The sequence below is a fragment of the Condylura cristata genome, unplaced genomic scaffold, assembly GCF_000260355.1.
Source record: "Condylura cristata isolate star-nosed mole 26May11 unplaced genomic scaffold, ConCri1.0 scaffold00014, whole genome shotgun sequence".
NCBI classification, from domain to species: domain Eukaryota; kingdom Metazoa; phylum Chordata; class Mammalia; order Eulipotyphla; family Talpidae; genus Condylura; species Condylura cristata.
Genome location: NW_004567115.1, coordinates 17,641,553 through 17,713,641, shown reverse-complemented (window position 1 = coordinate 17,713,641; position 72,089 = coordinate 17,641,553).

The window sequence follows — 72,089 nt, the reverse complement described above, 5'->3', positions numbered from 1 at the left end:
CTGCAATCACAATTTGAGTGGCAAATCTAGAATCTATCAAATCAGAACTTGTATTTTAATCAGATCCAACAACTTCAAATGTCCACTAAGGTTTGAGCAACACTGCAGTACAGATGTCTCTTCTGAGTTGCAATCACAGTCTCAGTTGAGGCAAGTTAAAGAACAAAATGGTCCATGAAATTGCTTTGCTATTGATTGAAGTGAAATTAAATAGGCACATAAAGTCAATATCTTTCCAAGGTTGATCATGTGTCATAGATAAATTTGGGGTTAAGATTCAAAGATGTCATACCAGATTTGGACCTTTGCACATGCTCTCCTCTCTGCCTGAAATGATTTCCCCCTTTTCTTTTCCTTTATGACCACAAAATCTTGGTTTGTTTGTCACTTTCTCAGAAAAGTATTCACTTACTGCTGAATGGGCCAAGTTCCTTACTACCATGACTTGTAATACTACAGTGATTCACTCTACCTCTTCTCTAAGATAGATGGGGTCAGGCATCTTGTCTCATTTCACACACCTTTATGTATATATTTTTTAAAGATTTATTTATTTATGCATGCAGAACTGGAGTACAGGCCAGAGGTGCAGGGGCAGTGAGAGGATTCACCAGAGACAGAGTGGGGAGCAGAACAAGCTGACTGACAAGCTGACACTGCTGAGGGGAGCAGCGGGCGGGTCAGGAGAGGTCTGCCGCCCCATGTAGATCACCTCCAGGATGGGGATTGAACCTCATACTGAAGTGGCTTTTGCTTCTTAGTGCTGTGCTTTAACCCACTGCGCCACTAAGGAGGGCCCACACTTTTATATTTTTAATCACCTAGCCAAATGCCGGACCAAAAGTCTCTCAATAAATAGCTATTGAATGCAAGTGTGTAGGAGGAGCCTCTAGATAGCCCCTAATTGTTTCCTGCTGGTATTCCTGCTTGTCTGTAAATCCCTTCACACCCTTGAAGACCCACAAGGATAGGTGGGACATTGTGAGTCTCTCCAAATTAACAGAGTATGACAAAAGTTATGAGTTACCACTTTCAACACTAGGTCATAAAAAGATGGTGGCTTCATCTTCCCTTACTTTCTTGCTTGGCATTCCCAGGGAAGCCAGCTGCTATGTTGAGTCACCTCTAGAGATGTCTACAAGGCAAGGAACAGATGCCAATGAAGAACCAAGTCTGCCAATGACATGTGAACAAGCTTCAGCATTCAGAACTAACCACAGTTGAGCTTTTAGATGAATTGCAGTTTGACTGATGTCTTTCATATAGCCTAGGAGAGCCCCTCAGCCAGGTGTGCCCAGATTCCTGATCCATCGAAACTATGAGATAATAAACATTTGCTGTTTGAAGTCCTTGGGTTTGAATTAATTTGTTACCCAGAAATAGATGAAATAGATGAGAAATAGTAGCTTTAAGCCTTCACCTAAAGATAATATGTTACCCCTGCTTTACAGATGAGGATATGGATAATCAGAGAGTCTAAGTAACTTGCCCTGCTCACGACTAGTAAGTGATGCAGGCAAGATTTGAGCTCATATAAGTCTAACTTCAGAACTGAACTCTTTTCAACAACCATTCTGCCTCAAAATTTAAGATAGAGTTTTTATTTCCCATAGTATTTACCAAGGCAAGGAAGGAAAGAAAATTTCTCAGTGCTTCACATTCATACAGTATGAATCATACCCAACTTTGCTCAGTAGTTTTACTTCACTCTTTTAATGCATATTCTACAAAGATACTACAAATTGAATTTTGAGTTTTTCTTTACTCCCACCTCCAGCCTCTTAGGATCCATTCTCCTGATTTCTTCAGCCTCGTCTTGGGCTGGGCCACAATCGTTTCTCAGACCTCCCACCCATGACTCACAGCAGAGAATGCAGCCCTTTGGGGAACAGCATAAAGATTGGGAGAATGGAAGGAGATATGAGTCATGGACCACATCTGATTTCACTGCTTTGTTTGATTAACTTTCCTTGATGACTGGCAGAGTCACAGGCTTGGAGAATTGGCCAAAAGAGAGAAATTTGGGGGCAAAAAATAAGATTGTACCCAGGTAACAACCCCTTTGGGAATCCACGTAGAAATAACTCCAAAAGCTGAGGACTGCACAGTAGGTCTTCTGACCTTGTGTCAGTACATATGCACAGCTTCTTGTCAATCTCTTTTCCTAGAGGCCCAATAACTGAAGAGACCTCCAAGAGTGGGTGAAAAGGAAGTTTGCTGTGCAGGAAAAGCTGCCACAAGCATGCAAATTATTTGAAGTTTCATATTAAGCTTTAAAATTCATGCAGAAATGTCCATTATATTTCATGACAAATGCACATTTGTTCAATACAAAAAGATAATGTCTTCCCCAGATTTTCAAATACAATTTATGTTCAAAGGAATTTCCCATTTCCTGTGGCTTTACATCCCCCCACATGCCCTCTACACACCCACACTCTTTATACATATGAACAAAAGGAATTAATATTCATTCTCCATAGCTTGAGTTGCTTCAGAAAGAATAACTCCTAAAAAAAAAGTCAGGGACTCCCTAACAAAACTATAAGCAAAACCCACTAAGCTGTTTCTACCTGTTAAATTACTTAAAATAGAAAATCAGGTATCAAGCTTCTGACAAAATTCCAGATTTATGAAGTACAGGGATTGTCCTAGAAGAGTTTCTTTTTTCTCTCTCTAAGCTTCTTCTACTCTTGTAGATAGCTCTGCTATTTAATACCCTCGTGGCATTTGGTTTATTTTCCTCCCTTGATTGCCTCTGAATGTACTGTAATCCTCTTTTCTGGTAACTGTCCCTTTTACCACAGGAAAATCAACTGTATCCGGTCGTGGGACAGATGCCACATGGTCGAAGAAAGTCACGATTGCTTTATCTGAGGCTGCCACTCACCTCTGGGATGGAGAGGCAGACGTATAAGAGTATGAGGGCTCAGTCATGTCTAGGAAACAGATGGGGAACAAATGAAGCATTGAATGTTTGCAAATTCCAGTCCTTTGATTTTTGTCTGCTGGGGAGTGAGTGGAACAAAGAAACGGAGGGGAATAACAGGAATATGGGTGGAGAAAGGTTTGTAATTTTTCACATTCTCCTTTGGATATGGACTGAAGGAAGTGTGTGGAAAGGGGCTTTTCTCTTTTGATTTGTACACTGACCTTTCCCTGAGACACTGCATGCCTTGACATATAAAATTGTATTCAGTGTCCCCAATGGATAATTCTGTAATTAGCCATCAGTTCATTCAGCAAATATGCACAGACACCTACTACATTAGGCTTGAATGGAACTTCATCTCTTGATAACTAAAAATGAAATCCCACTAGAGAAATTCTCTGTTTTTTTTCCACAGATTTAAGTCGCCCAAAGTCAGCATGTCTGTTCGTTAAGCCAGCAGCAAATTAATACAGGCCCAGAGGATGAAATCAAAGGAGGAAGTAGGTAAGGATTTGCACAAATCACAGATAATCTGCCCATGCCCTGGGTGTACAGATACTTCGTCCTAAGGAATTAGAAAAACCCCAACCCGTTCATCTTTTAACTTTATTCACCAGGGGAGGAAGAGGCACTCAATACCTGGAGGTTGAATATCCAGCTTTCCACTCCCATCACTTGTCTCTTTTAAGTATAATGAAAATTGCAGGGAAGTCTCTGCAGTTACACATTTCTTTAAGAAGGATTCACGTGCTCTCAGACCATTACAACTTTCCTCTGAAGTAGGCTTTTCTTCCCCACAGAACGGTAAGTCAAGTCTATTTCTGAGGCAGTAAGTCCATGACCTGAATGAATCAGGTCGGGAAATTGACCCATTTCTTGCCTCTCAACCCTCAAGCCCAAGGCAGAGAAATCTGACACAGAGACTTTAAGGTAAACATTACCAGTCAGTTTTTCAACATTTATTTAACGATCTGGCTGTATCCACAACATGGTGTAATCCCAGCACTTGAAAACGTTCAGGTGAGGTGAAGACATGAATAAATGTATTGCAATAGCAGAAAAAATTTAACTGTACGCTTCACTTGCAGAAATGGATGTGAAACCGGGGCCCCAGGAAAGGTGGGCTATTGGATAATTTACCAGGGAAGCTTTCCTCGGAGGCACAGGCTTAGAACTGGATTTTAAAAGACCACTGTGTCTGTGGAGGGATCCCTGCACCAAACTGCCCTGAGATTCCATTTCCCCTTGAAATGCATGCAGTGCACGCAGGTTGGGGGAATTGTGGAAGGAAGAAAAGCAATAACGTTTCTCTACCTCCTGGCTCTGTGCCCAGGCACATAGGAGGTGTCAATGAATAGCAGACTCTGTTTTAATAGTTTATGGCTCTACAGTTACTATTATTTAATGATAGAAATGCTGATGAAATAAGAACGAGTACACCTCTCACTCACATGGCCTATATTGATCATGAATTACTTTTAACCAAAACCAAACAAGCAAACAAACAAACAAAAAAAAAACGTAAATTATTTACATAGTGTTTTACGTAGATAGTCCTGCCCTGAAAGAAGCAGAGGATTGTGGTTGTTCCAGCTCAGCAGACTATCAAATGAGGGGTTTCTGGTGACCCAGAAATGTTATTTTAGTCTAACATTAAGTGCCCACCAGTTAGTAGCTAGACCACCTTGGACTGAAGCAGAAGCTACCAATGCCAAGTGATGTCCCCAGTCACTTCACAGAGGTGTGGAAGCACTGAGGGCTGGGTCAGCACAGGAGCATTGCTGTCCTTTTTTTCCACACCTTTCAGCCCCAAAGTGGGGGCAGACCCTACCCCACTGGGGTTGTTTGCAGCAGCGACTGGAGACCTGGAATGGAGGCTGTGCTGCCTGAGGTGTTTCCAGTCCCAGTTACCTACACAACTCTAGGCTCCCTCCTTTTCTCAGACTCAGAGGAAAAAAAAAGAAAAACTCACCTGCTGTTCTAGAGTATGTGAGGAAAATATTGTTCAGACGTCGGGCTCTTTCTGCAGCCCACACTGGGCCTCCCTAGCTATAGCCAGCAAAGTGTTGGGCCAAGAAATTTATTTAGAGCAAAATCTACTGCTGTATACTCTTATCTTTGTGGGGAAAATCTGCTCCCTGCAAAACACCACTAACCCCAGAGCATTTCATTCCTCTGAGAAAACGAAGGTCTCAGAAAGCAGTTGGCAGCTCTGAAGAAATCCATCTCTGGGCAGGAATGTTGTTACAGGTTAAATTGTGAATACTCATCCTTCCTACCCAGTCCCCCCAAAAATGCCCACTGGTCAAAGAGCCTAAAGTCACAGGAAGCCACCAGTCAGCCTGGAGCAGACTTCCCATCATATTCGGAGGGAGCATAACCCTATGGACACCTTGATTTTGGACTTGATTTCGGCCTCCAGAACTGTGAGATAAGACATTTCTGTCGCTTTAAGCCACCCACTTTGTTACAGCTGTCTCGAGAGACAAATACATGTATAATCAGAGGTCTTCTTACTAAAAGACCCAGCTCAATGAGGACATCTAAGTTCACCAACACAAGTGAGAGGTTTCATGCTGGAAAATGAACTGGACACCAAAGAAACAGCTCTTGGCTCTTCACCTTGGCCGTGGCATCATTTCAGAGAAGTGGCTGCTTCTTCACCCTCACATCTATGATCATCCAGTTTTCCATCTTAACAAATAAAGCTCAATTGTGTCGGACATGGAGTTCCACAGTGTTTTCATTTTCACAACTCAGCTCCTTCTCACCTCCTCCAAGAGGCACACAAGCTGTTCCTGTGACCCTGGCACACTGTTGGGGTTTGAGGAGGCGGCCAGGCCTTGCCTTCCCTGGCTCCCAATGGAGGGGCGGTTGCTCACAGGCCCTGTTTAACTGAGCTGCAGGAAAGAGCACGGAGTGGTTTCCGAATCACCTTCCTGGAACTGGGAGGGGCACATAGAACAGGGAAAGTGAATTCCAGTGATGTTGCTGCATGTCGGGGGCTGCTTTGTGGTGAAATGACAAATTGTTATCTGGATGGGGTGGGATTATTCATGAATGTACCGTGAATCATCACAGGTAGGATAAGATGGCTGATGGTCCTTTCTGGAATTCCTACCACACCTTTGGGATGGAGTCTTGTGAAGTCAGAAGGTCTGGTGACAGTTTAGAAAAATCTGCTTGAAACGCTTCAGAAAATGTGATATCTTGATATATACAACCAATAGTCCTCTTATTTTTTTCAAAAGCACATCCTTTTCTTAAAATTATTTTTAGTAAGAATAACAGAATAATAGAGGAAACAGAAAGATAAAATGAAATAGAAAATAAAATGAAATCAAACAGAACCGACCATAATTCCATAATCTATTATAACTTCTTAAAATATCAAAAAACAAATGGAGTCATTAAATAAGATCCAGTATACCTCACACAGTTATTCATTTAAGTGGAAAATATAAGGAATTTTACATGAACATATAGTAAAAATGTTTATCTAAAAGAATCAGAACAATAAATCCTATAGTATGTATATTATGCTCTGGCTAAGTATGCTTAAAAGGAAATATAGCGTAATGTAATGAGTCGATGTTACTTTCTTCTGGGTAGTTTTCATATTTTATAAATATTTGACAGTGTTTTATATTTTATAAATGTTTGAGAGTGTTAAAGATTATCTTCAACCCAGAATTTAGTCGTTTCAGTTTTATTTTTTTCTCATTTTTCTACCATCTAATTATATAATTCTACTAAAAATGTTTTCAAGAATGAAAATTTTTCCAGAATGTCTGTCCCAAGGCTCCAGCCACAGCATTATGCTGTTCAACATGTTGAGAGAGCAGCAGACTCTGGCATTATAACCAAGTGAAGGTGAAGTGGAATGTCCTGCCTAGAAGTAAAAAACTGTTGGAAAAAAATACACACATGACATTAACAGCTATTTTGTGTACTCAGTGAAATATTCGTTTTATTTTCTTTTGTCTCATGTAAGTTCCCTGGGATCAACATTCAGATGCCAAGTTACTGCTTATTTGCTGATCAGTTACTGCCACAGATCTAGGTATCTTGACCAACGGATCTTTAGGGGTGACCCAGATACCTGGTGTGGTGGTGAGGGGTGGGGAAAAGAGGGCTTCAAACCCATTTAGATGATCCACAAGGTCAAAAGAGTGTTCATAATACTAATACATCGTTAGCCTTTGTCAAGATCCATCTCTCATTAATTTCCAGTGTTGTTTCTCAAAGCCTGCTGCATAATGTGGGCATTGAAACAGGCTGAATACAGGAGAAGAGATGAGAACCCAGCTGTCTTCTATTAAGCCATCCATAAAAGAGATTTGCAGAAAGTAGAACAATGCCACTTGCTCTCTATATACTCATATATCTATATATATTTTAGAAAATATAGTTATTTTATATTTAAATAAAACATATTACCTATGTTAACACAGAATGGGTTTGTTAGAGTTATTTTTGAGTAAATTACTATATGTCATTTTAAAATGTCAGCTTTTGTTTCTGTTAATGTCAATATCAAGAGATGTAACCCATATAAACAAGAGCTCTCTAGGGTCCTCAATCCTTTTGAGTTGCTTAGACATGGCCTGAAACCAAAATGCATGAGAACCACTTCTCGCCTACCACCACCCACGGGACTGGCATACCACACACCAGTGCCCACACCCACTGGCTGCTGCTGGACCAAGATTGGAGCAGGCAATCCTACAAAATGGGGAGCTTTCAGGAAAACTTCTGAATCCTAAAGTTGGAGTGCCCGTGGAAGATCCCACTAAGACATCCCTTTGGGTTATAGGGAGAATAGGTGTTAGGACCCTGACGGGGGAGCAGGGAAGAGCCGAGGGGCCAGAGTGGCTCTAGATCAGTTGCTCCTGGCAGAATAGCAGGGGGAAATTAAGAATTAAGAGAATAAAACTAGGAAGAGAGTTAGTTACTTTTATTCTGTTCCCTTTGGCTTCCTTTACCCAATTTTCAGAACTGAAACATCCCAAATCAACTATAAACTGTTTCTCTTCTGCAGTCAGATTGATATAATCTGACTTCAGAAGTAGGCTTCACCAGCCCATGAAAATTTCTCCCCAAAGCATAAAATCCTTTCATCTAGGGCAGAGCATGTCATTAGACTATTACAGATGAAAGACTAAAAAGTAGAACCTATGGCAAGTTTATGCATTGGATGAGGGACATGACCCCCATACTGGCTTGGACCTGAGTCACAAAAATCTCCATCCCTGTGCTTTGCTGGGGCCTGGGTCAGACCAGTCATCAGCAGCTGTATCTTGGCGATGAGTCCAGTGTCGCCAAGCCTGCGAACTACACACTGAGGGGGGATGCTATTGAGAACACACAAGTCACGCCTGGAAACGGGTGGGGCCAGAAGGAAAGAGGACCTTGAAGGGCACCGACAGAGCTCACACCTCAATTCCAGTGACAATTATCAGCTCCTCCCTGCTGTTCTGAGCACCCAGGGCTTCTTGGGGTTCTCTTTCCTCCAGCTGGCCCCTTGAAGTCACAACCCCGAGATAATCAACAGAGAGAACACACTTTCCTTCACAGCCTTCAAATCAACAATTTTGGTCACAGATTGAACTGCTAAATCTTTACACATCTGAAAGTTAGACTTTGACGTGCTTGTTTTTCTTCCCCTGTCTGACTCACTGAATGAGTCATCTCAAACCTTGTTAATCTCCACTGGACTGAGGGAAGCAAGGGCAGCGGGAGAGGGCTTCCTTTCCCGGCGAGGCTCAGATCAGAGCTGCCTTTTCAGCCTCAGCCCAGCACTGCTGCCCCCAGGACTTATTCTTGGAGCTCTGTTCTATAGAAATGGCAGTGGGGGAAGAATGAACCTACAGGACCAGGGATCTGAGCCTGGGCACCTGTAGTTGTCTCCCCATCTCTCAGTTCCCTGACGTACTGAGAAAACTAACACTGAAAACTCTTCACACTGAAGGGAGCTTCTGTGTGAAGAATATGGTTGGACAATTTCAGTGTCTTAGAGCACAGAGCTTAGGAGTAGGGAGTTCTCCCAAATAGAAATGTAGCCCCAAGAGCTCTTTTCTTAGCTAGGCAGCACCGCACATGTTTGGACTTATATTTCTTCCTGTTGCCTGGAGTCAAAATGTGGCCTTTCTGACTCTCCCTGCCTCTCTTCCTGACCAGGTTACTGGAGTTCTAGAGGCCCCAGCATGGAGAAATGGAGCCCAGAGAGGCAAGGTGACAGAGGTAAGGACTCCCGTGCCCCTACCTGTGAGGGGTGTACCCCATGCCTCATACTCAAATCTGACATGGGAAGAAGAATCCATACACTGTCTGCCCATTTTCATTAGCCATCTGCCCTGATTTGCATGTGTGACAGGTGTGCAGACTCAGGATGAGGGCCACTTCCCCCTGGAGAAGCACAGAACCTAGTGTGGAGCAAAACAGTCATGGGGCAGTGTTGGTTGGACACAGTTAGGGGTACCTTGGGTGCTGTGGACATGGAAGGAATGGGGCAAGCTCCTGGATGAGTGAGTTTGTAGGCAGGTGAGCCAAGTGAGAGGTGGAGGGGGAGACTTAATTACAGTTGTTAATATTGCACACCTTCTAGACCCAAGTGCTGGAGAGCAGGGCACAGTCTAAAGGCAGAACCTGCACTGTGTGATGGAAAGCTACAAGGTGAGGCCTCTGAATTGTTATGTTACACTCCAGAGCTTTCTCTTGCCCTAACCCCTGTGGGAAGACTCGGTTCAGGGTGGCTCACCAGGACGTCTCTTCTGAGTGGCAGCTGCTCCTTCCTGGTCACATGCTGCCCCTTGGACTAGTCAGGATCCCCTACCCTGCTGGCACTAGAGACTAGTTCCAGGATCACTTCGTCATCAGGAGACCATTCAGAAAGGATTTTGACACCTTTTCATTTCTTGTTCAAAGAAAGAGTTCCCTGCATATCCAATCATGTCTTAAGTGTAGCTCATAAGAATAGAGACAGGCACCTCTGTCTTCTGGGTCACAAAGCATTTCATCTTTCTTTTCAGAGCTCAGAAATCAGTGTTCCCATTTCATGGCATGAAGAATAGATGACTAGAGAATTATAACATTTTTCAGAATCTTCCAGAAGGAAAGAAAGTCCAGTCTCCTTCCTGGGATTGATCTTGGTCTTCCATATATGACATCTGTGATATCAGTTGATCCTGTCAGACAGCAAGTGCCATCCACCCATGCTCCACACTCAGAGGGCCATTCTCTATTGACCAGTTTTACTTTCACAATTTTCTTTTTTTAATGGAAATTTTGCTCTGAAATGAGAATTGTGTGGTTGTATTACTTTTATAGCCATGAATATTGAAAGCCTGCAACAAATTTTCCATGACTCCCACACACCAGCGCTTCAACTTCTAGACTGTGGCAACAGCAGCTCCCATACCTCAAAATGGAGCCCCCAGAGTCTGAGTTGAAGTTAGCTAAGAAACAATCCTCTTCCCTTTGTTTTTAGCTTCTGGTTTATAAACACATATCATACTTTTGGAGTTCTCTCTAGAATTCTTCTGAAGTTCAAGTTCACACCCAAGTTGGCTACTACCAAAGCTTCTCTGTGGTTAGACCCCAGCTTTGACAAAATAGAAAAGCTATTGAGGTTGGTTCTGCCTGTTTTGTCACATAATATAGAATGAAGCACAAGCTCCAATGACCTTAACATCTTTGTGTTGATAAGTCAGAGCCATTGTCTGGGGGGAAAGAAATGGCATGAAACTGGTAAGAGAAGACACTGGGAGGTTGGTGGTCACTGAAGGGGGAGAAGATGCTAGATACTGGAGAGGTGGCTGTTCCTACCCAGAACCTTGAGTGTGAAAACATTTAAGAAAAAGCTGCAGACCACAGGACCTGTGCTGTGTGCCCACCTGGTTGTATGTGTGTGTGCCTGCCCACATGTGTGTGTGCATGTGAGTGGCAAGGTAAGTGTGCCTTCATGTACCTTGGTTCTACTCAACATAACTGAGAGTCTATGTCAAAGCATCACTGTGCATGGTGATATCAAGTCCTGCCCCTGGTTCTCAGCATAGCAGAATAAAGGAAACCAATGGAGTAGCTCACATCAGGAGTAGCTGTTGTGATCCCACTATGGACTGCATGGCCAGCATTTTGAGGGGCACCAATGAAGAAAGGAGTTTGCTGCAAAGAGGTGTGACTTAGTGAAATATACACTTAAAACATGGGGGAAGTGGGTCTTTCTCCAGTTTAATCCCTGATCATTTTTACCCAACTGTTTGCTTGCCTCTTTCTTATCTTTCCCCATGATCAAGTACTGAAGGAAATCTTTTTCTTCAACCCAAGTTAGGTCAAGTCTCCCATTCTTTCCTCCCTGTCCTATTCCTCTGTAGCATTTAACGCAACTTTAATTAAATAAGCAATTACAAATAGTTTTTAGTTTTGTGTTCCTCTTCTTACTGCTTTGTGCCCCCTGCCTTCATATTATAAAATGATTTGTTAAATGAATGCACAGGACTTGTCAGGTCAATGTCTAAAAGTCTCTAGGAGGTGAATAGAAAAAAAAAATTAGAGAGACATAGAGAGTAAATTTCTCTTTTAATCTAAGGTCAGATTTCTTTCTTTGTACTTCTGTTTTCAAATTCAGAAACCCAAATGATGAGAGTGAACCAGAAGCTGTGCATTTAACAGGGTGCCAGGGACATTTCTGGAAACATAGGTGCACTTAATGTATGTGACGACATTTGGTGGCTGTGGTGACTAAGCTTTTCTGTTAGTGCTCATGAAGATAGTTATAGATTTCTATTTAGAGTAAATTTAGCCATAATGACAGCAGCAGTCATCACCATTATAGTGAACACAAAGAGGCAGATTTCATCCAGAGAGCCCTGAGCTCCCAGGGAGCCTATTATTCTTGACTTCCTTCATACTGCCAGGTAGATCCTAACATAACTTTGAGCACCTTCCTGTCCTGCCTTTTGCTGAAATCTTCCCTGTTCTCCATCCCACAATGACCCTAAAACTCCCATTTTTTATTTTTAAGATTTATTTATTTATTTTTGCCTAGAAGAATTGGGGTGCTGGCCAGAGGTGCGGGACATTGATGGGATTCATCAGAGACAGATGGAGAACAGAACAGGCAAGTGTACTGAAATGCACAGCTAAGAGGAACAGTGGGCAAGACAGGCGAGGTCTGCTGCGCCATGAGGGTCAGCTCCCTGGCCATAGCACTCAGACTGTTACAGTGGGCCTTTGAAGTAGTAGTGCTGAGACTTAACCTATAGGCCACTAGGGAGGCCCACAGTTCCCATTATCTGAATCCCCAGAACACCTACCTCCTCAGCAGAACAGCACAAGCAAGCACTTGTCCACCCGTTATATGTTGTACAACAGTTAAAATGTGCTAGGCACTCTGCTAATATTCACAAATATTCTGAAATTCACCATTCCCTATTATTTCACAGGAGCAAATCATTTGCTCTCCAGATTCATGGAGGTGGTAAGGGTAGAAGTCAGGGCTGTATCTGATGCAGTTTAACCCCTCGTGCACCCAGAACAATGTTCAATAATAGATGACTTTACCTTTATTTCATGACTAATCAATTTAGTATAGAGCAACTAGAACTGACTAGTCCAAACTTAAAGGGAACCAAATAAATTAGTTCGAATTAAATAAATCAATCGTGAGCATGGTGACAGCAGAACAACAGCAAACAGGAAGTCTTAGGAAGGACAAAAGTTAGGAAATACCAGCCTTAGGCTCAGTACATCTTTGTTCCCCAAACATTTCTCAGGAGGAAGTTCTGCCTGCTGCTTGATGAGGTGAGATGCAGGTGATATGTTCCAGAGATAGCACCAGGAGACCAGAAAACAAAAGAAGGAGGACAACTTCAAGGATCTTGTTAGCCGGCGGTGCCACTGCCTCCGTTGGCAGCAGAGACGTGCCACAGCAGTTGAGGCTGTACTGACCCAGGAACACTGATGAACAAATTCTGAGTGGTCACAGGAGCTCCAAGGTGCTCAAAGTGCCCTGAGTTTAGTACGTGTGCAGTTTCCCACGAGGCTTGCTGAAATAGCGCCCCCTCTCTCTTATTTCCCCATGTGAGCACATACCTGTCCTTTACTTCCCCAGCAAGCCCAGTTAAGACAGTGGTAAAACTGGGTTTGTCCTTCCTGAGTAGAGGAACCTGAGACTTATGCTCAGGTGACCAGCTCATTTTTTCCTACAAAGTGAGACCATGGTAACAGTGAAGAGTTTAATTCTCCCTACAGTTGAACACTTGAATATATTGCTGCTGTGCAAGAGAGAATAGAGCATTTGATGTTGACCTGCAGAAAATATCACTGAATCTATAAATTTTAGAGCCTTTTTTGGGTCCTATTCAACTTAAAATATGTTCTCTTTCACGAAATGAAATTCCTCCTAGAGCTGCAGGATAAGCCAGGTCCTGCAGAGCAGAGCACAGAGGATAAGAGGCCAAATATCATGATGTGGAAGGTGCTTGGATTCCCAAGATTGGAGGGGGGAGGTAACTAAAGTGGAGAGGGGGGAGGGGGTGGCATTTTTCTATGTCAGAGGTAGAAAAACCTCTTTAGGTTTCAAGCAATTGTCAATGTAAAATGTAGGTGTCTAGAGTGAAAGGAAGATAATTGATGACTCTTTTCTTAAAAGTTGAGAGCAAGAGCAGATGGGGAAACAGAATTCTCAGCAGTTGGTATGCTCCCGGCCCTTATGGAAGGAAGAGCCCATTCTAGCATAAAGAGACATGGGAAAAAGTACCAGGAGGCAAAGAGGGAGAGCCATGGCAAACCAGGCTAAATAGGACATGTACATTTCACCAGGGAGGTTTATTATAGCACTGTGTTGCAAAAATTTCAGCACTTTCTTAGGAAGAAGTAAATAGAATCCTGTAAGGATTATCTGTCATTTGTTACATAGAAATTATTTGTACCATAACTGTCTAATAAACTGTAAAGGAACACAATTCTCTTCTCTATTAACTTCCTTGTCATCATTAGGAAGGCCCAAGTAATCTTTTCTCCTCTCCACTAAAGTGACTTCAGTTTCAAATTCACCAAGTCTGCTGATGTAGAAGCAAGACCCCGACATTAAGGCCATAATCTCTTATTCTCTAATTTGATGTTTATCACTAAAGTGATCACATTCTGTGTGACATGACTCCATCGTGGAAAACTCTTCGTTGAGTATCATGCTTTGCCTTCTGCTTTCAAGCAGGAGGACAAGGTGTGCTGCAGCTGGAAAGATGTTGTCTAGAAAAGCACCTCAGTGACCTGTGTGTGGCCCAGCCCCTCTTCACCCAGAGCAGACACTGCTCATGCATTAGGCGCTTCTTTCCGGCAAGTCACTTACTCATGATCTATTCCAATTCATTTAAGAGGAAACCACTGTAAATTGATTGGTGTTGGCAGATGAGAGAACATCTATTTGCCAACCCAGTGTTATCTTTGCTTTATATTCACAAGCAGAAAAATCATGTCTAGAGAAAGGTGTCAGAATTTATTCTAAGTATATTCTTCAGAGTAAAGGTTCAGCATCTTAATGATATTCAGACATTCAGACATTCAGAATTGCACTGTTAGAATGGAAACAATGCTGAGAATAATAGTCATGTTTAACTTATGAAATATGTATGAAATGTGTACCTATAACTTGCATATATATTACTATATATATTAAAAGAAAAACCCAGAAGCCTGAGTTAAAAAGTGCTTCCAGTTATAATTAAATGCCCTCTAACCTGAAAATTCATTTCTTCTTTTTTTAAATCTGGGTTCTAGTACCCGGAAGGAGCGGACCCAAGAAGCAGCTCACCATGCATTTGAAGATTGATGACGTACTCTTGTCTAGGGTGCCACCCGTTACGCTGCAGTTGTGAGTCAGAAAGCTTAATGGATTGGCTGAGAGGAGCATGAGCTGGCAGCCACAGCAGAGGGGAGGCTGGAGTCTGTTTGGGGAGGTGTCCTGAAAGAAAGGCTAGCAAGCAGATCAAGAGATGAAGAAGCAACTGAGGTGACCCTTCCTTAGGCCTCGACCACTTCGGCAAACCAGAATGCAAATGTGCACATACACCTAGACTCCCACTGCTTTTGTCTAAGTCTCTCAGAAAACAAAGGCAGGAAGAGACTTAGAATACCAGTAATCACACCAAGTAGCATTACAGCATTTTCAAGCCAAAACTTGAATTTCTTTATCTAGGTTTCAGGTCTCTTCTCTTTGTACAGATGGGAGATTAAAGCTCAGAGATATCGAGAAGTTTAGCGAAGTTAGACAATGGAACTGGGATTAGAGACCTGACCTTTGATCCAGGAACTGTTCCTTTCTTTCTGCCTTTCCACAGACAATGGCCTTGAAAATCTAAAAGCAGGGACCTCCCAGCTCAAGAGACTCATGATTGAGTCCCTGGGTCTTTGAGTTGTCATGACGTTGAGGAATCATCCTTTGTGTGGAGTCGACTTGGAGATGTCCTTTGAGAGTCTCAGTGGACATCCATCATGAATGACTAATACGAGCCTGCAGGGTGTCAGATCCAGGCGAGTTTATGAAGAAACAAATGGGTCAATGCGGAGAAAACTAATAGCATGCTGACATGTCTGCTTCCTTGAATGAGGTATTAGGCCTGAATTATTATAGCAGGAAATGCTAAACTACTATGCAAAGAAAAGTGTGATTATTCATGCCAGTGTTAAAAATTGCCCTTTTTTTTCCACAAGGGGATTAATCACCAGCCATAAAAGAATTCTGCTTCTCTTAATATAAAGTACTTTCCTCTTCCTCATGATTTCCCCCCCTCAGTAGTAGACTCTTACTTGTAATCATGTGATCCCTTTTAGCTGTTACAAAAACATAAATTAAATAAACCCCACTCTAGTGAATGGTGTTCAGGAGCAGATGAAATGAGAAAGATGGCTACAGTACAAAACTTAAGGAGAAACTTCCACGAAGGGGCACACCAGTGTAAGGTCAGCATGCACTGAAAATGAGTGCATCCTTAAAATGTATGTCCCGTTAGCTCACATTCATTACTTCTACTGTTTGTTCTGTGTACTCTATTGTACCAAGGACACTAGGTAGCAAGGGTTGGGAGCAAGATGGGTCCAGGAAGACAGAACTGAGGGGGTAATCTCAGGCACAGAAGTGTGACTAGGGGCAATTTGGGGGGCTGTCAGGATCCTGTTGCTTTAGCAATCAACATAAGTGGTACAAGAACTTCTGTTTGTCTGCAACTGGGAGATCCGATCCAAAGGGAATAATCCATTCAGGCTATGAGTATCTTTCACTAATCTAAAGACTGAGATCTGGATAAGCAAAGATGAAACAAGAGAGAGAACAGGTCTGGGTGGGAAGAAAAACAGCTCTAGGAAGGGTGGTCCAGTAGAAGTAGCAAAATCTGAATTCCCAAGACAGTTTCACAGGTATGAGGACCTGCCTAGGAACAAAGTAATGACAATCAGAGAAAGAGCAGCTCCCAGACTGACTCCCTGTTGAGTCAGATGAGCTACAGACATAGGACTTCTGTCCTTGACTAGGCAGGATGAAGCTGGAGTGGCTGGGGGTGATGAGCTGGACAGACAATGAGTCTTCATATTTCTTCCCATTGTCCTGCTCCCCAGTTGATTCTCTTGCACTGTTTTGAATCAAAGCATCTGCCTCATTCAAAGCCTGAAATCTTTGTTTAAAGGGTCTCTGTTGGGGCATCTGTATTACAGAATCAAGAAGTGAATTTTGGATAGACAGACACTAGAGCAGTATCTTAGCTCAGTGGTTTTTTGCTCTGTATTCATAAAAGGGTTTCAGTCTGTTTATGAGTTTCCTGAACTCACTTAGAAAATTATGTAGGTTTGCTTATTGTTATGGAGTAGAAGCGGGCTCATGGAGAACTAGGATCCCCAAAATATCTAAGCTTCTCATTTATATATAAGAACTTGACACACAGAGATGGAAAGGGACTTTAGGTTCCTCATCAGCAAAACCTTTATCTTGCATTAGGGAATCTTAAACACATAATTGTCATTCAAGGAACATTTGTAGAAGGAATGGATGAATGAATGAATGAATTGATGAATAAATGAATAAAAACTCTGCTGCACTCATATAACTTCAGCTTATGTCTTTCATACTCCATTAATCTCTCCAGTTCCAGCTTCATGGGGGGTGTTGAATGCCAAGAAAGATGACCTCAGGAATGGGGAACATTTGCATTTAATAGTGGTACTGAGAGGTCCCAGGTCATTGAGAATATCCTAACACACACCCCCACCCTCTCAGCACACACATACTAGGAAAGCCCAATCTGGTACATTCTTCCCTTGGGGACAATCACCTGTGTTTGTCTGCTCACACTGCTGCCAGTGCCTTTTTTTTAAGGGAAGATGAGCTGGTGCCCCTGGCTAGTGAAACTTGCACTTAATTCTATTCTCCAAGCTCATGAGTCCTGCCTGTAGCTCTGAATATCCTCTGTCTTATTTATTTCCTGAGAGAATAAGTCAGAACAAAGAGTTTCAGATTAGAGGAGCACATCTATCTTCTGACACCTGAAAATGGCCATTCACTGTCAAGTCATGACAAGTATTTTGAATTTGGCATTTGCCCTTCATGCCTCCCAACCAGTTTCTCCCTGGTGTGTGCAGTGAGAGCCAGCAAGTCATCAACAAGTTCAATATTATTGCTGGCTAATTAACCAGGGATGTCTGCCTGGCTGCTGCCCACCCTTCTGCACTCCCTCCCTCCATTCTTTCTTCTCCTCTTCCCTTCCTCCTTCCCCTTTTTCATTCTTTCCTTACTATGGTCACTGACAGGTGCTGAAGACAAACTTGAATTAACACAGTCCCTGAATCTACAAAACTACAGTATGGTCATAGAAAAGTCACAGAGGTGCCCACAGGATGGCATTGTCTTCTTCACTACTCAGAAGGTCAGAGAAGGCCAAAAAGAATTAATGACTGAGATGAAACTTAAGAGATAGGAAAACACTTAAAAAAAAAATCACAACGTAGACAAAGAAGAGAACTATGTGCTATAAGCATGAAACGTTGGGGTGTTCTTTGGGACCCATTAGTAACTTTAGCCTAGTGTATGCCTCTTGTAAAGAAAATGGGTCAATAAAGTATAGTAAGCAATAATGCTAGAGCATAATTGACCAATTGATGTTACTGTAAAATTACCCATAGCACCAATCATTATGACAAGAATAGCAACCATTATCTAGGTATCTAGGAAGCTCCCAGGTTCCTTCTTGAAAGTGAGTAGTTGATTTTTAGCCAATATACGCTATTCCTATTTCCAAAGACCTGATAAAGCCCATTGCTGGGTGGCCACTCCCACTGTCAGCATGTTCTCCCTCATCAGGAAGAGAGAGGGAATGATTTATAGATGGTTAAGCTCTTAAAACACTGCCTATTACATAGTAAGTGCTGTCCAAGTGTTTATTAAAAAAGAAAGGATTTACTGTGCTCCATGTGTTATGTAGCATCCTAGGTTCTTATTTAATTGCCTCACAATGACCTTGAGAGTTAGGTCCAAAGTTTTATTTTATAATTAAAGGATCTGAGCTTCTCTGAGATGAAGTATTTTCCCAAGGCTAAAAGACTATCAAGTGGCAGAGCTGGAATTCAAGCCTGGATCTACCCAAGGCCAAGCTGTTGCCATCTGGATGCCCATGTCACCCACGGCTGACAAAAATCTTATTTTCTCCTGCCCCACATCTGGGCATGTCAGTGAAAACAGCTAGTCTCCAGCCTTAAAAGTAAGATCCCCACTTTGGACTTGGGTTGAAGAGCTCTCAAAGGAATTAGCACAGTGGCCCACTGTGGTGCGAACTGTTGTGTGGGGGTTCAGAAGTCAGGATCCTTAGGCCTGCTAATTAGCCCCAAGGCCTCTCAACATCTGTACAGTTACTTGCAGAACTCGATGAGAATGTGACTCTAAAATAACCCAGGTGGGGATAACCAAGTGGGGAGCACGTCAAGGGAATGGGGGGGTTGGTGAAGAAGGAGTTTATTGACATTTAAGTAAAATTAGCAGGATACACATAGATCTAGGTTTTATGCCTTTTTACCTCAAAATTTCAAGAAGGTATCTTTACTAGTGATAGAAGTATACCAATATAACTTTCTAATATTAGTTAGAAAATCTTGGGTGTTCTGATAGACCAAAGAAGAAATAGTATTTCAAAGCCTATTCTTTTAATAAGTAACTATACACCCAAAGCTACTTACTTCTCCAAGTCTCAGTTTACTCATCTTTAAGAGATTTGAGCTAGATGATTTTTGATAAATGGCCCAATTTAAAATGTTATGAGTCAGTGATGAAATGAAAACATCAAATTTCTTCTGGTATGTGTGTTTGCTTCTCTTGGTTCCTCTCTTATTCCTTGACTCCATAACTCATCAGGTAAGAATAGTTCCCTTGCTACAAACCCCCTTTCTTCTCTATAAGCCTACATAGTTGTTCCTGTACTATCTTCCCAAGCACTCAAGACACAATTCCGTATTTTCAGAGCACCTATGACAGCTTGCCATTATATATGCATGGTCTGTTTGTTTTATACAAACCATCTCCCACCAGGTCACAGTTCCATGAGAACAGCTATTATGCTTGCTTTGTTTACCAGTGTCCTAACACTGGATAAGGCCATAAGGTTTTTGGTTAGTGAGTGTTGAATAAATGAATCTGCCATTTTCCCCCTATTTTGGCCATTATAGTAGTAGTAGTAGTAACAGTGATCGTTGTTTAAGGACTTTGGAGGGGCCAAGATTTGTGCTTTGTGTGCATTATCTTGTGGACTTGTCACATCTGCCCCAAGTGATTAGAGCTATTTATTTTGTAGGTAGGACAGTGAAGTTTCAAAGAAATTGAACCTAAACTACCTCCTACTCCTCTGGAACTTGAGTCCTGCAATATACAACCTTTGGATGCTCAGTGGCTTGGATCAGACACAGAGTATGTCCCTGAGTGTTTGCTGACTTGAGTCCTTGAATGAAGGATCTCACCAAAGCTAACCAGAGGTCAATGATTAGGACCTGTGAGCCCAGAGTGGACTCTGAAATCTGGAGCTAGGATCACTAGACTCGAAAATTTCTTTCTAAAAATGAAATTCAGTCTCATGTCTCTGGAGAATTTAACAGAGATCCTTTCTCTCACTGTATGAGAATGTGACTTTGAATTTTTCTCAAAATGCACAATTTTAATTAGAGCACTTTATGTGGGTTTCCAAGCTTCTGAGAATTAAAAGAACACTTGTGCCTAGGGGGAGGGGGCAATTGCAGAGACTGATCCCTGGGTAAGTATATAATAAAAAATACACAGAGAGCTACTGAAATTAAACCCATGGGAAACCTTTGCACTCAGTGTTAAATACCTAGGAAATGACTTGGCAACTACAGTATAAAGAGAAAGTGCTGAAATGAAACCCAGTGCCAATTTGCTTAATTTTGAATTCATTATTTTCTGAGGGATTCCTTCTGAGAATCTAGAATTGGCAAACGTTTTTGAGGTTGTCATTTCTGCCGATGGGAAAGGGACACCCAGAGTAGTTATATCAAGGTCAAAGAAAGGTAAAAACAAGCGAGCCATGAGGAAGAAGAAAAGAAGAGCAGGTATAATTGTCATACAGCATCCAATCTCACGGGTCCTTAAGCTACGCTAGGAATTTCCAGATGGCAAAGTAATGGTGGTGAGGTGGGAGGGCAGTTCTCTGACAACAGGGCTGCTGCTTTGTTCAAAGGAATATTAACATGCCAAGAGAAGATCAGATATTGAGGAAATAGAGTCATTTATTGTTGTCTTCCTCCAAGGCTTTATCTGGTCCACTGAGGACCACTTCTATTTTTCTTGGGTCCTCTAGTTCTCAGAAAAAATTGGACATTGCTGTCACTTATTGGCTCCTTTAAATTGGGAATACCAGTAAGATCACCAAATATCCTGGACTGAATAAGAATCAGAATAATGTTAATGCATTTAAAGAAAGAATGGGCTATTGACTGGAGTGTGGGGGTAGTGTGGTCAGCATTAACATGTCTTTCAAAGGGCAGAATTGTCCAATACATCCAGCACTGTTAAGGGGAGAGCCATATAGTATCTGAGGAACATTCATAGATCTGTTCACAAAAATGGGAATGTAGATATATTTCATAACATTTTCCATGAAATATTTCTCTAAAATCCATCAGATTATCTAGTAACGAAACAACCCTCTTAGAAATACTTCAATAGCCAAAAACTTTGATTCTAGGAATAAAATATAAGCATGCACATAGGACCGATAAAAACTGGTTCTGAAGTCCAGTGCAGAAGAAAGACTGAGGCCCCCAACAAGGGTAGAAAGCTAAAAACCTGCACAGGAGTGCTATACTAATGTACAACATAGTCAGGCCAAGGTCACTCCCCAACCAGGTGGCTCCAGTAATTCATCCCAGCTACCCCCCCAAACCCTTCTAATCTCTCACAATCATCAGTCCTATATGGACATGAGCACTCCACTCACAGGGGCAAGGGATCACACCTTCTATAAATAAGGAAATTGCGGGCATGTTTTTTGTCCACTTCTCGGCAGTATGTGAGAGAGAGGGAGACTTTGAATCTGCGGCTCTGACATGTGAGGGTTGGGTCCCTACATCTGTTCATTCTTTGAGGTCATTTCTACCATCTTTAAGGCATCCCAGCAGTCATTCTTCATCAGATGATGGCCTCCAGCCCTCCAGTGCCTTTTCCAAATCCAACATTCCCCACAAGCGAACCTCGACTAGGTGGTGTCTCTCAGTTCTGGTGCCTGGAGTCAAAAAGATGACCAGGTTGATGTTTTCACTCTCTTCTCTATGGTGATAGCTAAAGCTCTTCACCTCTTCTTGGCCCCAAATTTCAGTTCTTTCACCTGCACAATGGAAATGCTTCCTCTGATACTTTCCAGCACCCCAATTGAAATCATGTCTAGAAAAGGGGTTTCTTTAATGAAAATGTTATTTATGCCTTTCTTGAAATTAATTTTTATACATTTAGTTAGTATTTCTTTATTTAATCAAGTTTATATAATTGCTAGATAGGTGCTTTATATTTCATTATATATAGTGTTATTTCAACATGCTTTTATAACAGGTTCTTAGTAAAATGACACACACACACACTCACATGAATTTCACATTTGTTTACAAAGAAACTGAAACTGAGTTCCAAAATGTTGACTTACAGCATATGAAGAAAATGATTTTTTAAAACATCAAAAACTTTATAGATGTGAGAAATACACAGATAATAATAATAGGTCTACCAGCTGACATTTCTATGTATGCCATATACAGTTATAAAGATCATAAAAATCTTCATCTCCATCCATTTGTCTTAATTTTAAAAAATATTTACATATTTATGCATACAGAACTGGGGTGCAGGCCAGAGGTGCAGGGGTGGCCATTGGATTCACCAGAGACAGAGTGGGGAGCAGAACAGGCAGATGGACAAAGTACATTGCTGAGGGGAGCAGTGGGTGAGACAGGAGAGGCCTGCTGTTCCATGTGGGTCACCTCCAGGCCGGGGATCAAACTCTGCAGTGGCTAGCTTCATCGTGCTGTACTTCAACCTGTGATGCCACCAGGGAAGGCCCCCATTTGTCTTTAAATGGGCTAATGTATAAGACAGATGGCCAGATGGTTAGACATCTGAGGATAACCTTATTTTGGTCACCCTAGTGTTTTACTCCAAAAAACAAAAAAACTCAATTCACTTCTGCTTACAAATCAAGGTCTTTTCTCTGAAATATAAGTTCATTTCCTGCTTGTTCTTTCGGGGATATAGGAAATGACAAGGAAGTATTTAACTCATAAAATTTTATACACTTGAAAAATGTCCTAATGGCCTCATCCAGTTTGTTCTTCTATAAACACACACACACACAAATCCAGTTGTCCTGACTCCATACCTCATCTCCTAAATATTGTTTTGTGTGCCATGTATCATTATTTTTATTGTATTATCTAAATATCTGAGCATCCGAAGTCATTTTTTTCTTAGAATTAAACAACATAACTTAAGAAGCTGTTTCCTTATGACTCTTTTATTAATCGACCATTTAATAACTGCGCTGGACTAAAAGTGGGTATATTTAGTCTTAGATGTTACTTGTTTAAATGTTACTTGTAGTGTAATCATCTTTGTTGTCATAGAAATAGGATATTTATAACATGTCTAAACAAATTCCTAATATGGCTAGGATTCTACAGGAGGAAACAAGGAATACGGAACTCTTATGTCACTGACTAACTGTTTAGAGTCCTGACAATCTCCATGCTGGACTTGATGTGCTTCCAGCCTATAGGAATCTTCTGGGTTATGTCCTCAAGGCAGACAGACATGCAGTGAAATAGTGTTCACACTGGAGCTGGTGCTGCTGAGGACAAAACATGCTTATATAATAAATCTTGGCAGGAAAGCAAGATAATTCCCTGCTCTCAAAACATTTTTCTTCGTCCACTCTCTGTGTGCTATTTTGAAAAAAATCCGGAAATCAAACCAGCATTCTTTATTTTTAGTCCATCCAAAATTTTACTTACTTGAGGCATGTGGGCATGAAGCTATCTTTAGGACCATGAACTGAATGCTTGGAATCACAGATTATTAGAGTTTGGGCATTGCTCTAGATGATTTCTTTTAACCTAAGAAGCCTAATACATAAGCCTGAGGTAGAAGAGGGGACTGAAATCTTGCTCGTTTTGTCTTCTCCTACTCTGGACCTTGGACACTACCATGTAATCTTAAGGTTCCAAGGCCCCAGTAGATCTCAGCCAAACCTATCATTTGCAGAGAAAGCAACAGAGGCCGGCAGGGGTGATGTGACTCCCTCAAAATCCTCCTGTAGCCAGGGGCAAAGCCAGGAGAAGAATTCTGGATTCTCAACTTCCAGTTACATGCCCTTTCCACCACACAGCACACAGGATAGTTTTATAACAGAGGTGACTTTTTTCCCTTGTTCCATTAGGCAAAACAGTTCAGCTGAGAAACAGATGACCGGTTGGGAGAGTTTGCCTACCAGAGGCACAAGGAAATCAAATGACTTCATTGAAAATAGACAGTGGCTCTTTTCTTTAAGCACAGAGTGAAAAGTACAGGGGAAACCAGCAGAGGAACTGTTTTCTGCTCCATTGTAGCTGGCCATGGAGTGTTGTCCCAGGGTGCTTGCCCTGCCACTCACAACCTGTGTGACCTACAGCAGGTCACTGAACTTCTGTGGACCTTTTTTTCTAATAAGCATGCACATTACTCTGAATATTTTGTCCCTGAGAACACAGAGACGCAGAGACGCTATGCAGAGACGCTATGCAGACACTCAGATCTCATGATAGCCTGTTGTCTTTCCCAAACCAGCACACTCTTCCTTCCCTCCCCCCTCTCTCCCTCCCTCCCTCCCTGCCTGCCTCAGTATCTCTCTTTTTTTTTAAATATTTATTTATTTTTGCATACAGAACTGGAGTACAGGCCAGCGGTGCAGTGGCAGTGAGAGACAGAGTGGGGAGCAGAACAGGCTGACTGATGAAGTCCGCCACATCATGCGGTCACCTCCGGGTGGGGATTGATCTTATGCTGAAGTGGCTTTAGCTTCTCAGTGCTGTGCTTTAACCCACTGCACCACCAGGGAGGGCCTTGCCTCAGTACCTCTTGCAGAGCGAGGCACCTGTAATCTGACAGAGCCATACTTCATTTTTTGTTCTTCAATTTATTGTGCTGTGCAGATGTTGCAAACCACAGACCAAGCCCAGAGTTAAGGGACAGAGAAATAGTCTCTTGATGGGAGAAGTTGTAAGTCAATTCCAAAAGGTATGGCAATGTGAAGAATGTGTGACTATTGGAGTCTACCATGGGGCAGCATCAAATCAGGAAACCAAAACTTTCCCACCATTCCCAGTAGACTTCTAATTACTTCTCGCTGATCAAAACTAGGATATGTCATATGATAGTCCCTAACATCAAGAGAGGTTGTATATTTAGTTTATCTGGTATGAACCTTCTCCTGGAACAAAACTGTAATTCTCTGCTTAATAAAGGGTGAGGAAATTGGAATTAGATTGGTATAAAATAATAAGAAGGGGAAAATAAACATATATCCTTATATATAAAATATATTATACTGATATTACCAAATATTAGTAACAATAGGAGCATATTTATTACACATGAAATAATGAGCAAAATATATATGCTCATATGTTATATATGCTCATATGTTATATATAATAGTTCACTTATATACTTTGTTGTCTTATATGTAACGTATAATATATGGACATATTTCCCCCTTATTATTTCATATATAATATGCTCCTAGATGTTACTAATATTTGGCATTTTATCCCAAAGTGGAAAACCCACATCATCTGGACATAGAAGTGTTCTGTGTAAAGGAATATAGTGCCTTTTTTCTAGATAGTTGGAAATTAGCAGTGTTTGTAACACATAATATGAGGGGCTATACTAGAGACATTGCCATTGAACTTCACTCCCCTGCTGTGGGAGACCGGGTGCTGGACATCCACTATGATCTCCTCCTACCACCCAGTGGCAAAGGGTCTGAGGCTGAATGGAATCTTCTTGGGGCTTATGGTTTCTGGTTCACCAGACTCAGGCAGCACCTTGACACAGCTTGGTTGGTGCCCCCAAACACATGCAACCCAGATCTCACTTGTGCTTCTGTCTGTCCCAGCCGGTACCTACCAAGCACATGACCGGCATTAGACCTTGACAGAGGAGGAAGGCAACACTGTGGGGCATCCCATTTGGGCGCAGAACCTGAAGTGATACAGTGAGACCAGCGTGTTATTGTTAATCTTGCTGTTTCATCATCGTGAGATACAAAACACAGACAACCAGCAGCACAGTCTCATCCAGCTCTTATGAGCTGGAGAATCTGTGTTCTTTTGTACAAGAATCCAGCCTCTTTCGTGTGCTCTTTTGAAAAATGGAAATGTTCTCCAAGTCTGGAGACAAACATCCGAATGAACTGCGTCTGAACTTTTTAAAGTCTTTTTCCCCCCTTTGGTTAAATCTCAGTGGAGCCAGAGATGATCATAATTTTCATGAACACAAACTAAAGATATTGTAGCCTGTTGAGCAAAGTAGCTTCTTCCTATTGCAAAAGAACTATTCCTATTCTCATTGCGTTGGCGTTTTCATTAAAATTTCCATTATCCTCTTCCTTCCTATGCAGTTATAGATGAAATCCTCCTGACCACGTTTCTCAGGCAAAATCATTCTTGACTCAAAATATGTGAATGGGATAGAGGAGGAAAAGTAGTACATTTCCCCAAATAGAGATCATCTTGGTTAAGGAAAAAAACAGATTTTTTTGTCCCTGCCATTATAATAATTTTGGATCAGCCTTATCAGCCTCAGCAAAACGAATCTAGATTCAGATAAGTCATGGTGGCAGAGGCAGAAATGGTGGTTCCTGAAGATGCTCTGATAACAAAGGCCACCTATGTGTTGAGGGCTGACTCTGGGTCTGAACCTGGTTCCAGAGCACCATCTTACTTGTGCTCTGGTCTCTTCACACTCTGGCTAGCCTCGAACAGGGAGCTGGACGGACAGCCAGGTCACAGACCAGTGTCCAGTTATGACTCTGCCTTGTGCTAGTGACCGTAGCCAAGTGCAGCATGCTCTCTGTGACTCAGTTTTATTACTGAAAACTAGTGCCCTTTCAGTGCTGATGAGCCCTTCCCTACCCACGCACTTTATGGGGTCTCCGTCAAGCTGAATGATGGAAAGTGCTGTGTCTGCTGAAAAACATTTTCCCAAATAAGAAAGATGAGTTGACGCAGGTCATAGGGGTGAACCAGCCACCCCCAGCACCAGCAAAGAAGCATATTCATCTCTCTTTATTTTGTTTGGCAAATGTAGTGGTCATGAGCTTCTATACCTTTACTGGGGAAATCAGAAAAAAAGAAGCATTAAGTCTTTTGCTTTATGTTGCACAAGCCATCTCTATTGAGTGCTTCTGCTGATCCAGGGAAAATCATTCCCATTCACTATCTCATGATTTTGGAGACAAACCTATTGTTTCTGTGATATAAGCAAAGACACCGAGGCAATGTGTCTTTGTCGTAACACTAGTAAGTAGAGGGACTAATTTTTCCATTTTTGCCTGTCTTACCTCATAGACTATGTTCTTATACCATGAGGATTTTTTTTTTTAACTATAATTACTTGGGAAGAATAAGAACCTGTCATTCCAAGAAAATAACTCAGAACTGAAAGTCCAACTCTTTGGAAATAAACTCCAAAAGAATTTTTTTCTTTCAAAATTACTGTCCATCAAATTCCATTTTCCCAGGAATTCACTGAATGTTTGTTAAGTATCTGGCATAAACTCGGTGTGTATAAATTCACTTGCTCTTCAGGACAATCTATAGGAGGGATACCATATTACAGCCCTCACAGTTTGAAGAGATACAACCCTGAGGCTTATAAAAGCCAAAGGACTTGTCTAAGGAATCATGGCTACCACTAAGTGACAGAGACAGAATCAAAGCCAGGCAGTCTGATTGCAGAGCCCGTGAAACTATAGTCTAAGCAGTAAAACAGCTTGAAAGAATACATGTCAAATTACTACTAGAACCTCCAGAAAATTGGATGTGAATAGGAAGTAGAGAGGGAAAGATTTTCACTTTGTCTACACTTAAACACTCTTCAAAATTTTACAATGCATATTTATATGTAATTTTTATAATAGAAATCGTTTTATAGAATTAAATACCTGTGCCCTTAATATAGTTTGAGCACTGTGTGCAAATTAATTACTTTGAATGAAAGGGCTGACATTTTCCAGAGAATTCCAGAAATCTAGAAAAGAAGCCGAGCGTAGCCAGCTTATTATGAAGATAAAGTTTGCATTTGCCAGGCATGTCTAGGCGCTCAGTGTCCTGTGTCCTCCACCCCCAACCCTTATCCCAGTGCACAGCCAACAAAAAACAGAGCGGGAACTCTGAGGCTGCATTATGTGGATTTATATCCACTCTGGACCAGAGGGCAAATGGAAAAATGTAAATTTTGGCAGCTGCTTTTGTGGGCACTGACCTCAGGGGACTCATTCAGTTCCAGATCTCACCCTGGGAGTGATTTCCCCACATCCGCTATAATTTATTGACAAGCGTTGTTTCTCTTCCTGAGGCTGAAGGAATTACCCGGCACAGTTTTAAACAAAGCCCCGCACGGGTCAAAGCGATGAACTGACTCATCATTTCCTTACACCACCAGCCCTGCCCAGGGTAATAGTTTCCCCTCCATCCTCTACCAGTTTTGAAGACTCTGGTAGCACAAATGTCTCCAGACATTTCCCATTGTCTCTCTGTCAGTGTGAAACAGAGGCAAGTCACCATCTCGGCAACCTTGACCCAGTTGAGATCCGCAGCACTGTCGCACAGTGCACTTAGCAATTGTTTCAAGATAAGCACTTCCAATATGACATGATGTTAACTTAGAAATGCATAGGCTTCAACTTTCCCTGCTGTCCCAAATGTTGTTAAATTTAACAGAATGCATCTTTCTTCCTTTTTGGACAGGCTACAAAATCACAGGCATTATCATCGTTATTTCCAGGGAACTTCAAGATATGACTTATGTACGGGCTATCTGTCCAGGTTAGGATTATAAATTCTTTTGTTCTAAGAGAGACAAATGTTACCATCTGAATGTTTTTCTGAAGGTCACTAGATGTTCTGCAAATGATCAAGTCATTGATAAATCAAAAGCCACTGCGACTCACAGGGCCCTTTGGGAAACGATGTTCACCATTTGATTAATTTTATGGTCTTACCATTCATGAGGGACCTTCAAGGAGACAGGCAGAGGGCTAAGCACTTCTAGCAATGAACTCCTATTTTCCCAAAAATTACTCTTGGGTTTAAGGTTATCCACTCTCATTGATGCCAGGAAGAAGAGGTTGTGAGAAGTAAGTTATGACCACATGGGAATTTATCTCCATACTATGAAGAGTTTGGGATTCAGCATTTAAATGGCAGACTATTCTCACATTCCCTTGGAATTCAAGGTACCTCACGATCTGGCCTCCTCCTTGTGCTGCCCTTCTTAACAGGACACCCTTCAACATGTCCTCAGGTCTCCTTGGCTGGGCTCACCAACTCCTTCTGCCTGGAATGCTGTCCTCTCCCCTCCCGCCTGAGAAACAGATTCATCTCAAGATTCAGTTCTGACAGCACATCCTCTAAAAAGCCTTGTCTCTTGACCTCTCCCACCCACACATCCCCGAAGTCAGGACCATTTGTTCTTTTCTCTCACTGATCTCTAGACAAAAGTTTATCACAAAACCTGTGATACTTCATTGTCAATATTCATTTTTGTCTCTCCTCAGTACTAAAATGTCAACACTTTCAGGCCAGACTGAATCGTCTTCATCTCAGATTCCTACAAAGAAGCTGGTGCCTGGCAATTAACAGGCACTCACCAAATAGTTGTTGCCTCAGTGGGTAGAAGAAGGGATAGATAGATAAATGCTTTCTAGAACCTAGATACATCAACATATGGGAATCAACACTTAAAGGAATGGGCACATTGATGTGTATTTGTTGTACTTGCTGAGAATATTCAATTCTGTTATAGAAGCCAAGAAAAATAAGTAAATTGGATAACAAAAGTTATATGGGGTATAGATAATGAATAGCAAATACCTCCTGAGACATTTAGACATAATTCCTAAATTTTGTTAGGTAGAGATAAGTTAGTACCCTATGAGACAGGTGAGCCATGGATACAGTTAGTAAAGTTTATATTGCTGAACATAGATAGGAAATAACCAAGAAACAACGAATACTCATGAAACTCTCAATATACATGAAAAGTAGGAGATACTCAGTGTAGATATGGCCTCAAGTGGATTACCAATTAGTAAAAAAACTGTCAGGTATCACATGTAGAAATGTAGATAAAATCTACATTTTATCTGTTTATCAGGTTAATCGACAAACTATAGCTATTGATTTATGTTTTCAGGATAGGACAAACTTGTGCTGTTTCTGGCACCTTCTGCTTGCTGAATTTTCCTACATCAGTCTCCTCTCTCATCTGCATAATTCATAATCTTTGGGGTAGGTTGTGAGACAGAGAGATACTGCTCGTAAGAACATCATGTAACTAAGGATTAGGTAGTGGGAATCCCACATTATCCCTACCTCATCTGCCTTCCCCTGACTTCTCACTGTGCATTCAAATGAATTCAGCAAACTATGTTTTCCTGTCTGAGTCCCTCTGTTCTAAGATGTGTGGGATAGTTTGCTTGGCAAGCTACCATTGCAGCAAGGTACCATTGCAGCAAGGAAATTCCCCAGTGACAAATACATTTCCTATAAATGCCATTTTCATTCACTAGAGCATCCCTCCTTAAGAAGTCAAATATGTTACTCCCTGACAGCTCCACCAACCATTTCTCCAATTTTTATAAGGAAAGAGAAAATGAAACATATTAGTGATCTATCTATCTGGTTTTAGATAGACATCTAAAACCTTACTTTAGAGCTCATGCAGGAATTCTGGCTTTTTTTTTTTTTTAATGCAAAGTCTTCATGACAAATATTAAAGGAAAATTGCCTGGCTAAGATGCTTTATGATTAATATGGATGCAAAATGGGAGACTGTCTTTTCTCTAAGAAATAAGTGAAACTTTTATTTTCTCAATGTCAAGGCTGCACAAGCCCACACAAATATGACCTTGCAGAATCCTACAATTGCACCCTCTATGACCAGTTTGAAATTCTGTGTATATTGAGCAATAGAGTTATTATCTTATTGAGTAGGATATTGGCTATTTGCATGCTATTATTTCACACTTCATTCTTGTTTATTGGCCTGTGATAGTATTATAAGTCCTGTTTATTGCTGAGGGTTTTACATAGCTCAAATTCATGTATTAAAAAATGCTTTCTCTCCTGAGTCATATTTAAATTTGTACAAACTGAGTTCTAAGACTTTTCCTCTCTATGGAGATCTATGCTAAGTGAATCTTTGGAACCACTGATTCTTTCCCCCTAATCCTACCAAATGGTCATTTTAGAATGGATTTGTTGAATATCACATTATAATTGTGCTAGTGAAAGTTTAAAAGCTTCTCATAGCACAGACCTGTTAATTCAATAACTGTTGGAGAAAGAAAGGAAGAAAGAAGGAAAGGAAAGAGAGAGGGGAAATTTAAAAAAAAAAAAAAAGGCAAAGCAAAGGATGGTATCTGTTTGATGTTGTTTATTAAATTTGGTTTCCATCATCTAATAATAGAATTCACTATCTCAGGGATGTTCAATCTCCACTAGAACAACACTGTGACGTCTATGACTTGGAGAAGGTAAATGCTAGGAAAATAGCCTTATGGGGCCTCTGGGACCACTGACTTATCTGTGATCCTGTAGAGCTGCTTATTGGCAATGCTTATCAGAGGCAGGCCTCAGCTTTACATGTATTGATGAAAATAAATAGCACTTGGCGGTACTTGGGACTTTCCATCCTCAGATCTTCACGGGTCTAGAATATGAAGAGCATGCAGTTTCTTTTTAGGTTTCTCCTCTGGTTTCATGTTTGTCTATTTACAACCCAGTCAAAATTCTTGCAGCTGGAAAGGCCTGTACACTTAGCTCCCTGTGGCCTGTGCGTTTGTGATGCAGATTCCCAGGGAGCCAGGCTTTCTATAGACCACAGGAGGAAAGGCTGGGGCAGAGGAGTGTGTGAGACCAGAGCGTGAGCCCCTACATACTAGGTGCCATCCAGGGTGCAGCTTCCAAACCAGAGCCCCAACCCCTGGCCTCTCATGACTGAGCCAGTGTAGGACCCCAAAGCGCCCCCCTATTTCCCAGAAATGAAAGTGGTAGCTGCCTGCTCTACAAGCTATGGCCACCTGCCCATCCCAGTTCTGCCCAAGGGCACCTCCCAAGCTGGCATCCTCTCCAAGGACAATCGCTCACTCTGCCCTTAAAATTCAGCCTTAAAACTGAAAAGTGCTGAGGGAGGCAGCCCACTGTCTTTACATCACATTAAGATGCAAATGATGAACATCAAAGGCGTTCCTGACAGCTGGTTTTGCTGGGGCGCACTCAGGCTTTGTGAGCGAAGGAAAAGGCAGCAGTGGAACATCTAACTTCACCCGCTTTGTGCAGAAATTCTTAGGGATGAGTGGGTGGTACAGCATGAGGGAAGTGTAGGAGTCAGTGTTTCTTCTTCTCTGTAGTTAGGGTTGCTTTTGTCACATTACAGCCTCCCTTAGAATCTCAGCTATCTGTGGCCCTTCTAAAGAGGTCATTTTTTAAATGACCCAATCAAAGGCGAACAACCTGAAGCCTTTTCCCCCTTGGCTGTCTGCCGCTGGCACCATTTCTGCCTTCCCCTTTCTGGCTTCTCCTGCATTGGACATTTATAATTGGTTTTTTTGTTTGTTTTTTTTTTTAACTTTGTTTAAACAGAGGCTGACACAACTTCTCAGAAAATGGACCAGGTCTCAGACCATCACTGCTGTACAGAGTGTGGGGACAGGAACAGATGAGGAGGGTCAGCCCCCTCCACTGCTCCAAGCAGGAAGCGGGGGTTTGCGGTCTCTTAGCTGAGCACATTGTTACATTTCTCAAGTGCAGAAAAGGCAGTGAACAGGACACCCACTTTTCTGCTGGTTTCCTCAGGAAACTGGTTTCTTATCTGCTTAAAGTAACGAAATCAGCCCTCCATGGGGGTGACCTGCCCAGCACACACCCCCCCTTCAGTTTTCCCAGATGTTTTTCTTCCCAATTCCTGCATCATCCTTTCTCTCCATTAAGATCTTTCCTGCATCTTTTTGGAAACTCATTGCCCTGTCTCTATGTTAAATTATGCTCACAGACTAAGACTTGAAATATGTCCCCGTTAAATTGTAAGTTACGGAAAAGGGTATCAGCTCTCACTTCTCCTAGGATACTACATTTTAATAAGCATCAAAGACTGAAATTAAAAAGAATTCTTCTCTCATTGGGGATTTAAAGCCACTGATAAAAGAGGAGCATTAAAGGGAGGTACCATCTGGCCTTCCCAATATCCCTGAAATCATGGACTTAAAAGGTGACTCGAACAAAGACAATTGAAGCCTTGTATTCATAATTCATTATTCCCATGTCTGTGGTAAGGATTCTGACATGTGGTTCCTTATATCCCTTGCTTTTCTAAAGAAGTCATAGCATCCAGCCTCCCAGACAATGCCTGAAGCTCTCCAAGAACATACCTGACTTGGGTTTAATCAATAGCTAAAAATCACATAATTCATTCTTACTTGTCAGCTCAGCTATTGACAGATATCTTTCCCCATTAGTAAGTTGTGCTCTGACATTGCTCATTGGTCTTCAGTGCTGTCCTTTAGGCTGTGGCTGTCATCTCTTGCATAACTGTCCTCTTTTAAGCAGCCTTTCAAAGAGCTGGATTCACTAGTCATATCCTCCTTCCACATTTTCCTCTACAAATTGGAAGTTTCTCCAGTAGTAAGAATTAAGTTAGAAACCAAGAGAGAGGGACAGGCCCTTTGGGGATGTGATGGTTTTAAATATGGTCACAAATGCATTGACCTGTATCATCAGTTCATAAGTTGAGGTTTATGCTTCCTCTCTTTGAATTGGAGGAGCTGTGACTGCTTTGACCAGATTCTGGGGAAGCGACACCAAGCCTTTCACCTTGCTTGGTTAGAACACATGCTCTTGGAGCTTCAGGCTGCCCCCTAAGAAATGCTGCTACCCTGAGGGGCCATTCTGTGATCAGACATCCCCTGCTGAGGCCAGTCTCCTAGTCATCTCCACTTGAAGGCTAGAAAACGTGACCGAAGAAACCTCCATTTTATTGGACATCTGAGTCATCTCCAACCATTCCAGTTCTACTAGATAAACTGTGGAATAGAGACAAATTATCCCTGACATGCCTAGTCCAAATTCTCGACTCATAAAATCTGTGAGTATAATAAAATGATTGTAACTTTACACTATTGGGTTTGGGTTAGTTTATTACACAGGAAGAGAGAACTGGAACAGAGCTCAACCCCTAAATCACCTTGGCCATAGCTGTTTCTGCCCAAGAGTAACTTTCATATGAAATCCTTTTACTCCTTAGACTTGCCTATTAAATTTATTAATCTTGCATTTAAAGACAACTTCCTCCAGAGTACCAGGGAAGAGCAGAAATCTCATAAACGGCAGGAAGTAATCACAGAAATAGAAAATGCATCAAAAATAGTGCCAGGAGAATTCAAGTCTCTAAATATTGTGCATTAGACCTTACTGCTTTATTAACCCCACCAAACTGTTAGTTTAAACTCATTTATGCAGATGAGAAAGACTTTAGGGAGACTCATTCCCTCACCTAATATTAATTATACCATCTTCAGCCTTGTATTTTCAGAGGGAGGGAAGACAAGTTGGATGTGAAATCCAGTAAATCTTACATGCAAGCTAGTGGTGAGGATGAGAAATCAAGTAAAGAAATGGCTTACCACCCGCCAGGTGCCCCCTTTAGCTGCCTGCAGAACCAGTCACATGTAGCTTATGTCTTCATCCATGTTGTTGAAAATACTCTGCAGGACAGGGCAGTCCGCTTACTGCTCATATCCTAGGAACCACCTGAGCCAGTTCCAAACTCTTTGGATCCCATAACTGAACCAGCTTCACACACAGGCTCCATCCCCCAAGGCAGGGATCTGAATCTGTTTTGTTCACCAAAATCCCACATGATTACAATGTTCAGCACATAGTTGTTATTCAGTAAGGGCTTGTAAGTAAATGGTAATAGTGCTGTGAGTAGCTCTCTTCTTTAGCCTTTCACAGCCTGGACGTCTGCACCATGCAGTCTTTTAGTCAAGGCAAGTCTTACCTCCCTTGGCCAAGAATCTCTGTAACTTGCACAAAGGTCATACATAAAGTTCAAGAAACTGACAGCTCCCTCCGCTATACTTATTTTCCACTTCCTAATTACCAAGATGTTGAAACTATAACATGAATAGCCACATTAAAGCCATTTGTTATATGTAAAGCAGGGTCATAACACATCGATAATTAAGGCCTCCCTCTGTGCCAACCTACACGCTAGAGGTATAATTAAGTGTAAGTACCTCCTAGTTTGCTAGCCATTATTACTGGGCTTAAACATACATTCAGCCACTTATTAGTGAAATTCTATAGTGTCCTGAGGAACTATTGTTTTAATAAGTGGCACAGGAGTTTTCCAGCCAGTTCCATGCTTGTACAGCTGAACTTGAGCAGTGAACTGGTGGTATAATCTTCTGGTGTCTGTATATCTCCATTTTCAGTATGGAAAACTTAGATCTTAGACACTATGTAAGAACAGACTCCTGGTACTCTTTTATGGTTCGTACTGACCATAAAAGAAATCGTTTCTTCTTCTTTTAATATTCGTTGCTCAGGACCTCTCTTTTCTGTTTTATATACACACACACACACATATACATATATATGTATACAACACATATATATGTATATATCTATATGAACACACACACATGTAGAAACATATATATAGGAATATATATATATATATATATATATGTGTGTGTGTGTGTGTGTGTGTGTGTGTGTGTGTGAATATATATAAAGGTTCCTAGTTCTCGTTACATTTGGTTCCAGAGATTAAGGACTCAAAAACAAGCGAACAATAAATATTTATTAAGGGCTTGCTATCTCCATAGCCCTGAGCTAGGACTGTGTTTAAAAAGTATGTTTCCACTTGAACTAAAAAATAGCCGCATTTAAGTATTTAGTTCTCCATGTTAAAAAGAGGCAAGAAAGCCAAGATGTGGAGAGGTGGGTACCTAGTCCCTTCAAACCTTATTCTGGCCTCCATTAGCCCATGGGAAGAGCAAGCAGTTGAGGAAACCCCCAGAAAGGAGACCACGTCCACCCCCTCCTGAAACTACTCAATAGATTAGCTTTTATTTTCCAGAGACTCGAGTTACAGTTCCAGACTTGCCCTGTAGGAGGTGCTATACATTGGTTACCAGGAATGTATTTGGAAAGCCACAGTTGCAAAGAGTATACAACAATGTATGTTAAATTATTTGTTTGGGTGACATTAACAAATAATTGGAGGAGAAGCAACAGAATATAAAAGCATTAAAAGGACTGCATCCACCTCTTGGAGCACCAGAGCTGGGGAAAATGTTAGAGGAACCCCAGGGAGTGCCCACTGCCTTTGTACCCCATCTTTACAGCAGTTGTAAAAGCTGCCTCATGAAAATCATAGTTTCCTAGGAAAGTATGGAAGGGGATTGTTTACTGGATTTTCCCCTCTGTCCCACCGACCCCCATCCCACCATTCACTACTTTTCTCCAATGCTGGCTCTTGACTGAAGTATTCATGCTTTTAAATGTTTCACAAAGCTCCATTTCTACAAGAAACCATTCCTAATCATTTTCTCTATATTTATATCTTATCCTTTCAGAGACAATTGTGTACTGTTCCCCAAAAGGATTTGGTTTATGTTTAATTATGTGCTAAGAAATTAATCACTTCCAGGAAATGAGGCAGAAGGTGAGAGGACACCTTATATTTGGCAGGCTCTGTACTAGAAATTCTACATGATTCATTCTCCTGAATCCTCACAACAATCTTGGTGACTAGTGTGCTTTTAAAAACAGATAAAAACTGAGCATCAGCAAAAGAACCCCTCTCACTCATATAACAAATAATATAATGTGTAACAAATAATCTGTTGCATGTTTAAAATGCAGTGACAAAATAATCTGTTGCATGTTTAAATGCAGTGACTGGGTCCTGCAAAGGCAACTCAGAAGAAGACAGATACAGACATGTTGGCCCAGGGTGTATTTTTCTGGCAGGGAAACAGTTAAGAAAACAGTACATGCCATGAAGAAAGAGTGAGGGGGAAAAGGGGAGGGCTGCAGGCACAGGGGGTATGTGGAAGAGCCTCTAACCTATAGAGGAAACGATATTGAGGTAGAAGTAAAAGAGGGCAGAGGTCCAGGAATGTCAAGGGGGACAGGTGGGAAATGCAGAGACGGAAGGAAGAGGACAGGAAAGCAAGGATTTTCCAAGCAAAGGAAGCCTCATCTGCAAAGACCTGTAGGCTGAAAAGAGAGGAAAGGGCAGGGAGGCTCAACAATATCTTCTTCCAGGAAAAGCTGAAAGTAGCTCTTAAGGGCATAAAAGCCGGACAAGAGGCAGCCATGAAAAAGAAGGATTTAAGAAGAAATTTGAAATGGAGTCAAGAACGAACTAGTAACACATATGCTTGTAATAGCTGAGCCAATCATCTAATTCAAACGTTTATGGACCTGAAAGGAAACCTGGCTGCCTCGCCAGCCAAGTCTTTCAGGGAAGGTGTGGCCACTGAGGCCAGAGTGGAGTGCAGGCCCTTCCTGAGCAGGGGAGGTACTCGGCGCTGACCAGCAGCCTTGTGCTGGCCCCTGTCACAGGATGTCCTGTCACCTGAAGGTGTTTTTCATGAAAACAGTTCATCTGAAGGCCCCGCAACTTCTTCCAGGAACCCCACTCTTGGTCATGTGACTCAATCCCAGGCAATGTCTTCAACCAGGAAAAGAATTTAAGAATTGCCTCTCCTCCAACAATTGTGCCTAGGGTAGTGTCTTTCTGCCAAGGTTTTGGAGTGTATTTGTTAGTCACAAGGTACAAAGTACACTTCCTTACAGGGAATTGGAAGTCAGCTTATCTATGCTGTCAACTAAAGATGGCCCCATGCCTTCCCGTGCAGCCAAGTATGTGCCAGGGGATTCTGTTAAGGAAACTGTCGGTTCCCGGGAGCCTGAGGTGCGGAGGGGCAGAGCTGCCGCTCATGGTGGGCCTGAAAGTAGAGAGCATGCCTGGTTAAGAGAGCCATCTCGGCACATGGGTGACTCGGTGATGGGAAACCCACGGGAATTGCAATTGAGATGGAAAAAAAAATGTACAAGATAATGTAAAAATAACTATTATATTTAAAGAAAAATAAAAATAAATAAAGTAGATGTTAAGTTATGGAAAAAAAAAAAAAAGAGCGAGCCATCTCTTCCCGGTCCTCCCCTCTGCGGAAGACTTGTGTGTACCCCAACCAACAACGGCTTTCTTCACGTCTTAGCTGCCCCGTGTGTTTTCTCTTTCAGTTGGTCACGGTGTCTCTTCAGAGTTAACCTTCCCTAAAACAACCTGCCCGTGCGGTCCTCATAGTCTTGCTTAATACAATCTGCTGGGATGAAAGCAACAACCCGCAATCACGGCTTTGAAAGTAACCTGCTCTTCACACTCCTCCCCTGGTACTGCTCATTGGACTTGGTCGCTAATTTAGAAGATATACATGGTGGCCTTTAGTTTCTTTGTGCGATGCTTTGTGTTAAATTTTGAGCTTCTTCAGTCTGCGTGAGACCTTTTGTGACCTCCCCATACAATGTAAGGTCATGAGTAAAGGTCATATCCTTTGAGGAAATGTAAGAGCAGATGGGACAAGGAACTGGAAAAAATGTAATGCAGGAAACAGCCTTGACCTCTGGCCCTGACACACAGATTGACTGGATTAGAGATGCTTGTAAGGAACGGAGCCTGGTGTCTTAAAATGCCAACTTAATCATTCACTGCGTCCCTGATATGTAATAGGAATTGTGCTGGACGTCTGAAAACATTTTGGTAAGTTTTTGCTATATCATATGAAAATAACCTGTGCTTTATCATGACCAGCTTTTAGACATAGACAGTAAGACCCAGAGTAGTTAAGCAAACTACTGGGCTTAGCAAAATTCAGAACAAGAGTTTGACATCAGATCAATCTGACTTCAAAACCCAGGTCATTTCCAGCTGAGAGGGGTCAAATCCCAATTCTGCCAGATGGGAAACTCAAGACCAGTCACATAAACCCTTTGTCTTTTAACCATCAGGCTCCTCATCTAAAAGGATGGGCAGGGGCTTCTCAGGTGGTGCAGGGGTTAAACCTCAGGACTATCAAGCTATCACCAGCCACTGTGCCTGAGGTCAATCCCGGGACAGGAGGGTGACTCTCATGGCCCTGCAAACCTCTCTAGTCTCACCTGCTGCAGTGTATTTCAGTCCATCTGCCTGTTCTGCTCCCCACTCTGCCTCTGCTGAATCCTCTTATCCCCTGCTCCTCTGGCTTACACCCCAGTTCTTGTATGTATAAATAAATTAATTAATTAAAGAATGGGCATTTGAAAATGTTGTTGTAAACCCCAGTGTTACCTCAATAAAAAGAAATACAAAGATAAATAAGAGAATGTCATAACATAAGACTTAATCTATTGCATTGCTTTGAGAGAAAAAATGAGAAGGTGTATATGAAGCTGTTAGCACCACACTTGGCAAGTCGTAAGTACTCAATAAAATTTCGTCATTCAAAGATCGGTGAACTCTTCTATCTAATTCAATAAGGAAATTTGCGCAAACAAGGAAGAGGTTCCTGTTCCCAGTCCAGTTGTACCTCTTCCCTAAATACATTTGGTTGAACTAATAAAGCCCTTGCTTCCTGCTGCATAGGCCCATGGCTCCATTACTCCTGTTCCCCTCTTCAGTACTCAGCCCTGGCTTCCTGAGCAACAGCCGCGTCTATGCAAAGCCTTGGGCTGCGGCCTGCAAACCACACCTCTCTCTTCCTCTCTCCCTTCCTACCTTTGCCTCTATCACTTTATTCAACACTGCTCCCACACCCATCTCCCTTTCTTGTCTCCCTTCCCACCACAGACTCCCACTCAGATTTTAGATGAGAGTCAGTGTTCACCCCGGCTCCTTCCTCTGTTCTGTATCACCTCTGTTCGAATAAGTCAAGATAAGTGTCTTTGCTTTACATCCCTTTCTCTCTTTACCCTCAAACTAGCAACAACACAAAAACAAAAGCAGGACAAAGACTGTTTGCTTTTTTTTTTTTTTTTTGGCCCCGAGAGCCCAGCAGTGTCTATGGTTGCGAAGGAGCTTATCCCAGTTCACAAACAACTAAAACTGTCCAGTTCAGGATTTTTCGTGAAGCGTGAACTGTGCTGATCTCATCCATCCATGCTGGCTCTCAGCACTAATGGTCTGTTGAATGGCAATAGTACATGGTTTTCTGAAAAGGAATTGTCCTGTTAAACAGGAAGAAAGATTTGTACAGCTTTCTTCATTGGCACCCATTGCCACTGTGTCGCAGGGAGACTTGCAGGTGGTAAAGAGGAAGGTGAACATTCGTTTAGTACATTTTAAAACCTGGCTGCAAAGTGAAAACATCCCCATGCAACTGCCTCATAGCAAACCCCACACGGCGCCCTGCATCTACCAACCATATGGCATGTTGTGTGTTTAAACCTAAGCTCTCCTCACCTCACGAGAAAGCTAATAAAAGCAGAATCTAAAGCCAAATGGGTTCTAAAGTCAAGCACTGAAGGAACTCTTGACCGAGAGGTGTGGCTGGCATTACAGAGTCTGAGTATTTGGAAAACTAGGTGCCAAAATTCATGGCTGGCCACATTTCAAACCAGTTTGAGGATATGAGTTCCTGCTTTCCCTGCTCCCAAGCCCTTGAGGGGCGTTTTCTTGGTGCAATAAATGCTATGGTATGAGTCCTTAAGGGAGCTTTTGGCAAAGGCTACCTGACCCAGGCTTAGAGGATCAAAGAGGTCAGGGCAGCTGAGATCCAAGAGTCTAGCTCAGTTAACCCAGGAGTGTGTGTGTGTGTGTGTGTGTGTGTGCAGGAAATAAGAATGGGCCAGATCTGGAGGGGTCTTGGACACAATATTCACTCATTCCTTCAACAATACTTACTATGCCACCAAACTATGTTATAATGGGTCTTCATTCTGGGAGCACTTAATAGCCAGAATTCCAAAATGGGCCCCACAACTTTTATCCCCTGCTATCTTCAGTATAAGCAGAAACTACAGATATGAGGGGATAGATTGCATTCTGAGTGACAGATATTATTATGTAGAGAGATTTTGTGTATAACTGTGTGCATAAACCAACACACATATAAAGAATTTTGCAGATGGAGTTAAAGCTACTAAGTCATTGGTTTTGAGCTCAGCAAAAATGGAAATTATTAAATGCCTGACCTAGCATATTAGCCCAATAAACCTGGTCTAGAGGCCAGTGAGATTTCACACATGAGAATGATTCAATGCAAGGGATTCATTATTGGCTTAGAAGTTGAAGGGGACCTATGGAGCTGGAGTGGACCCTTGCCGAAAGCCCACAAGGAAACAGGGACCTCACTCCTGTCACTGCAAGGAATTCTCTACACAATTTACAGGCTTTGTATTAGTGCAGCCTGGCTGGCACCTTGATTTTAGTCTTGTGAGACCCTGAGCAGAGAACCCAGTTACAATAAGCCAAGACTTCTAACCTGTAGAACTGTGAGCTAATAATGAAGTATTGTTTAAGCTACTAAATTTGTAATAAGTTGTTATACAGCAGTAAAAAACTAATAGAAGACATTTCATCACAAATTCAGATTTGAGGAATGTTAGGGTCTCTCCTACATTCATATATACTTAATTATTAAATTCTCCCTTTAAGCTTTCATGGATCTGCTACTTTTAGTTGACATCACCAGTAAACACTAGTATATGTCAGTATACAACCCCAGTCAGGGTTGTCTAGATGGCATTTTCACACACACACACACATACACACACCAGTCTCAACCAAACAATTCTATCCATCTTGCTACTTGGAATAAAGAAAAACAAGTTAACTCAGACCTAAGAAAATGAGAGCTCAGTATTCGTTCGACCAGTTCATTAGTTGAAGAGTGAGCTTGCGATGTTTTTTCCTGACAGAGTAAGTTACACCAGTTTCCTTCACGGGGTTGGGGAGGAGAAGCTCTCTACAGCCGGGATTCCAGAACTGCTGCTGCCATTTTTCTCCCAAGGGGAAAGTGAATGAAAAGGGGCAGAAATAAGAGACTCCAGGAGAAACACATTTCAATCCCTGACCAAACTATGGCTGAAACTTTGCCACTCATGGATGTTTTAGTAGTCATAAACCAGATCTTTTCCCCTGCTATTTAAGCCTGTTTGGATTGGTTTTCAGTTATTTGCAAGTAAAACTACCTCTGTAGATTACTGTTTCTATTGGGTAATGAGAAACTGAAACTCAAGGAAGTTATTTCCGAGAGGTCACAAAGCTAGTAAGTAGCAGGGCTGAGATTTCAAATCCAGTCCTTTAACTCCAAGTTCAGTGTTTGTTCTAGTTACACAAACTGACACCCTATTTGTCCTTGTTGGTAGAATATCCTTTCCTTCCCTAGGGAAAACAAAAATCATTTTCATCCTGGGAGTCCCTGCTTCTCCTCATTGCTAGAAAGGGACCCCCAACTTCACAATTTAGATTATTTCCACATCTCAGTTTCTACCATCCTGTGTCCCTGTCTTCCCAACCACAATTCAAATCCAGTAAGGCCAGCATGTACCTGAAAGAATTATCTTCTTCATGCACTGCTTTTTTTTTTCTTCAAAGGATCATAACAGCAAGCTGAATGGGAAGTAAAAATAACATAGACCTTTCTAGAAAAGTGGACAATGGGGATTTAGAACAGCACAGAAAGTGAGAAAAGTCTCCTCATTCCATTTGTCCTTAAACCCCCAAGATGCTGAAGAATGTCCCAGGAGATGGGTGGGAATAAACAAAAGAGAAAGCCCAGAGATAAATGAGAAGGAGACCCACTCTTTTGCAAGAAATTATCCCATTAATCACAGTCAAGTCACCCCCATCTCCCACGGGACTGGCATGTGAAACAGAATCAAGTAACCAAATACAATTTCCTTCCTGTCAGTTGAAGGCAATATTATTAGCAAATTAGCGAACATATCCATCAGTGGTAAGAGAAAAATCAATGGGTTCCACGATTTTACAAAAACAGGAAAGAGGATGGAAATAACAGCAGAGAGGCGACACATTCCTTACAAGGCCCCATGTTCCTACCACAAAGAATGTGGCACTGCTAGTTTTACACCCCCTTGCCCCCCTACTTCCTCAGCCTAGGAGGGCACCCGGTCCTCTTTCCAGTCACTGCATGACTTCCTGCTACTCTGCTCTCTGGAGCTGGGCTGAGTTTTTCCACTGACTGGGTAATGGCTGACGGAGCACTGAAGCCCTGAGCCCTGGGGGAAGCATGTCTGTTGGGCCCTCCATTTGAAGTCCTTCTGGGATCCATGAGCTGTAAAGGAAGGAAAGTGAGATCTGCCCGGCCTAGTGATTTCTTCTCCCAGCATTCCTGTTGCCCTGCCTGGCAGTGCATGTACCTACACCCAAGAAAGAGTCTTCAAGTGACTGAGGGGGCAGGAGGGAGTGGTCCAGTTTCCTGCTTTTTGGAAAAGTAGGTGGGGCATTTGGGTCATACAGATAGCAGGGACAGAACAGTTGCGCCCAACCCCTGAATCAGCTGGGACATGAGAGTCCCCTGCCATCCCCCCTATATTTCCCCTCCCTGATGCTCCCCTCCCACCACACAGCCTTCTCAGAGCAGTGCAGGCAAAGGCAGAGCCTGGCACTTAGCATCAGGCAGCTGAGATCTTCTAAACTAACAAAAAGGGTTTAAAAAATGGGTTGAGCATGACTTCCTTTGACATCTGAAATTTAATGAGATCGCATGGGCAAGGAGAAGTTGCAAGTGTATTTTGAGGCTTATAGAAAAAATTTTTTGAAACAGGCATTTCAGTCCATTTTACAAACATACAGCAGCCTGCCAATAAAGGATTTTGAGAATTAATTCATTTTTATTGATGCCACAGATCTTTAGTAAAAAAGGTTGGTAAAATGCCTCTGTTTCTGGGGGTTTGGGAAGTACACTAGGAATTCCTCCTCATTTGGTTTAATCTTCAAAGGGTTCTTTTGCTTCTTTTAAAGACTGGCTTAAATTGCAGGTATAATGTGACTCCCTGAGGCTGCCTGTCTGCCCCATTCTCACCCTGTCCCCCTGGCTCTCAGAGAGGATCAGCAAAGGGAGAGGATAAAGCACAGTGTAGAAGTAATAGCTTCCCATAGACCTCGGAGCCACCTGCCTTTCTGGAAACTCCTTCCATCTCTAGGCCATTCAGGAACAGGCTACTTGTCCTGCTGCAGCCAGATCTATGTAAAGAAAAAAGGAGAGGAGAATGACTCATAAAACCCATCCTTCCTTTTTTCGTTTTAAGCGCTTACTGATAAATGTCCCCACCCCACCAAAGTCAGCCCTCTCTGCCATTTCTTTGTCCATGATCCAGATGCTGAGTGTCCCTTCCCTCAGAGTCCATGAACTACATCTGTGAGAGAGTAACTAGAGGGGGCTCTGCTTGGTTTCCCTGTATCAAACCTCCTCCCTGCTCAGAACAGACTCTTTTCAACTCTTACAATTCCCTGCTCCAGGACTTTCCATCCTAAGGGAAAGGGGAGTGGGTGAAAGGAGCTAAAAGGGCATGGGGAGCTCACACTCTATTTGTGGACCCCCAGGTATCCAGCATAGTGAAGAAGTTCTGAGGGGCAAGTGCTAGAATTACTGGTGCAACGTCTCCACTTGCATCCCAGTGAGCACCCATGTCTGGTCAACACTGCGCAGTCACCTGACCTCTCTCGGGGTGCATGGCCCCTGTCTTGGGTCTGATTTAGGAAAACTCATCTCCTTGCATCCTGGTCAGGTTGGATGCATTCCAACCATGGTTGTACAGAGCTTGGATAGATTCAAGACTCTAAGAGCCTGAGGGTAACTCTGAAAATTGCTTCTTTCAAGGTTGTCATTTGCTAGATGAGAAAACAGAGGTCCAGAGATCCACAGCAGTTAGGAAAGAAAGTGTATTTGCAACATCTGACATAACCATGCACAAGACATTCCCTAATTTTGGGCTCAGTTGCTGCTTCTTGATTTTTCCATTTAAACGATGTTTATAATGAACAGCTTTTCTGAGGTGATTGAGTAGCTAGTTGGAGCTGTGTAAAAAATTACTTAGCTATCTACTACACAAAAGACACAGAAACACTGATTCAAAAAGACACATGCACCCCCATTTTCATTACTGCTTTATTTACAATAGGAAAGACATGGAATCAACCCAAATATCCAATAGTAAATGACTGGATTAAAAAGATGTGATACATATACACAATGGAATATTACTCAGCGATCAAAAAAGACAAACTCATGCCGTTTGCAGCAAAATGGATGGAGCTAGAAGGGATCATGCTTAGTGAAATAAGCCAGAAAGAAAAAGAAAAATACCAGATGGTTTCTCTCATAGTAGGAACATAAAGGACCCAGAAGGGGGGGGGCGGGGCAGGAAACAGTAATAAGGTACAACAATATACCAGAGACATTTTGCAGTGGTGGAGTGGAGAATGGGATAAAAAATGGGGTGGGGAGAAAAGTGCTCTGGACTATGGTGATGGCACATGGTGATGGGAAGCCCACTGGGATTACAACTGAGGTGGAAAAAAGCACAAAATTATATAAAAATAAACTATTATATTAAAATCAATAAAATAAAAATAAAAACAAAGAAAATAATAATTTGCCTATCAGAGAGCAGAGACTGGTGCATAAGGAAGGGCTTTCTGTCTCTCCATCAAATAAAATATAGTGGAAAAAATTACAATTGTGAGCATGTCAACAAGGACAGATGATTGAGCTAATTTTTTTAAAGATTTATTTTATTTATGAATACAGAACTGGGGTACAGGCCAGAGGTACAGGGACAGTGAGAGGATTCACCAAAGACAGAGTAGGGAGCAGAACAGGCAGATCTAGTGAAGTACACTGCTGAGTGGAGCAGTGAGAGGGTCAGAAGTCTGCTGCACCATGTGGGTCACCTCTCTGGTCAACTGGGGATTGAACTTGTACTGAAGGGAAGGGTTGCCTCTAGCTTTGCAGTGCTGCGCTTTAACCCACTGTGCCCAGTTGAGCTAATTTTTGTTTCTGACACCTTCAGTTTGTCAGTGGTGTTTGTCATATTTTTGTATGATTAAACCAAAACCAAATGTCCTGGGCAATCACTGTGAAGATAGATCTTTCTCAAATGCAAACATTTTATATGTTGTTTACATGCAGATAAGAAATGAATGATCAGGGAAGCTGGTCTATTCCAACAAGAATAATACATAAAACTATGATATTTGGGGAGTAAAAAATCTTTAAATGAGTGAAACTATATGCAATGTACCAGTTAAATGTTTAAAACAAGCTTTTAAAAAATTCTTGTGATTTAGCTAATCAAGATCCTGAAAGTTTCCAGGCAGAAGTCCTTATTCTAAAGATGGCTGCCCCCAGTCACTGACAGCAATGTCCATTCTCTTTGTTCTCACACAGATGGTTCTGCTTTTTCTCCTTAATTTCTCCACAAATGTTTATATGACCAAAGACTTACCAAATGATTTCTCATTTTGGTCTGCAGCTTTCTTTAGCCAAAGATAAATCACCAGAAGTGCAAGGGAAGTTGGTTCTCACTGACCATTTCCTCAGGACACAGATTGGGAGGACAGAGCTTCTCCACAGCAGACCTGGGATATTGGGACATCCTGAAGGAAGCCACTAGCTTGGGAGTGAAGAAAGCACAGCCCTGAGCTTCTGCCTGACAGTCACATGCCCCTACTGATATGACTATCTAGCCTCTTGATGAGTTTTGTGTTTTCATTCTCTTGAAAGGCAACCCACAGTTTTCATTAATACTGACTTGGACAATACACTTGAGGAGAGGCTCAAATGTAATTTGAAAAGAAAAAGTGGCTTGGATGTTTTTGAGGCAGCATGAGGAGCACTTTTAGCAATTAGGCCAGTCACTTAATCAAGTATTAACATTTATTTAACACCTGCCCTGTATCAAGTACTATGTATATGAGTATATGAGTATGACAAAGTCCCTGCTATCTGGGAGTTTATAATCTAGTAGGGAAGACATATAGATAAGCATGCATTTGTAGCAGATGATAACTACTATAATAAAGGATAAACAAAACATTATAGGAACACAGAACAAAGAACTTTTGCCTGTTCTGGATGAAAGAAAGCTCTGAAAGGGGCAACACTTTCCCCCAAAATGGAGGAGTGACTAAGCATTCAATAGACAGAGGGGATGAGGGTGTGGGTAGAGTAGGGTATGGAGAGCGTTCCAACTCAACACAGCATGCGCTAACGCAAGAAGCATGATGTGGCATGAATGCAAGAGCCTCCATCCATAGTCTACCCTTTCCCATCTGCCTCCTTCCTGCTCATCTTCAAGTTTTGGTTTAGACAACAGTTCCTCCATGGTCTTCTCTAACCAACCCTACCCCCACCTCTTAGAACACCTTTCCTCATCACAGCCCTTATCCTGAAACCCTGCCTGTGAGCTGATCTGTGTTCTCCACTGTTGTAATCCCATGAAAACAAATCAGGTTGAGTTGTTCACAGTTTGAGTCCTGGTGCTGACTCACTTTTATGTGGAACATGTCATGAAGTAATCTCCAAGAAATATCTTTTGTTTGACTAAACCAAAATTTCTATAAAAATTGCACCATATACATCTTTCAATAGAAGCAGAAAAAAAAACCTACAGTGTGCTCAGGAAGTAAGACACTAAATGTAAGCTATAGTATCAAGCATCCACAATTTCCCATGTGGGGTCTACTGAAAAAAGAAAAGAAAAAGAAAAAACCCAAAGGGGTCTCAAGACTACTCAAGTTCTAGGAGCAAGGAATTCTCAACCTTGGGAAGGGCACCTTCCTAAAGGACTCATTTTCTTCCTCTGAAAAATAAAAGGATTTCAAAATTATATTTAATATTCATTCCCATCCTCACCATTATCTCTTCATTTGTTTGCCAAAAACCAAGGCAAAGCCAACAACCAGAATTTTTAATGAAACTGAAATCATGTTCAACTATTAATACTTCTGGAATCTTCTCTTTTGAAACCTATCCCAGAAGCCTAAGCATTTTTATTTATTTATTTGTTTATTTATTTATTTTTTGCCTTTAAGTCAAAAGTTTCATAGTAAGCCCAGTTATCTAAGAGAACAATGAACTCTCAGGTAAAGCCACGGCCTATACATGGAGATACAGACCTGGTAGAATGATCTGATTGGTTGAGAGTGCGGGACATGGTGGTGGTGCTAGGGGTCACAGTGTGGCCAGGAGAGCCTTTCAGCAAATTCTGAACCATATCCCATTTCCACCATCATCCAAGGAGCTTGGGTATATTTGAACTAAAACAGATAAATGAAAATAAGTACTATCATATATCTGCACAATGTAGCCAAATTATTGGAGAATTTGCAATTGTATGAATTATAGAAATGACTTCTTTATCTATAGATCCTACACTTTGAACGCCAGATTCAATAGATGAAAACTGCCAGTTGAAAGGGAAGAATTTACCTACCAGTGATATTAAGTTTCTAGTTATGAATTCAAACAGGTTGCATCCAAAATATGGGATAAACATTAGACATTTTCATCATTAAGATTAGAGACCAGTGCAAATCCATACAAAACAGGATGATGGCACTTGCCATCTTCCCTCCAAAAACATATGTGGTAAAGAATAAGTATATGTTAGTAATAAAGCTAGAGAATTTAAAAAAAAAAAAAAAGCCCCCTAAAGAAGGCCTTAATTTAGAATGAAAATGAAAGAAAAGTTGTAATCTTAAAAATACCCATTGAAAAGCAAAGATGATAGCAGAGGCCTCCCTGAATCTATTATGAAGCTGTCTGCAGCCACTGCAGCATGAGTTTGATCCCTGGCCAGGGAGTTCGATCCCATGGCACAGCAGACCTCTCTGCTGCTCCCCTCAGCAGTCTGTTTCAGTAGATCTCTCTGTTCTGTTTCCCACTCTGTCTCTGGTGAATCCTCTCACCCCCACACCTTTGGCTTGCATCCCAGCTTTTGTATGCATAAATAAGTAAATCATTTTTTTTTAATGGCATAACGAAGTTTGAAACATGAGTCAGGGATACAGGAATTGTTGGTGCACCAGTGCTGTTGAGCACAGAACAGCGACCCATTCTGGTTGCATCCCTTGTAACGAAATGGGTGTATCTATCGAGTAACCACAACTTGAGCATCTAATTTTTTAGTATGTTCTATACTCCATGGGCAACATTATAAGACTGATTTGACTTCTCAAATTATTTTCCATATTGGAAGGAGAATGTGCTAACCTGCTAACAACGGTTTCTTGGAGATCTTTCTCAATGAAAATAGATGACTTGCCATTTTGGTCTGTTAAGCAATATGCTGGAAATTGGACAGGACTGAGCCAGGCCCCCAGGAACAGATAAATTATCCCCGAGCAAGAAATAGCTCTGGCAAAAGTTTCTGAATCTTCTGGTGGAGCCACCAGGAAGCAGCCACTCTGGAAAGGCCATAACACACCTCTAGAGGCCATGGGAAGTGTGGACTGTTGGCAAGATCTACATCTCGATGTGCTGTTTTGGAGAGGAAGTATATTTTCTAGAACATTATCTGAGAAGATGATGAAGGCAGAACCAATTTCTTGGTGGACAGCACAGCCAATACATAGGATGCTCTTTGAGAATTATAGGCTTAGTCATTTGCATGAGAAAATCAAGCCACAACAGTTATATGAATTCATTCTTATAGGTAGCATCTACAGCACCTAAGGTAGTTTGAGGGATATAGAGTGAAAACAAACCCAGGTTTCCTTCCAGCAACTTGCAGTCTAGGAAAGGAGTGAAGATAATGATATAATAGGAAATAAAAGTTATAATTAAAATGCTATTAGTACTTCAGAGGAAGACAGTATTTTATTTAAGAAACACTTATATAATACTATGTGCCAGGTACTGTTTGAAGTACTTAATCTGTATTAACTCTTTTAATGTTCCTAATAGCTAATGAGCTAATCACAATTATTCCCACTTTATAGATAGAAAGACTAAGGCACAGACATGCTAAGAAACTTTGCCATAGTTCTGTGACAAGGAAATAGTACAACTGGGTGGGACAGGGATTATTCTGATCTTGTTCAGGAATCCTTATTATCTGACACCTCTCTGCTGTCTTACAACTAGCAGCTGGAGTGGCCCGTGGAAACTTTCATGAAGGCAAAGATATTTACACAGAGCCTTGAAGAGGTGGGGTTCATATATGCAGATGTGGAAGGAAGCACAGGCCAGGCAAAGTAAACAGTGTCAGAGAAATTAGGGAGTCTAGCATGACTTAACTATTGTTCCTGGTCAGCCAACAATAGTCGTAGATCCTTAGTCCAAGTTTAGACTCAGAAAGAACTACTTATCAGCAGGAGCCCAAATAAAGGGTCAACTCTGAGGGAGAAACAATGGTTGTGAATTTAGCCTTTGAAATTCAGTTTCCATTAATTCTCTCTATCCTAATCTTTACTTGAGTCATTGACTGGAGAAGGCTTGGGTTTGAGAGGCACAAATCATACCCTGATGAGGCATGGACCCCAAGGCAGGGTAAACCACTGCCCCAGAACTTAACATTTGATATTCCCTGATTTATGGGGAGAGGCAAAATAGAACATGTTTATTTTTATATATCCTAGAGCAGAGAAGACAGTAATGCTAAGAGATCAAATGTAGTGCCCCTTTCGTAAGAAAAAATACAGCACAATTTTTTAAAGATATTTCTATTGCTATAAGGACATCTCATGATGCTTTAAAAAGCAACCAAATCACAATGGCAGTATTCATCATGAGCAAAGAGATTATTCACTGAGTATTGGCACTGAGTTCTGAGCTTGAAGAAAATGGATAAAAGCATGAGATTTCCTTTAACAAATTCTTGGTTTGCTTCATCTCTATATTCTGAACTGAGACCATCATTAAAAACCAGGAAGACTCAAGAACAGGTACACGGTCTCCCCAAAGCTGAGTCAGGATGGTGACTAAGTATGCCAGGATTCTGGATCCCTCCCTTCCAGGGTGAAGTGAGCAAAAGTTGTACGGCAGCCTCTGACTCATGGCCACAGCCTCCGGTGGAAGGCAGGGAAGGTGGTGTGATGGTGTAATTTGCATTTGAATAAAACACAACCCAAGTGTCCAAATCTCACGTTTTCCATTTCCAAGGGCCTATCTGGTGAAGAAGAGGTGATTTTGAGTTTTGGTGCAAATCTTTCTTACTTATCATAACCTAACTATGCAACTCTGAAGGTGTCACCTAACTTTAGTGGCTCTTAGTTTGCTCATATGGAAAATGGACATAATGTTTTCCTTAAGAGGGTATTGGAAGATCACATGCAGATGTAAAGCCCTTAACACAATGTCTGATGCATGATGGATGGTCAGAAAGACTTTTCTTCTTCTATTCCCGGACACACCCATCCACACCCTTGTCATGCCACAAGTTCTAGTGTATCCATTACAGCCACTCCTCATATAGTTCAACGAGAATATAGCTCTGAAAATTGGTGGCTGAGCCCTTGTAAAGAAGAGAGGGACTGTAACTCAATGCTAAAAGTAGACTTGAAACTGGAGCTCATTGGAGGCTGTGACAGGAAACACTGGCGAGAGAAAGGCATGAAGTTTGAATGACATCTGAAGCCAAAAGAGATAAGTATCAGACTTCCTGAAGTCAGATTTCCAGCTTTGCCAGTCCACTGAAGTAGCCTTTCAGGCCTCTGGCCAGCAGTGTCTCTAACAGGATCTTTCCCAATGGATGCTGAACCGTCACCAAACAGCTGCCAAGGAGAACAGGTTGTTGATTCAACAAGAGAAGGACTGGCTATTGACAACCTTCTCCTAAACAAATATAAGAGGTGGTGAAAAATGGGGAAAAGGCTGTCCCTGGCAAGCACCTCACAGCCATTTCTCGAAGGATCTGCTTGCACCATACAAGCAGGATTGCTGCAGCTTCGCCCTAGGTCTCCGACACACCCTCTGAGAGTGGAGCATGAGTGTGGAGGCTGGTATGTGGCGGAACCTCCCTAACGATCACCCCCACCTCCTTCCCTCCTCCAATCACAGAGCCCTCCCCACCGTGAGAAAGTTGTGAAGTGGTGAAACAATGCAAGCTTACCAGGCCTATAACCTGCACTCCCATTTCAACACCGGCTGAAACTCACGTCCAGCCTCTGCCTTTGCAGTGTTAAACTATCATAAAATCATATCACCTCACTTATAACTTAGGACCTACAGGTGCAACTAATTTAGGTAATAATCTGATGGTCAGCAAAATAAAAAAAAAATGTATTACAAGGTGATTTCTGCTTGGATGACCTAAGGATTTCAAGGAGAATTTTCATATGCACCATGACTGCTGTTAGCAAATACTAGCAAATACTCACTTTAATGTAGGTTCAATATATATCATTTAGCATTTTTTTAAAGATTTATTTATTTATTTATTTATTTATGCTACAGAACTGGGGTATAGGCCAGAGGTGCAGGGGTGGTGAAAGGATTCACCAGAGACAGAGTGGGGAGCAGAACAGGCAGATAGAGAAAGTGCACTGCTGAGGGGAGCAGCGGGCGGGTCAGGAGAGGTCTCCCGCACCATGTGGGTCACCTCTGGGGCCAGGGATGGAACTCACACTGAAGTGGCTGTGGCCAGTTTGCAGTGCTGTGCTTTAACCCACTGTGCCGCCAGGGAGGGCCTCATTTAGCATTTTAATGCTTTATAGACATGAAATCTCCATGATAACTCAGAGCAGTAGGTATTTAATATCCTCATTTGACAGACAGTAACAGTAAATCAGACAGATGATATAAATTGCTCAGAATCACCCAGCAGAGCCAGGGTTAGAACATACACAGATTCATGAGGCTTCACCACCATTCTGTGCAGCCTTTCAGCACATTGGGTCAAAGGGAAATATGTAGGATTTTAAATTTGCATTTGTTTTGCCAACTGGCTCTTTAGAAAGATTTTATCAGTTTAAAAACCCATAAAAGTTACTCGAGAGAATCTGTTTTCTTAATTCCTCTTCAACACTGAAAATTGAGTTGTTTTAAACTTTGCTAACCTGGCAAGTTAAGAAAAGTATTATCTCCCTTTTTACTAGGCTCTATATGATAAAAATAAACATGTTTTCAAAGGTTTATTTGCTTTCTTTTTATTTTTAGGTTTGCTTTTCATAGATTCTGTCTGTCTTTTATTTCAATTTTTATCTTTTTCTTACTGATATCTTAGAATTCATTATTATGGAAACAAAAGTTTTGTTTAGCATCTCAAGTAACAAAATTTGTCAAAGATTATTTTTGAATCTCCCTTATGGTCTTTTGTTTTGCTATTTGTTGTATAGAAGTTTAAACCCCAGTCTGGTGAAATTTTTCAGTATTATGATGATTTCTAAATTGTATATCATGCTTGTAAACATCTTTACCAACCAGAGTTTTAAAATATTTATTCATGTTTCTTTCTAGTATTATTATAATTTCATCTTCTTTCCTCATTTCTTTGATCCATTCTGTTTATTTTGATGGAAAGGGTAAATCAAAGATTCACTTTTATTTTACTATAAAACTGCAAATTTATTTTACCATAAAATTGTAAGTTGATCCAGTATCAACTTGTATTTTTAAAAATAAAATTATGGTGATATGAAAGGGAAAAGACACATTGTATATTCATTGTAAGTATTCCCTAATGACATTTGGGTTAATGACCCCACATACAAAGGTGGTATGTGGTTAATGGATCCCACATACAATGGTGGCCCCAAAAGGCATACCACCTAAGTGTGTAGTAGCTTAGATCATGTAGGTCTGTGTAGTTATTTACACAATGACAAAATCCCCAGAAGATGAATTTCTTGTCACGTATATGTCTTTTAGTGACACATGATTGTTTGAAAGCATAAGTCGATTGAAAGTAAAAGAATGAAAAATATACACATGCCTTCACTAATCAAAAGAAATTTGAAATAGCTGAAGTAGACTGAAGAATAGTGTTAATAAAGAAAAACACAGATCTAAACAGAGATAAGATCCAGCCACCTATGGAGTGAAAGTTGTCTCAGGAAAGACAAAGAAAGAAAAGACTGAAACAAAGAAAAACTTACTTCTGAAATAAAAAAGAGAACACAGAATTAGCTAACACACGTGCGCACACACACACACACACACACGTTTCTATGTTTTGGCCCAAAAGTGTGTCTGTACTTGTTTAGGTTGCAGGACAGGCTCAGTGAAAGGTCCCTGAGAACACTTCAGAAAAGTCAGAGACAATCCAATCATAGTGAGTGTGGGGACCACCCCCTGCTGTCCCCCAGCCAAATCCAGGTCCATCAGATTTCTTCCACTGGGAAAGTTGAATTGTAAATAGATGTTAGCCTTGGTCTCTGCTTGTGACCAGACTGTGGCGAAGCAGACAAGGCAGGGCACCAGCAGGCAGGCAAGGAGGCGAACCAGTTCACAAAGCCAGAGGAGGAGGCGCACCCATGCAGAAGACCATGCTGTTAGGACAGCAGCGAGGATGTTCCAGTCCATGGACCCTGATCCTACCTTGACCTCGATTGACCTAGATCCTGGGAGAAGTCCCTGTAATAAATAACCCTGTTGAGTATTGAAGGGAATCTGGAGTGGGCTCTGTTATTTCCTAGCAGTAGGCCTTAACTGAGACAGCAGTGCACGGCCTTTTTCATTTGAGCAGCTTGTCCTTGAGTGTTTGACTTTGTTTCTCTTGTTTGTGGCCCTGGCCACTTCCACCTTTTGATGATGGGGTTTCCTCACATCCGAGTCACCTCGGATCCTGTGTTGCCTGGCCACCTGGCTTCTCTGCATCTACCACTTGTCTCTAAGATTGTGAGTGGTTCATTTGCCACCTGGGGGCGATGGGAATATTTGGGAAGATCGCAGGATCGTTAAAATGCACATTGCATGGACAGGGTAGCTGTATGAACGAACTCAGTACCACTTAGCGAGTTAACCATAAATTCTGTTTCTTTACCACCAATGTTTGGGATGCTCTGTAATCCTGTTTTTGCCTCACACTGATCCAACTCAACAAAAGCCTCCTTGTAGGAGCAAAATCTCATGACCCGCGAAGTAGGTGAAGGGTCCTGGCCCCCTGGCCTCCTGTGCAAAGGGGCCCATTTACAGGAGTGACAGATCTGAAAGTGAAGGGGATTGGGAGCCAGGCAGCCTGGGCTGCTGAGTTGGTTTCAGCATTGCTAGAAATATGACTTTGGGTGAGCCATGAGACTCCTTGAGCTTCAGTCTCTAGTCTGTAAAGTAAGAGTAGACAAGCTCGGCCCTCCCTGGTGGCGCAGCGGGTTAAAGCGCAGCACTAAGAAGCTAAATCCACTTCCGCATGAGTCCGATCTCTGCGTCCCCCAGAGGTGACCACATGGCGCGGCAGACCTCTCCTGGCCCGCCCGCTGCTCCCCTCAGCAGTGTACTTCATCGACCTGCCTGTTCTACTCCCCGCTCTGTCTCTGGTGAATCCTCTCACCCTCCACATCTCTAGCCTGTACCCCAGTTCTGTATGAATAAAATAAATAAATCTTCAACAACAACAACAACAAAAAGAATAGACAAGCTCTGCAGTGTGGTGGCCTAGTTGAGAGCATTCAAAGAGACAATATTTGTAAGTGTGTAAAAAGTCACAAATCCCTAATGCCATCATGTTGAAGGTTTTCCACACTACACTCCAGCATGCAAAAATAGGAAAGATCTTATTTTTTCATATCTGACCTAGCCTTCCCCAGGAGTCCCTGCTTCTTGGGGCAATAACAAGAAGTCATAGCGAGGGTATTGAATACAACTGTCAGATTCCAGTGCTTTCCACATGCTGCTTATTTAATTCTCACAGCAAGCCTGTGAAGTAGGAGCTACTGCTAACTCCAGAATCAAGAATATAGTTCTCCCTTGGTTTAAGATGGTGCTATAGCTTAATAAACACATCATTAGTTGAAAATACAGTAAAGTGAAAAAGCAGCTGACCTGCCAAACTGCAATGGTGCAATTCTCAACACTGATATAAGCCTGCAGCTGGACAAAAGCAACCAATACAAATCTTTTTTATAATAAAGTGTGCAATAGCTCATACAAATGCTTGACTACTAAAGGTGAAAAATAGTCTGTTGAGTTTCTGTTATGTACGCTGGTGACCCTGGGGCTGACTGGGTCGAGGGCTACAGATCTGGCCAGCCTCTCCAGGCAGAACAGTACCTTGCCTCTATAGTCTGGGAAAAGATCAAAATTCAAAAGTTGAAGTATGATTTCCTTGGATTAGGTATTATTTTCCCCCATCCTCAAGTAGAAAAACTCTTGGGGCAAATCATAGTAAGTAGGGATATTTTGTAGAAAAACTTAAATATGCTACTTAGCAATTTAAGTCTCTTAGGATTTGAACAATCATTTTGAGTTTAAAAAAATTTTTTTTCAAGAAAATACTCAGAGTTCTCCCCCAGTCCATCCTCATCCCAAAGATGGCCCCCAAGGCAGTAGCATTTGGAGGAGTCAACCGAATTCTTATAGACTTGGATATCTGGGGTGCCCCCAATACACTTTTGCCTTTGTGCTACTCTGTCCTGGGGGGATGGTGCCCCCTAATTACCTGATCCTGCCACACTGGCAGGAAAGCTGTGGCTGCTCTTGGCTAGACCATCACTGCCTTCCCTGCCTGAAAGCCGGATTCAACCCCATCTGGCTCTCTCTCTTGTGCTGGGTGTCCCCTAACACTGAAGACAGTAGTGCTTCTCCAGAAAGGGTTCTCCTTGCAGCCTCCTTGTGGCAACACCCCGTATAAACACATCAACTAGAAGCACCCTTACATTGATCATATCTTTCCACAGGGTTCGCACATACTCTTGGAGCCTTCCAAGCCACATGGGGGAGTTCTGCCTGGAAGTAGCATCTCATTAATTTTATTCTGCTTTAGTCATCCCAGAAATAAGCATTGAGCACCCACTATTTTCCAGACACTGTTCTAGGTTCTTAGGATCAATGAGCAAAACCAAGTGGAGCAACAACTTAACCATGCAGGGTGTGCCTTTTGAGGGGCTCCTCCCAGAACTCCAACAAAATGTGAATGATCTTTCTCATGTTGGCCTCCCTCCCAACCTAAGATGTCCCTTCACTGGAGAAGTAAATCTAGGTATAGTGATGTCAGGCTCACTTTCCTTCCCACACTCCAGAGAGTCAACAATATTTAACATTTCATTTTTAATAATCCTCAGTTCCAAAATCCATCCGTTCTATGCTATGGGTTGGGAAAGATTGAGGGTATATTTGCTTCCTCTACCACTCTGATAGAGGCACAGAAGAAGAGGTTCTTAACTTGCCAAAGGGAAATAATGGGAACTTAGAAGAACTTCCTTGTTCTCCACAAAATCTGCCTTTCAAACCTATTATCCTGGTAGATAAGAAATAGGCAAAGGAGATAATGTTCAGGCTCAAAGTCAAGGGGGATGCCTTTGCTCTAGGGTCCTGCCCTGTGTGCCCATGGATGTGTTCAACCTCAGAGTTAAGTGCAGGAGATACAAGCTGTTAGAAAACAAAAGATTTAAGGGGAAATGAACATCTATCAGCAATCTGAGCGGTGGAACTAACCAGGATAAGACATCACCATGTAAGAGAGGTTCACACTCTGTCTGGCATACGTGCTGAAGTTCACTTAGTTCTCAACCTGGTCCTTTCACTATAGCTGTAGTCACATTGCTCCATAACAATGCTGCTGGGAATTTAAAAAGATTTATACCCCAGTAAAGGTTTTATTGAATGAACAAATGGTCTATTGGAAAAAACACTCCATGGTATTCACATGGCTACCATCTGTTCACCAAAAAAATGTATCTCACTCCCACATACACCCAGTACTGAGGCGTCACCACAAGGGCTGTTCTTACCTGTGAGGAGGAAGCGAGAACAAGCACATGTGGAGACATTTCTGACCTAATAATTCAAAGTACATAGAGATGAGTGTAGGATGGAATTGTCCAATTCTCTTCCTGGAAGAGCTAGAACTTGAGATGTGTAAAAAAAGGAGGGGAAAGGTAGAAGACATAGACACAGAGCAGGAAGGCAGAGGTGGGCATGCTGGAGTCTGTACTGAAGACCAGAAAGGAGCGGGCAGTGGGGAATGAAGCGAGAACTTAGAAATGTTCGAATCAGTGAAAGAAATTTGGCCTTGCAATGGCTTTTGTTAGACTAGTAGTAAACACCCCAAATATATTCAAACACACTACAAAGTTATGTCTTGCTGATGTAGTTAGGAGCTCACTGGTGGGTGGCTCTCCTCCACAGAGTAATTCAGGAACTTCAGCACCTTCCATTTCCGATGCTGTCATCTCATAAGTCTCACTGTTTTCTACTCATAGCTGGTGTTTTTCTTCAAGTATTGGTTATTTACTTTCTGCTGCTTAGAACTCTGTTATCAGCTACAATTAAATACACAGGAAACTGGGAAATAGACGCTGGTCACTGTGGCATGTGAAGATCCCAGAGGAGCTGCTCTAGCTATTCTTCATAGTCCCTCATCTTGTCATCCTGTTACAGGGCAGGGAGTGGGGCACCCCAGAACCCCCAAACTTGTCCATTCTAAATAGGTTTTGCCACCTGCTGCATTGAGACAAAACATACTTCAGTGCATTAGAGATTAGGAAATTTAATACAATTAGAGTGCAATATAGAAAAGGCAAAGAATATACTTTCAAATCAAACTCCCAAAGTTACCCATCCTCTCGTGGGTAAATTCCCAGACAAGCAAGGTTGGCCTCACTTCTGGTGGGGATACATAGAAAAGGGTCAGAAACAACAAGACAAATCTAGAAAGAAAAGAGCAAAATCAAATCAAGAAAAAACTGCCATTGTTAAACCACCCACGGGCCTCTCACCCACATCTTTTTCAACCAGCCCTGGACCAAGAAACAAGTGCAGCTTCTTCACATGTCCCCTGTTCCTTGTGCCTTCTCCTGGTCTCCTTCTTATTCTTCATCTTGCTTCCTTCCTCCCTCCAGTCTCTTCTCCAGCTTCTCTCTTTCCTGCTCAACTCCGCCCTCCCTTGGGTGGGGTAAGGAAACTGGAACCTCTCCTTTGCCTGGTGACCACCCTGTTAGAATCCTACCACAACTCAGTTCGTTTGGGGAGAGAAATAACAACTCCAAGTTGATAGCTATGTGATCTTTCATGAAGCTAGAAAGGCCCAATGCTGTCTGGTGGTAACAATGTAGAAGAAAAGAAGACTATAAAAAGAACATGGACTTTGGAGGGATTGATTTTTAGAAAATGAACTAAAGGAGGTTCGGGGAATTTACTCCAGAGATTAAAGAGAGGTGGCATGTGAGGCAGAAGTGTTTGTGGTAAATACTAGGCTGAGGGAGGGAGTCTGAGGAGGGAAGAAGGGTAATGAGTAAGAGAACAAGTGTCTTGCAAAAGTAGTAAGAGAGAATTTCAATGAAAGAGCTCAAATTTAGTATAGGGACTGAACTCTCAACCCCTTAAGACTATGCCCCCTGTCCTCAGAAGATGAATCAAGGGGCCACAGTTCCACAGATCTTCAAGTTCAGTACAAAATAAAATTGGTATCACCCTAATATTCAGCTTGAACTTTGAACATTTTGCAGGAGGTACCATGTCCTTTTTGAAAAAGATTCCAGAAAAACAGATGTCTTTTTACCACGAAGCCTTTCCACTGTATGAGAACATACTGGAAAATGCCCTGGGGAAGTGACCCTTTCTTCTTTGGCAGACAGGAAAGCAAGGCCATCTGCTTAGATCTGATGTCTGAAAACACTATGAGAATTCTGATGACTGCAGGTAAAGGCAATCCTTTCACCTCCACTGATGACCAAGAAACCAAAGAACCAGATAAAGATTTAACAATAGGTATTAGTCTTTGGATCTCTACAAACAAGTTCATTCTTTAGAAAGAAAGAGATGGAATGCTATATTGCCTTCCTCTGTGCATAGACAATATTAATATATCCTTAGATGGGGCCAATTTAAAACTAGAAGCTTCCCCACCCCTCAAATAACTACATTTTTAATGTCAATGACTCACTGTTCCTGCCTATATCCATGAAATTCAAACTTGTGTTTGTTGGAATGTGCTCAGGGTTCCAATGCTCACTTTGATTACCTAATAAACCATCTAGTTATCATTTAGATTTGTTTTCCCATTAATACTACCCTTTTCAAAGGCAATAGTCCTACAAGCCAAATGGCGGTAACAAATGTAGTCCCCTCATGAATCTAAGAGATCATGACTTATTTGGAGACTGTATTCAATAAGTGGTCTCCTTCAGGGGTCTGTTCCATTGCTCTCTCAAACCTCTCTTCCCTAACAGATCTACACTGCCCCCCTCACCCTCCTTAGAGGGCAGCCTTCACCCTTGGGTTCAATGACTAGCCTTTGATTCAACTTGAATGCCACTTTTTCCTATAAGCACATCCACCCATTCTTTTCTCCCTATGTCAACCTGGGGAGGTGACTCACCTGCTGTTGGCTCTACTCCAACGCCTCCAAACTCTCCACACCCCAAGTGCTGACAGGACTAGAGTGAGAAGCAAATGAAAACTCACTGGGGAGGACAAACTCCCTAAGAGTGATGGAGCCCAGAGCTGAATCCTCCATGAAGAGAGGCACAAGCCTGGTGTGGATGAGCCGATCTGGAAGGCCTGGAGAGGAAGGTATAGGGGACAAGGAGAGTTTAAGAAGAGCCACGGCAAGGAGGGACACCTGACTGAATCTTGCGCACACAAGAAGGTATGAGTGCTTACTTACCTTCAGTCCTTACCTGGGCCTCTCCATGAACCCCGGATGCCCTAGTAGGTTCTGTACAGTGACCTGCTGCATGCATTCCCATGACACTGATGAAAAGAGCTGGCCTAGAGGGAAGGCATGACAAGCATTCTAGTGCAGGCCCGTAGGATGACTTGGCCACATCAAGTTACATAAAGATGACTTAGGAGTCACAGTTACAAGAGAAGCTAAAGGCTGTCAGAGCTTTGGTGTGACCTGCCCCAGGGTAAACCCTCACCAGGGCCAAGGTATAAAGAAGTGTTGCAACTCACCTGAGTGGTGTGACCATAATTTGAGGTTTCCAGGTCTAGTGCCCAGCCAGGAATGGATCCCAGCCACAAGACCACAAAGCACAGCAGGAACTTCACTGAAGCTCAGGCAAACAAGTGAAAAGAAGCTAATTGGTTTAGAGAAATATTTATAAGGAAAAGGAAAAGGAACAGAAACAAAGTGGGACTCCCAGTACCATGGAACCAGATGGAGCACAGGCACCATAATGGAGTCGTGCCTCAGGGAATATAGACCTTCTTTCCCTAATTATTTTAAAGGCCCATCAGTCTCTTTTTTATTTAATTCATAGAGACCTTACTCACTCTGCCTTGATGCTACTGTGCCCAGAATTACATCTCACATCCCAGCCCTTATCTTAGATTCCTTTTATCTTTATCTCTCATGTCTAGGAATGTCTAGTAAGTCCTTCACTGCCCATAGTCCACGGAGTTTCTGGTTAATCCCCTCTGGAATTTGATGCCTTATTTCTGGAGCCTCCCTTATTCCTCCAATGCTTTTTTCCTATTTTATTCTGGCCCTAGAAGTTATCTGTTTTCTCTGTGACTCAGTGGGATCACTTCATCTCCTCAAAAAACAAAGACTTTGCTTTGCCAGGGAGTGATCATACACTCAGTTCAACATATTCGGAATTCAGCATTGGTGTATAACTGCGACAAATTATCAGATACCAGGTGAGAAGTCCCTGGTAATGACCCTCGCCATTAGAATATCCTAGAATATCTCTGGTAATGACAGAGCCAGAGCAGACCTCTTATTTCCTGTTTCTCTTCACCACCCTGTCTATGCCTCTTTCTCCCATCAGTATCTTATAATAAATGAAATCTGTGTTCCTAGGAAATCTCAAAATTGAGGTCAAGAAAGAAAATATGGTACCTAGAGACTGGGGTGAAAATATGGCACCTAGAGACTCCCTAGGCCATTCAGAGACTGTCTCTGTGAGGATATGCTAGCTGTCCTAGGCCTCAGCCCTTCCTTTTCTCATGGACAAGACCAAGCTTGTTTCCCGCTTTGTATGCAAGACAACCTCCTGCACAAGCTCACTGATATATTTAGAATCAGGCAGCCTCGCCCACCTGTTCACCCTTCAAGGATGAACCACCACTGAGAAATGCAGGAAGGAAATCTGGTTTCCATTCCCCCAACTTCTTTCTTGTTGCTGCTTCCTTGAATCAACTCACTTCCCCATTCTCTCTCCCCTCAATTAGAGGAACTCTGATGCAGCCACATGATGAGCTGTCCGTGAACTAGTAAAGCAAGGTGGACTTTGTTGGAGTCCCACCCACAGCACTTACAAACTGGATGGTCTCCAGCAATTTGTTCCACCCTCTGGCTCAGAGTTGCCACTTATAAACTGGAAGAGCCATGTCTACCTTATAGGAGTTCTATGAGTGTTAGCACAGAAATAGCACTTAATACACAAATGTGTCATACAAGTAGAGTTCAATTATATACTAGTCCCTGTTTTGACTGCTTACTCCAATCATCGTGATTTAAAAACAAACAAACAAAACCACAGGACAGGAGCTGGGACAAAGAGGAAGGATGACACTGGCAAGAGGGAAAAGCATACCCTGTAGTCCTATTGCTATACCTTTCCCGGGCTTCATCACTGGTCTCACCCCAGATAACACCACCAAGCCTAATACCTTCCACCTTATTACTAGGGTACCCTGTCTATAAGCTGGCCCTCCACGGAAGGCCTGAGAGACTCACAGCTTCTGGATTTTCCCCAGAAATGGCAATGCCTGAACAAGGGTCTTGGTGACGCCCATGAGTCATCATTCTCATCCCTGGGCTCCTTTACTGCCAAATCTAATGCAGGAAGTGACGGGGACTTCCTAGAGAAGTATCTTTGCCTGAATCCTGTCCCTGTGTCTGCTGGCAGCAGTATCTCTCAGGAAAGCTAGGGTGTTGAGAACTTGCCTGTGACCAGCAGGTAGGTGTTCTGTTCCTATGAGATTATGGCATTTGTGTTTTTCAGAGGTGGCTTGTGGTCACTATTCTTATAGTATCAACTTGACTCCGGGCGCCCACTCACATGTGATTTTGGGTGTATCTGTGAGGGTGTTTTGGCAGGGACTAACATCTGAGTTGGTACACTGAGTTAATCAGATTGCCCTCCAAGTGTGGTGTGCTTCATCCAATGCACTGAACTGAATAGAACAAAAAAGCTGAGAAGGAGGGAGCTTGCCTGTCTGACCACTTGACCGTCAGATATTAGTATCCTCCAGCCCTCAGACAAAAACTTATCATCAGCTTCCCTAGGTCTCCATTTCGCAGATTACAGACTCTGGCATTTTTCAACCATAGTCATGAAGTCAATTTTTTAAACACAATCATCGGTCTCCAATTGGTTTTCTTTTCTGGGAACCTCCATACACAACTATTGATGTTGGCTTAGAGAGGTGGCGGGTTCAGAGAGTGGGATCCTTGGGTTACCTCTGAAAAAGTTTTATAAAATCAGAGTGAAAACCAAGCCCCCCCCCCCGCCCCCACCCCAAGACCCACATGTCTGGTTATATACCAAGCCTGGCTGCTTAACTCCACCCTCAGTTCCAAGCAATCCTCTCTTCAGTGGGGATGACAATATGGGGTTTGTTGCCCTTAGTGTCTTGGTTCTCTTTGGTCTGGAGTAGGGGTGGGGTCCATAAAACCCATCTGTGGAGTTTGTTCAGGACATCCTTCCCTCCTGCCAACACTTTCATCAGAGTTCCCCTTTTAGCATCACATGAAGTCTCCTCATGAGGCAGAGACGGTTAGTTATATCCAGAAGGGCAGGTTTATTATATAAAGGGGAAGGATGTAAAGGACACTTGACAGATACAAGCAGATGGAAAGAGCTGTCCCTGAGGAAGAAACAGGATGATAAAAGAGACCCCTGCATAGTCCCAGGCGGGCAGGAGACCTGACGCTTGCCAGTGCAGAAATTGCACTATTACAGTGTTTTCCTTTGGGGAGTGTTCATTCCTTTGAGGAATTGTTAACTGTTGCTAAATTAATTATTTCTAGGGTTGGTGCCTAAGGATTTTTCTATATTTAGCCTGACTGGATAGATCTGAAAGGACTGCTGAGTTTTTTACAATGGCCCCAATCTCCATATCCACTATCTTCTTTCTCTGCCTCCAGATACTTTATTTTCTCTAGTTTGTTTAATAACTGTGTTAATCATTTCTACCCCCACCTCCAGCTTCTGGTCTTGTGATGGCTCCTCCCTGGATTTTCTCCTTTTAATCTCCTTCACCTATAGCAATAGCTCCTACCCCCCTCGCATTGACATCCCCACATCAAGAGGCGGACTTGTGCCAGAGGAAATGACGCTGTGTGGAGGCAAAGGATGGGTCATAAAAAGTGCTGCCATTTCTGCTTGGTCACCTTCTCTTGCCATCCTTGCATGCACAGCACAAAGAAGTTCAGGGCCAAAGGTCTGCGAGAGTGGACCTGCCAGACCCCAGGATCAGCTCTTAGCCTGCACTTGCCCCTGAGTAGACACTCACCTCCCCCTGAATGGACCCCTAACCCCTCAGCAGTGTGATCAGCCTACAGGTCGCCAACCTGACTCTGTCAGGAACATGACCCTCAAAAGATGATCAACTCCCAGAGCGCATGGCGGCTCCCTGGGGTAGCTGGGCTCTCTTAGCTCCTGTGAGGCAGCAGTTGCCTTGCAGGAAGGGGGATGTGGTTCTGCAGCTGGGGACTCCCACCTCTGATGCTAAGTTGCCTACTAACCTCAGTGCAACTGAAGAACTGTTCCCTGCCTCTGGACCTGTAAGCTCACCTTCCATAAAGGAACCAGGGAGAGGAAAGGGCCACCTCACCAATGCATGCCAGCTTTTCCGTCTGTCAGTACACAGAGCATTGCCATCTAGGGATGCAGAGAGTGAGGTGAGAGGAGACAGACAGGTGGAAAAAAGGAAGCAGAGAGAGTGCTGAGAGTGAGAGGCCAGGAGATGAATTTGTCTGGATTAGTATTGAGGCAGGGCCCACATTTTGTCAGCTCTGCTTTGAGGGTAAAATGATGAGTTCACAGGACACCCAGAACTCTGTGGGGATTTCGGTATCGCCTGAACAAAGTTATGTGTTATATAAGGTGAGGGCAGTGGAGAAGAGAGAAGTAGGGGCAAGACAGGCAGACTATGTGGGCTACAGAGAGAACTGGCATTGAGCTGAGGACCAAAGATTATCAAATGCCCTGTCAAGTGCCTGTGTCCAACACTGTTGTGATTCTTTAATTATTTGACATAATTTAATCATCAAGTACATGTCCACTTTGCAGATGAGGTATAAAGAGGTATTTCTTGCCAAGTTTACACTGTTGGTGACTCAGAGTCACACCTGGAACTCAGGTATTTGAGCTCCTGGGCCCTAGACAGTAACTGTTGCTGGACTTCATTCCAGACGCTGACAGGGCCTTGAAAGATCCTCTAAGTCTTTGTTATGTACTTAATTCTGTAGATGAAAGTAATGCTTATTAAAAACAGAGCTGGGGACATCCCTGGTGATGCAAGGGGTTAAAATACAGCACTAGGAAGCTATTTTCAGCCACTGCAGCATTAGTTCCATCCCCAGCCAGGTGTGGCAGACCTCTCCTGTCTCGCCTGCTGCTCCCCTCAGCAGCATATTTCAGTCAATCTGCTTGTTCTGCTGCCTGCTATGTCTCTGGTGAATCCTCTCAAGTCCCCTCTCCCCTCTGGTGTACACCTCTGGTGTACACTAGTTCTTGTATGCATATATAAATAAATCTTAAAAAAAAAAAAAAAGCTGGCCACATGGCTCTACGCATCTATGCAGAGTTAACTTAAGTCTCCTGACAGGCGGCCCAGAGAGATAGATTTTTATAGTTGACCTGGATGATTGCTCTGGTGAGGCCCTGATTTACTACTAAATTTTGTAAGTGAGGAAATCATCTCAGGGGAGTTCAGGCAAAGGCCCACATGGCCATTTGGTTGCCTTACTCTTTCATCTGCCAACCTGTTTTTTGAGGGAAGTCTTCTTCAGGAGAAACCTCAGGAAATATTTCTGTCCTTGGGGCTGACATCTTGAGGTCAAACGGAATAACCTCTGTGGGCCTAAATAAATAAATTCACATTCCATGTTGGCCCAGGATCTGTGGAGTCCACCAGTACAGTCTGCAGTCAGATATGTCCTGTGATTTGAGGGTCTGGAAGGGATAATTGCACTGCCCAGCCCACCATAGCTCTGAAGTGCCCCCCACCTCTCAAGGGCACTCCAGAGTAGGACTTGAAAATGCTAATGGCTCACGTGGAAATGGCAGGTTGTTAAAGCCAATAGGACCTTTGTCACCAAAAGTCCCAAATCTGAATGGTGGAGGCAAAGGCGGCCCTGCTTTGATAGAGACGATGAAAATCTGTGTGTGGCCGGAGGCAGACCCAGATGGGACTAGGTTTTCGGTGTGAGGTAGGGGGCCTATCGAGGACAAATTTTGCCCCTCTCCTCTTACCTTGCCCCACTTGAAACCATATCGCCTCAATCCAGATGTAAAAGCAAAGAGAAATGTTGAGACATAAAGCATCCACTCTCCAGCCCCCAACACACCCCCTGACCCCGTCAGAGAGGGAGGCAGACCTGCTGGGAAGGAGCACAGTGGCTCCCCCACCTGCCAGTCAGCGCGAGAAGCGGAGCTGGGCCCTTGTTAGCAGCAAGTGCTGTTAACTGGAGTGTTTTCTAGTACTCCAGAGATACCTGAGCACATACAGAGATAGATCCCCTTGGATGGAGACAGCACTGGCCCATCTAATAGAAAATTTTCTGCAGGAGTGGCTACTGCTAAGGACTGCCTTGACTGCAAATAATTTGTTTTTTTCTGGTGGGGAAACTGAAGGCAATTCCAAACCTTCACATGCCCCACATTCGGGTAAGAGTGAGCCAGTGGCATGACATCCCCATCCAGCCTGTGTTTATTGCTTCTGCTCTGCAGAAAGGACCTGCTCATCCACAGTTATTTAATGCTAATTTTCCTCCCACTCCCTGGCAAGACTGACTGACATAGAGTCGGGAGACAATGCTTTTCATTTCTTCATAAAATATCACTTGAGTGCACAGTTCTGGCAAAGACATCAAGCTATATTTCAGGAAGAAATTTTCTTCCCCTCCCGTAGTAAATCAACCAAGCTATCCAAAGGACAACATCTTCTCAGGTTACTCTCCAAAGATTTGGGTTGTTAAGACCACCACCTTCAGACCCTTGTCACAGCGTTTAGATATCAAGAGTAGAAATGACTTAAGGGAACATCTATCCCAAAAGTGCCAACTCAAATGTCACAGGAGGAAGAGTGAACCAGACAGGGTGGAGCCCACTGTGATGCCAAGAGTCTTTACCTCATCCAAGGGAATGCATTTCTTTTTAAGATTTATTTATTTATGCTTACAGAACTGGGGTATAGGCTAGAGGTGTGATGGGTGAGAAGATTCACCAGAGACAGAGTGGGGAGCAGAACAGGCAGGCCAACAAAGTACACTGCTGAGGGGAGCAGCGGGCAGGTCAGGAGAGGTCTGCCACCCCATGTGGGTCATCTCCATGGCCAGGGATTGAACTTGTGCTGCAGTGGCTTCTGAGAGCTTCATAATGTGGTGCTTTAACCTGTTGGGCCACCAGGGAGAGCCCGAGAATGCATTTCAAAAAACGTTGAAAGACCCAACACCTCCGGACTCCATGTCCGAAGACCTTTTCCCTTAGCTCAGTTGTATTTATTTCCTAGAACTCCTGTAACAAACTGCCACAAAAATGGAAGCTCATAGCAATAGAAAGTCATTACCGCATTGTTCTAGAGACCAGACTCCAAAATCAGCCGTGGCACACAGTCTGAGGGGCCCCAGGGAGAGTGCGCCTTACTACTTCCAGCTTCTGGTAGCGCCGAACCTTCCTTGCTTTATAACTGTGTAGCTGATCTCTGCCTCAGTCTTCAAATCTCCTTGTCTTCATGTCTATCTCCATTTTGTGTCTTATAAAGATGGCTGCCATTTGATTTAAGATTCACCTAAAAATCTAGGGTGATCTAATTTCAGGAACCTTCTCTTGACTACATCTGCAAAGTCCCCTTTTCCCAGGTAGAGTCCAAGGGCTGGGCATGGTTTTCCTTCCTCCTTTCTTTCCCTTGCTCTCTCCCTTCCCCTCCCCCTCTCCCTCTAGCTCTACCTCTCCTCTCTGTGGTGTGGTAGCGTTGCATTAAATTTATGAGACTATATAGAGTGAAATGGGAATACAAGAACCCTACCAGGATCTACAGGAAAGTCTCAGCAATGCAATTACACTTGTCTAAGTTTTAAGAGTAATTTGGATCCATGTTTGTTCTTTTATCCTTTTTATCTTTTGCCCTTTTTAGTTCTACCTGACACCAGTGGTGGGCATGTGCTTACCAAGAGTCTAGGTTACCTTGAGCTGCCCCAAACTTGATGAAGTCTTCCTTGATCCTGGCAGTCCTGTCACGTTCCCTTTAAAGGACAGAGTGTCCTTTTTCTGCTTTTTTTATTACATTGTCTGCTCCTCTTTCCTCCCACCCCCTCCACCCAGTGCTACCAGACCATCTCTTTCTCATTCCTAACAAATTTCAGTGAGCACCAGAATCACCAGGAAGACTTGCTCATCACAGATGGCTGGTCTTTCCTTGTAGAGTTCATGATTGGGTAGGGCAATGAATTTGCATCTTTAACCAAGGTATTTATGTTGCTGTTCTTCCTCTTCTGGGGTGCTCCCTTCTCACCATTGCTCATTACTACATGCACCCCACTCTGTACCCTACCTACTCAATCCCACCTGTTGGAGATATCTCTAAAAAGCTGGAGCCATGGTTGGTTTAGTTTTCATCCTACACCTTTAGACTCCACCTAACCATTTCATACCTTTGATACTGATGAAAAAATTTCTCTTCATTTCTCCACCCACTTACTTTTCTAAGCCAAAACTGAGAAAACCTAGTAACTAAGGCTTAAATTCAGAAAACAGGAAAATCTGGGCCTCAGCAGGGGAGACAAACATGACTTTAGATATTCTCAATGGACTCAGAAAGCGGGTACTATGGAGCTGGCTACGGCCCAAGCCAGGACAATTACAGAGAAAACATCCAACCCCATCTCCGCCAACCCATCCACCCATGCTCCTCTGTCCTCACCAGACCCACGTGCCCCAGAGTACTTAACCCTTCTCTGGGGTGAGCATCCAGATGCCAGCAGACTGTCTTCCCAGGACGTTGAGCAACACTTGGTGAAGTATTTCCAGCATTCATGCACTCCCCAACAGCCTGCGAGACATTTTCTCTAAGGAATTTCAACACACATAACTAGTGCTTTGTTCCGATGTGAATGAGGGTTTGTCTGGGTGCCAGGGTTTCACCATACAGGAGATTAGCAAACATGAGCTGAAGCCTCTTAGCAGCCACATTTCAGCCTTAATGATCTTTCTTCATATTACGCACAAATGTCAAGCCACTTTAGAAAAAAAAAAATAATGGGAGGGGGGTGTCAGTCCTATTTGAAGATCTAATTCTTCTAGACAATCTGCTGTTATAAACCCTTTTAACGTCAAGTACTCACCATCAGTTTTACTAAAAGATGATCTAAGTTAAACACGAGCTGTGTACTTTAGGCAGAATCCTGCTAATGTTGTTGACACTCAAAACTCCTCACACTTTCCCCTCATGCCCTTGAAAATGGACTTTTAAAAAATAAGAGGTCACGTGCCAGTTCACATATAACTCTACACCCCAAGTCAACAGTGGATTCCTTTATGAATTGGGACCCCAGGGAAAAGGAAGGTGTCACTTCATGCTGAGTTCACTGAACCCAAGTCACCAGCTGAGCTTGGGTTAGCAGGTCTCATGTTAAAGGAGGGTAGTCCCCTGTCTTAGAGTCTTAAAGTCTTCAAAGTTTCTATTGAGAGATCGTTAGTTTTCTCTGGCTGCCATAACCAGGCACCACAAGCTGGGTAGCTTAAACAATAGAAACTGATTTCTTCAAAGTTCTGAAGCTAGAAGTAGCAGACCAAAGTGTTCACAGGGCTGGTTTCTTCTCAGTCCTTCTCCCTGATTGTAGATGGCTGCCTTCTTTGTGTCTTCACATGGTCTTTCCTTGAGTAGGTGGTATGTAGGTTTGATCCTCTTTTTATGAGGGCCCCCTATGACCTAATTTTATTTACTTACCTTTCTTAAAGGCTACATCTCCAAATATGAGCACTTTCCAAGGTATTGGGGGTTAGGGCTTCCATGTGTGAAATTTGAGGTGACACAATTCAGTGCATAACAGTGTTATCACTTATCCAAACACTATCTTTCATGATGGTAAAACACAGGCCTTTACATTCAATATTTGTGACATCAGGCTTCATCTAACGATGTGTGGTATTCACCTTTATCTGCACCTGATAGTGGTACATAAGATAATGATACATAAGAAAATGATGCACATTATAGTGGCTGATATCTTGGATTCAGTGAAGTGAAACAGTCCTCCCCACCCCACTGATTTAGCTACTCTTTTTACACCCACTTTATTAATACCAATTAGAAAACACAGGTTAAGCCACTTGCCCCAGGACACAAACTAATGAGTAGTGCAGCCTGATGTATCAGGGAATTACCTGCCATGGTGCTTGTGATGAAGGCCACTGGTGATGGGGAGCACTGACTGGAGTTGAGAGGAGGAAGGTGCTTCCTGTTGGTGGCCTCTCTGAGGCAGGGGCATCTGAGCTGGGACTTAGGTGATGGGTATGGTTTGAGAAGGCAAAGAACAGATCAAGAAAGTGCTTGAAGCCCCACAACAACATAGACAGGACTAGAGGTGAGAAGGCCTCATGTGAAGTGCTTTCTCAGTTGAACAAAGGCTACGTATAGGGAGCAAAAGAAGATAAAACTGGTTAGGCAGGCTGGGCCAGACGGCAGGCCTAGAATACTGTAGTTGTTCATGTATATGAATTAGACAGTAAAGTGAGTCCTTGAAGTTTAAAGATTTGGAGGTCAGTGAGGGAGGGAGTTCAACTATAGATGAGAAGCAGGAGAGCATGTGTGGTCCTGAGGTAGTGTGGGCTCAGAAACTGAGGGGGGGTTTATAGCTGAGGGCCAGTCCTGGGCTTTCTTGGTTTTCAGTTTAGTTTAGTTTGGCCTGGGATTTAGGGTGGAAAGTCCCATATCCCTTAGTCCCAGGCAAATCAGGATGGCTTCTCTCCTTATGCATGAGAGATGGAGGCCCTCAACTCAGCGGCTGGAATGGAGAGAGTGATCTACCCCATGTGAGAGCTAGTGAGAAAGGCGTAAAGGGCAAGGAGAAATAAAGAATATTTCAGATTTTGTGAACCTGGTTGTGAAAATAAAGGAGTGAGTAGGTTGGGCAGGGAAGCCAGGTTTGGAGTAATAGATAAGGAGTTTCGTTTCAACACCTCCGGTCCAGGGAGCTTGGGGAGCCGGATGGCCTAGAATGTAGGGGCTCAGGAGCCAGATCTGCCAGAAGGGATTCCAGGGTCCCCTATAATATGGTCACTGCCCAGCAAGAGCAGCCTGCAGGGGAAGGGACACCTCCTGGCAGGAAGGGGGATCCTGGTTTAACAATTGTTTTCACAGCATTTTACATGGGACAGAATCACCCAGGAAGCTCACATTACTGAAGACCCATTACTGAAGCAGAATTTAAGACTCAGGGTTCTCGTTTTTAACACATTTCCAAGTGATCCTTTACTGATAGTCCAAGACTACAATTTAAGAAACTGGCACACAAGTGCGGGGTGAAGGGATAGGCGGGGGAGCTGTGTTTCCAGTCCCTCTCACCCTGTCCCTGCTTTCTTTGCGGGTCCTGTTGTGCGTGCCACCAGCTGGCCGTGCCACCTTCCTCTCCTCTGAGCTGCCCCATCCCACAGCACCAGCCATTTAGTTCACAAATAATCAGCTCTTTGATGGCTGGGGGTGTCCAATACCAGAATTTCTGTCCCAATGGGTAATGGTAGGGATATTAGTTGATTCTATGAACGACTCCTCTCCCCTCCTCACTCTGCACTCAATTTCTCAAAATCCTTTTCCTTGTCCCCCAAAGACTGACCTTGTGTGGTCTGGATTTTATCAAGAATTGTAAGAATTGTAATTGTAACCTGAGCTAAAGAATTCTGTGGGTTCGTCTAGCCAGCTCACCTGTTTGTGAATCACATCCGTCAGTCACCACAACCAAACAGAAACGGGTGACTGAGGGAGTGTGCAGTCAGACAGGGGTAAATTATTTTTCTGAGGTTTTCTGGGGGTCATGCATTCAGACCACCAGAACAGGTTCAGTTACCAGC